The sequence below is a fragment of the Helianthus annuus genome, chromosome 2 (genome assembly GCF_002127325.2).
Source record: "Helianthus annuus cultivar XRQ/B chromosome 2, HanXRQr2.0-SUNRISE, whole genome shotgun sequence".
Taxonomy (NCBI): domain Eukaryota; kingdom Viridiplantae; phylum Streptophyta; class Magnoliopsida; order Asterales; family Asteraceae; genus Helianthus; species Helianthus annuus.
The window spans coordinates 36,198,135-36,270,223 of NC_035434.2; the positions used below are offsets into that span (position 1 = coordinate 36,198,135).

The 72,089-nt window shown below is 38.0% G+C and overlaps 4 protein-coding genes and 2 long non-coding RNA genes across 6 annotated transcripts; 3 read left to right on the forward strand and 3 right to left on the reverse strand.

The window, feature by feature from the left end:
* Positions 1-10,357: 10,357 nt before the first annotated feature.
* LOC118488923 lies at positions 10,358-12,390 on the reverse strand. Its single transcript, XR_004885366.1, has 3 exons — positions 11,738-12,390; positions 10,843-10,916; positions 10,358-10,407 (listed from the first exon to the last, which is right to left on the reverse strand). It is a non-coding gene; the product is annotated as an uncharacterized LOC118488923 (long non-coding RNA).
* A 3,742-nt stretch (positions 12,391-16,132) lies between these two features.
* LOC118488926 lies at positions 16,133-18,166 on the reverse strand. The gene is made up of 3 exons (XR_004885367.1): positions 17,514-18,166; positions 16,617-16,690; positions 16,133-16,182 (listed from the first exon to the last, which is right to left on the reverse strand). It is a non-coding gene; the product is annotated as an uncharacterized LOC118488926 (long non-coding RNA).
* A 4,942-nt stretch (positions 18,167-23,108) lies between these two features.
* LOC110914843 lies at positions 23,109-25,377 on the reverse strand. Its single transcript, XM_022159531.2, has 2 exons — positions 23,663-25,377; positions 23,109-23,278 (listed from the first exon to the last, which is right to left on the reverse strand). The coding sequence occupies exons 1-2, from the start codon at positions 25,350-25,352 to the stop codon at positions 23,166-23,168; spliced, it is 1,803 nt and encodes a 600-aa protein (XP_022015223.1). The 5' UTR covers positions 25,353-25,377; the 3' UTR covers positions 23,109-23,165.
* A 3,002-nt stretch (positions 25,378-28,379) lies between these two features.
* Positions 28,380-29,426, forward strand: LOC110914857. Its single transcript, XM_022159532.2, has 2 exons — positions 28,380-28,678; positions 28,763-29,426. Exons 1-2 carry the CDS (start codon positions 28,486-28,488, stop codon positions 29,236-29,238), a joined length of 669 nt encoding a protein of 222 aa, XP_022015224.1. The 5' UTR covers positions 28,380-28,485; the 3' UTR covers positions 29,239-29,426.
* LOC110889149 lies at positions 29,353-32,566 on the forward strand. Its single transcript, XM_035980714.1, has 4 exons — positions 29,353-29,500; positions 30,971-31,601; positions 31,688-32,380; positions 32,548-32,566. Exons 1-4 carry the CDS (start codon positions 29,353-29,355, stop codon positions 32,564-32,566), a joined length of 1,491 nt encoding a protein of 496 aa, XP_035836607.1.
* Positions 32,567-50,081: 17,515 nt separating this feature from the next.
* On the forward strand, positions 50,082-51,443 carry LOC118484752. The gene is made up of 4 exons (XM_035980715.1): positions 50,082-50,154; positions 50,822-50,959; positions 51,037-51,317; positions 51,402-51,443. The coding sequence occupies exons 1-4, from the start codon at positions 50,082-50,084 to the stop codon at positions 51,441-51,443; spliced, it is 534 nt and encodes a 177-aa protein (XP_035836608.1).
* The last annotated feature ends 20,646 nt before the right edge of the window (positions 51,444-72,089 follow it).

Here is a 72,089-nt window from a genome sequence, read left to right on the forward strand (position 1 = left end):
GCCTCACGACAACTTAAAGTTCACGAGAAGAACTACACGACACATGATTTAGAGCTGGGAGCTGTTGTTTTCGCACTTAAACTATGGCGGCATTACCTGTACGGAACCAAGTGCGCCATCTACACCGACCACAGAAGTTTAGAACACATATTCAAGCAGAAGGAACTGAATATGCGGCAACGACGATGGGTCGAACTGCTGAATGATTACGAGTGCTCTATCAGGTATCACCCGGGCAAGGCCAATGTTGTGGCAGACGCCCTCAGTCGAAAGGACACTACGCCTAAGCGTGTAAGAGCTTTACAACTCACGATCCATTCTAGTCTACCTTCGCAGATACGAGCTGCTCAGATAGAAGCACTGAAACCAGAAAACATTAGAGCCGAAGCCCTACGCGGGTCAAGGCAACGCTTAGAACAGAAGGAAGACGGTGCTTATTATGTAACAGGACGCATTTGGGTCCCACTCTATGGCGATTTACGAGAACTTGTGATGGATGAAGCGCACAAATCTCGCTACTCGGTACACCCTGGTTCGGACAAGATGTACCACGATATTAAAACCACGTATTGGTGGCCTAGCATGAAGGCCCACATAGCAACGTATGTCAGCAAGTGTTTGACTTGTGCGCGAGTCAAGACGGAATATCAGAAACCCTCAGGCCTACTTCAGCAACCAGAGATACCACAATGGAAATGGGAGCAAATTTCCATGGATTTCGTTACTGGCCTACCTAGATCACAGCGCGGAAACGATACTATCTGGGTGATCGTGGATCGACTCACGAAATCCGCACACTTTTTGGCAATCAAGGAAACGGATAAGTTCTCCACTCTAGCGGAGATATACCTCAAGGAAGTTGTTTCGAGGCACGGGGTGCCCACTTCTATCATCTCTGATCGAGATGCACGTTTTACTTCGGAACTGTGGCAGGCAATGCACAAGTCTTTTGGCTCACGTTTAGATATGAGCACAGCATATCACCCACAGACGGACGGGCAGTCCGAGCGTACTATTCAAACCTTAGAAGACATGCTTCGCGCTTGTGTAATCGACTTTGGCAACAGCTGGGAAAGACATCTGCCACTCGTGGAATTCTCGTATAATAACAGCTACCACACCAGCATTAAAGCTGCTCCGTTTGAGGCATTGTACGGACGTAAATGCCGGTCACCCCTCTGTTGGGCAGAGGTGGGGGATAGTCAGATCACTGGTCCAGAACATGTAGTAGACACTACTGAGCGGATTGCTCAAATACGACAACGCATGGCGGCCGCTCGTGACCGTCAGAAGGCATACGCCGATAAGGGCAGGAAACCACTTGAGCTCCAGGTTGGGGAGCGGGTATTACTCAAAGTTTCACCCTGGAAGGGTGTGGTTCGTTTTGGTAAACGCAGCAAACTCAACCCACGATACGTTGGACCTTTCGAAATCCTTGAGAAAATAGGCAAGGTGGCTTACAGACTGAAATTACCAGCAGAACTCGGTGCAGTTCACAACGTTTTCCATGTGTCGAATCTGAAGAAGTGTCTGTCAGATGAGACGCACGTAGTTCCTCTGAAGGAACTCACGATCGACGAACAGTTGAAATTCGTCGAAGAACCTGTCGAGATCACGGACCGGGATGTTAAGGTCCTCAAGAGCACTAGAATACCTCTCGTTCGAGTTCGTTGGAACTCACGTCGCGGTCCAGAGTTCACCTGGGAGCGCGAAGATCGGATGAAACAAAAGTATCCCCAACTGTTTGAGAACAGTACAAACGCTACTGAGGCTGAAGCTACGGAATTTCGGGACGAAATTCCAGATCAACGGGGGGTGGATGTGACACCCCAGGAAAACCGGGAAAACCTTGCAACTTGACTAGCTTCCTCAGTGAGTGCCATCAAATTTCGGGACGAAATTTCTTTCAACTTGGGGATGATGTGACAACTCGAAATTTAGAACCTTTCGTTGTAACTTACTTGTACGTTATGTGACTAGTTAAAATGATAACGTGAATCTTTTTATGTGATAAGTGCTTTGTTACGCGTGTATTGTATATATATATATGTGTGTACGTGTTATATGTGAACCGAGAACCCGACACGAAACAACGGACCCGACTCGAGACCAAGAGGTCTCGAGTGAATAGTGACCGAATAGGCCTTTGGGCCGAGAACCTTGTGGTCGGTTGGGCCATTGGGCCGTGAACCCCCACTCGAAACCCACTAAGGGTGCACACTCTTGGAACTTGACTATATATACCATACCTTAGTTAGTTTTTACCGTTTGTTGAACATTACACCCACACACTCTCCTACTTTTCTCTCTAAGCCTTAAGCACACAAACCCACCTCCAAGACTCTCGGATCTAATCGGTTAGCACAAGAACTCTCGGGCTTGGAACTTCGGATCGACACACACACACACTTCATTAACCGGTTAGTGCTTTTAATGTTTATGGATTTATGTTAATCATGTTAAATGATAAAATGCATGAGATGATGTTTATTGTTAGTATTTCTTGATGATTATTGTTAGTTTATGTTATGTTTATGTTTAAATGGATGCATGAATGAGATGAAGTTTTATGTATGTTAACAAGTTATAGTGTTGGAATGTGTTGCTAAAGAACTCATGACATCTTGTGTTAAATAGAGTTAAACTACTAGATCTTGATGATACATGAAATCGGATTTGCATTTCTCATGAAATCGGACATATATAAAAACCGAGTTGTGTGTTATGTTTAGTGTTTTGATGCTTGTTCATAGTTTTGTTTGAATAAAGGTTGAATACTTGATGAATATGTGTTTGAACATAGGAAGAACACTTTGAATGAATGTTGAGGATTGAAAACCCTTGTGATTTTGATCCATCTTTGACTAATGGCCTGATTAGGAAAAATGTTAGTGGATTTCTATTGGTTGTTTCCTGATTTGGGCCTGATTATATTGTACCATTAATCTGACTATCTGCATCAGCACCTGAACGTGGAAAATGACAGCTTACCGACTCGCAATCACCTGGTTGCGACTCGCAACCACAGCGTGATGACTCGAGACCACGCGGTTGCGACTCGCAACCATAACAGGACAAGCCGAGACCGCAGGTTACGAGTCCGGTTGCGACTCGAGACCTTAGCATGATGAACCGAGACTACGGTTGCGACACCGGTTGCGACTCGCAACCATCCATGATCAACACACAGCATGACTCGAGACCATGCTTGCGAGTCCGGTTGCGACTCGAGACCACACTTTTTGGGCCTTAGTTAATGGGCCAGACTGATGGGCTTCTGTGTTAACTGCTTTTACGTGTTTGGGCCTAAGTAGTTGGGCTGAACTTGTGAACCGTATGTGCTACGGTTGACTGTTAACTGTTACTGCTAAACGTGCTTGCCAAACGTGTTGAACATTTGTGCACTACTTGGTTCGAATCTGATTATACGTGATATCCGTGTTAGGACGTTATTGACTACTTGCGACTTGATTGACTTTCTGTGTTTGACTGCCGAGCAAACCAAGGTGAGTTCACACCCTTTACAAAGCATGGGATTCCCTGGGTTGGGAATGGGATTCAGGAACATGGGTTCCTCGTCTACCATTGGGTAGGACGTCAGTGGTTCAGGAATGTGATTCCTCGTCCGGATGGACGGATAAACGTACTAGACTAAAACTCTATCACGAAGTCCCTCCTTTTTGTATCGACTAATCGCCGGGCCAATGGCGAGCGGGTCATTAGTTAGATAGCGCTATTTAGGTCTGACAAGCCTCACACCGTGCCGCAGAGGACGGGCGTGAACTAATGGATCTGGGGCACGTCAATGATGATAGACATTGATGTTTTCAGGGCACATAAACATGACTACAGTCAGCAATCGATACGGTAACGAGTCTAGTATACACATGGGGTAGCCCCCACGGCCGAAATGCCTGATAACTATATGGGGTAGCCCCCACGGCCGAAATGCCTGATAACTATATGGGGTAGCCCCCACGGCCGGAGTGCCGGAGTAACTGGGAACGAACTGGTCACGTTTTTAAAACTATGGGGTAACCCCCACGGCTGGATGCCAGATAAAGTAAACTGTTTTCGAAACAACTAAAACGAACGCCCACCCGTGAACTCACTCAACTAGTTGTTGACTCGTTACTACATGCTTTGCAGGACCATAGGTACTTAGCTGGAGCTTGCATGGAGGAGGATCGTTGTGGGACATGGATTGCTACAAGGCCATGATAAACTTGAAACTTTTGGAACTTATGTTATAACTTTAAACTTATGCTTCCGCTTGCAACTTAAACTTATATGTTTTGAAACACCAATCGGGATGGTTAAACTTTTATAATTACTTATATGCTTGTTCAGTATGATTGGTGGCTGGGTCCTGGTCAGTCACGCCTCCAAGCGGTGGTACTCCGCAGGTGGGATTTTGGGGGTGTGACAATAAGCCCTTGTGTAAGGTTTGTCAGAAGCACCATTTCGGAAGGTGCAGGTATGAAAAGAAATCCCAGCCGAAGGCCTGTGGGATATGCAAGTCCTCTGAGCATATGACTCTTGAGTGCAAGAAACTCAAGGATGCAACTTGCTATAGTTGCAACGAGAAAGGGCACATCAAGACTAACTGCCCGAAGATAGTGAAGAAGGCTGAAGAAGGGAAAAAGACCAATGCGAGGGTCTTTCAGATGAATGTTCAAGAGGCTATCCAGAACGACAACGTCATAACCGGTACGTTCCTTATCAATGATATATTCGCAAGAGTGTTATTTGATTCTGGAGCAGATAAATCCTTTGTGGATGATAAGTTTTGTGAGTTGTTAAAATTGCCTGTTAAAACCTTGAATGTGAAATATGAAGTAAAGCTAGTTGATGGGACTATGGGAACGGTCTCAACTGTTTTAGATGGATGTGTTATATCCATTAGGAATCACTCATTTCCTTTATCCCTGTTACCCTTTAAACTCGCTGGTTTCGACGTAGTGTTGGGTATGGATTGGTTATCGCATAATCAAGCCCAAATCGTGTGCAACCAGAAACAAGTGGTAATCAAGACTCCGTCTGGAGAACCACTTACCATTCAGGGAGATACTCGACATGGATTGCCTGCACAAGTATCTATGCTAAAGGCATCCAGATGTTTGAAGAAAGGATGTGTCATTTATATGGCACATGTGACTATTGGGGAGGAGAAACCCAAGATTGAAGACATTCTAGTCATCTCTGACTATCCTGAAGTTTTCCCAGAAGAACTGCCTGGTTTGCCACCAGACAGGCAAGTGGAATTCAGTATCGACATCATTCCAGGAGCCGCGCCTATTGCGAGAGCACCTTATAGATTGGCACCCACGGAAATGAAAGAGTTGAGGACGCAGCTAGATGATCTGCTAGCCAAAGGTTTTGTTAGACCAAGTTTATCTCCTTGGGGAGAATCAATCCTGTTCGTCAAGAAGAAAGATGGTTCGATGCGTCTATGCATCGATTACCGTGAGCTGAATAAAGTTACAATCAAGAATAGGTATCCTCTGCCCAGGATCGACGACCTGTTCGATCAGTTGCAAGGAGCGAGCTACTTTTCCAAGATTGATCTTAGCTCAGGCTACCATCAATTGAAAGTCAAGGACGAAGACGTGCACAAGACTGCATTTAGGACTCGTTATGGTCATTTCGAGTTCCTGGTGATGCCTTTTGGGCTCAGTAATGCACCTGCCGCATTCATGGATCTCATGAATCGCGTTTGTAAGCCTTATTTGGATAAATTTGTCATTGTCTTCATCGATGACATCCTCATCTACTCCAAGAGTCAAGCTGACCACGAGAAGCATCTTCGATGTATTCTTAAATTGCTTCATTAAGAAAAGCTTTATGCCAAATTCTCTAAATGTGAATTTTGGCTACGTGAAGTCCAATTCCTTGGACATGTAGTCAGTGAGCGTGGTATCCAAGTGGATCCCGCCAAGGTTGAAGCCGTCATGAATTGGCAGGAGCCGAAGACGCCTACGGAGATTCGCAGTTTCCTAGGTCTAGCAGGATACTACAGACGCTTCATCGAAAACTTTTCAAGAATTGCTGCACCCCTAACTTCCTTAACTAGGAAGAGCATAAAGTTTAATTGGGGCCCTAAACAGCAAGAAGCTTTTGATATCCTCAAACAAAAGCTGAGCAATGCTCCAGTGTTGACATTGCCGGAAGGAATGGAAGAATTTGTCGTATATTGTGATGCATCGCACACCGGTATGGGTTGTGTGCTTATGCAGAGGGGCAAAGTGATTGCCTATGCTTCACGACAATTAAAAATGCATGAAAAGAATTACACCACCCATGACTTGGAGTTGGGTGCCGTTGTATTTGCACTAAAGCTTTGGAGGCATTACTTGTATGGCATTAAATTTGTGATCTATTCTGATCACAAAAGCCTTCAGCATCTGTTCAATCAGAAAGATTTGAATATGAGGCAGCGACGTTGGATGGAAACTCTGAACGACTATGACTGTGAAATAAGATACCATCCGGGCAAGGCCAACGTAGTCGCAGATGCCTTGAGCAGGAAAGAAAGAGTGAAACCAATAAGGATCAATGCCAAGAGCATTGAAATCAAGAACAGCCTGAATGAGATATTGTTAGCTGCACAGAAGGAAGCTGTGTCAGAAGCTAACTATCCTCACGAAAAGCTAGGAGTAACTGAAGAGCAGTTATCCTATGGCAAAGACGGAATTCTGAGATTGAATGGAAGGATATGGGTTCCTGTGTATGGAGGTCTTCGAGACGTTATCCTTCAGGAAGCCCACAGTTCCCGATATTCCGTTCATCCTGGAGCTGATAAAATGTACCAGGACTTGAAGGCAAACTTTTGGTGGATAGGCTTGAAAAAGTCTATAGCCACCTACGTAGCAAAATGTTTGACTTGTGCGCAAGTAAAAGCTGAACATCAAATGCCGTCAGGCTTGCTACAACAGCCTGAACTTCCTGAGTGGAAATGGGAAATGGTGACGATGGATTTCATCACCAAATTACCAAAGACAAAGAAGGGAAACGATACAATATGGGTAATAGTTGATAGATTGACCAAGTCAGCACATTTCCTACCCATAAAGGAGACTCATAGCTCCGATATACTAGCCCAGTTGTTTGTAGATAAGATTGTAGCCCTTCATGGCGTACCTGTATCTATCATCTCGGATAAAGATACCAGATACACGTCACACTTTTGGAAAAGTTTCCAACAATCTTTGGGCACACGTTTGAACTTCAGTACGGCTTACCACCCTCAGACAGATGGACAGAGTGAGCGTACAATCCAAACGTTAGAAGACATGCTTCGTGCATGTGCGATCGACTTAGGTGGTAGTTGGGATAACCACCCACCATTAGTCGAATTCTCCTATAACAACAGCTACCATACAAGCATTAAGGCTGCACCTATTGAAGCTCTATATGGTAGAAAGTGTAGAACGCCCGTTTGTTGGGCAGAAGTGGGAGATGTCCAGATGACAGGACCTGATATAATATTTGAAACAACAGACAAGATTGTCCAAATTCGCGATCGATTGAAAGCTGCCCGAGACAGGCAGAAAAGCTATGCAGATTTGAAGCGTAAGCCATTCAATTTCGAAGTAGGCGACAAGGTTTTGCTTAAGGTATCACCCTGGAAGGGGGTGATGCGATTCGGTAAGAAAGGCAAGCTAAGCCCGAGATATATTGGACCCTTCGAGGTAATCGAACGTGTCGGATCGGTTGCCTACAAATTAAACTTACCAGAGGAGCTCAGTGGTATCCACAATGTGTTTCACATCTGTAACTTGAAGAAGTGTTTCGCTGATGAATCACTGGTTATACCACATACAGATGTACACATCGATGAGAGCTTAAAATTTGTTGAAAGACCCGTGTCGATCGAGGATCGACAGGTTAAGAAACTTCGCAGGAAGTATATACCGATTGTGAAGGTGAAATGGGATGCCCGTAGAGGTCCCGAATACACGTGGGAGGTAGAGTCCACGATGAAAGAAAAGTACCCTCATTTATTTCAATAAATCTCGAGGTCGAGATTTCCTTTAAGGGGGTGAGGATGTAACACCTCGAAATTTTGCGTCCAATAATGTATTGACACGTGTCTTAGGTTTACACGTGGTGTTAAATACTAAATGAAGGACTAAAGTTGACAAACATTGAAAGTATGAAAATTCGAGGGTTAAAAATGTCAACAAGGGATAAATATACTGTACAGTAACCCTAAATAATGCTCGTACCTTCAAACGAATGAATCATGGATCGTACGGAACAAATTGTGGAAGAAAGTGAGAGACTACAAACTACAGGGGTTAAATGTGTCAACATGTTTAAATTATACCTCTGAGTGACCCTTTAACAAACCCGAGGCTTTGTAACAGTAAATTACGCTCACTAGAATATACAATATAAATTTCGCGAAGTTCCGTTTTAAAACGAGAAAGTTATGATCGAATTCGTATGCGAGGGGTTAAAAGCGTCAACATTGAAAGTTATGACTTTTCGAGAAATAATAAATTAACCAAGGGTTAATACGTGGGGTGGAAGTTCCGAGGCCCTTATTCGTAAATAAACGAGGCCCAAAATGCAAAGTTACACCTTCGAAACCGAAAGGCCAGGGCAATGATTACAAAAGATTTGAAAATCTTGAAAAACAAGTCTCAGGCGGGCCGCGTTAAAGTATCAAAGGATCTTACGCGGGCCGCATTGTTAGAAGAGATATGGGCTCTGACGTATGGATTCAGGCTACCCGCGTGAAGGTTGCGTGATCTCTTACGCGGGCCGCGTCAATGTCCCAGATGCAGAAAACGTGGATAGAAGCACTGTTGAGTGTTTTAACCGACCTTAGAGCCAATTATGAGAGCATGGGCGCACCCTAAACATCCCCTAGCACTCAGGGACAGCTGTTGATCATCCATGAACAATTATAGGTCTTGTTGTAATGATCTCATGCTCCAAATTTCACTATAAAAGGCCTTGTTGTGCACACTTTAGAAACACACCTAAACCTGCTTTCTTGATCACATCTGGAGCTCAAGAACACTCTTCTAGCATCTCTGGTCGTGTACCAAACTTCTGTAAGTGTGCCTAACCCTTTGTGGTTTAGTTTTTGCATAGTTATAGCTTAAAAGTCAATCCGTCGTAACTAACGATTGACTTAACGATAAATCACAAATGGTCCAGTGATTTGCCGAATCAAAGGTAGTTATATGTTGGTAATCATGTGGGCATTAAACCCCTAAAAGGTCACCCTCTGATTCCCACTCTAACTAGTCCGAATGTCGAGTCAAACTTGCTTAGAAAAAGTCAACAGAATGCTAAATTGCGATATTATGTATAATCAGTAATGTAGATGGCGTGTAACCTGTTTTAACACTCATACAACATGATAATAAGTATATTAACTAGTCTAAGCTTGTTTGATCCGACCATTTACTATTTTGACCCGGTTCGGAACCGAAAGTCGCAAAGCTTTGACTTTTGCTTTGACTTCAGTTCTGACCCGTTATGGTATGTTTTAGATATGCCTTAGGACTCTCTTAGGACCAGGTTACATGATGGTTTAACCCTCTGTGACCGGTTCGTTGTTTGTCCAAGTCTTTTGCACATTTCCGTTAAATGCTTAAAAGTTGACCATAACGCCCTTTCTACTTTAAAACGAGAATTTTGGACATGTGAAAGTACAATAACCTTAGTTACTGATTTCCAAGAATGTCCCTAAAATTTCATGTCAATCCGAGGTCTAGAATAGGAGTTATGCTAAATAGCGCAATTACGGAAACTTTAGTAATTGAATGGCGCAATTAGCATAAAGCCTATCTAAACCCAAATTTCGACACCAAATCTTTTACACACGGAGGTAAAATAATATTTTGGGATTTTTAATAATTTTTAACCTGCTCATAACCTGCGGTTATGGCATCGGTTCGGTAAATACCGAATATACCCTTTTCGGACATAACTTGAGTTCTACATGGTATTTTAACCTGATTCCAGTTGCTACTGATTTTAATTAATAAATAAATTATTTTGAACTTTATAAACTATTCAGAAAACTCAGATTCCCTGTAGAACTCGGAAACCTCTTTTATAACCTTTAAAATGACCAAAATACCCCTACGGGGCGTATATTGGGATTAAACTCGTTACGGGCATAATGGAAGTGTCACACCCCAACCGATGGCGGAAACATCGGGATGAGACTAACAAATTGTTCAAAAGCATCATAACGCTATTTGTGACAATAATTTAACAATCCAAATTTCATTTCCAAAATAAATTGTCGAAACATTACAAGAGAAGCAAATAACAACATTGTTCAACATAACATAAACAAAATTGATACAACACTTTAAACCTAAACGTCTAAGTGAGTATCTAGGCATCTTTGCTATCCGTTTTCATTTCATCATCATCAACCTGTAACATGTTTAAAAATACAATTCAATGCAAAAGCAAAGGCGAGTATACAAGTTTGGTACGTACATAGCATAAGTTAAAAAGTGTGATCAATTCCTCATGGCAAGCATATGATTCAAGATAAACCTTAAATATGGCATGTGTCTAACATATCAAACCAAGAAAACGCAATATGCTCAAGACATAACCTCAAGTTTACGGGCGGGTCGTTAATCCTATAGCGCTACATATGTCAAGGTTTGGCTCGTACGAAGTTAATGATAAGTTCAACACATAAGAATAACCCAAGTTTAAAGTATCAAGTCATCACGTATACAAGCATGTTATAGGAACGTTCATGTGTTTAACAAAGTGTTCATGTGTAAGTTAATAGGTAAACATGTTACACCCCAAAAGTGGTAAAAGTAAAAAAGGGGGAAATACGAGTATACTCACTGTGATTGCGTTGCGATTTCTTGTAAAATAACGCACGAGTAAAGAAATCAAGAGGACGAACGAGGGCGATTAACCTAGATATGAAAATATCACATAACGATCTCGTTATTATTTATAGGTTGGATAAGATTATAATATTTGTTGTTTACAATTTAACTAAATGTTATAATTTAACTTATTATTAACGATTAATGGTAAAAGAAATTATAATAAAATAATTATTCATGTTATTGATATATGTTTAAGGTTTTATAAAAAATGTAAACGGTTGATTCAGCATGTTGTTTATGAAAAGGAATTTTATTAAAATAACACACAATGTTGTTAATAAATGTAAAAAAATGAAATAAGAAAAGGTATAAACTGTATAAGTTTCTAAAATAATTTTTTTTTTAAAGGACAAATACCCAACACACAGGGAATTTCCACTAGTTACAACACAACTAACATTGTTACCAAATTTAATAATAATAATAATAATAATAATAATAATAATAATAATAATAACTACTGTTTCTCTTGTTTTAAATGGCTAGTTGGACAAAAAGGAACCCACCCCCACATATTTCTATTTTGAGTTTCTATTATATGAACCAAACATAAATGCCCATCATCTTCTTTATTAAGAATACATACATACACACACTGTTATATCATGCTTCTTTCTTCTTCATAACAAAGCCATTCGAATAGAACCGATGTATATGTTTATGTTTCATTTTTTAGTTTGAAAAGGTTATAAAAGTTCATCTTCTTTGATTTAACCAAACCGAGACACTGTTATAAGATTTCTCATACTTTTAGTTCGTTAGGATGATTAATAACGTTGAAACAAAAAAAACAAGACTTCAATAGGGGAACTCATAAGAAAATAAACGGATAAGGAATGATATACCGAAACAAGATGAAACGATATCGTCGATGAATTCCGTTGTCCGCTCCGGCGTACCTCGATCTCGGGCAAGCTCGGTTCGCGTCATCTTCTTTATTAAACAACCGGACAAGCACAAGCATATCCGAACATGAGACAACCCAAAATCTGAATGAAAGGAAAAACGTATACCGAAATGAAACCAATCCCCGTCGCGACGTCGGTAGGGCCTCGACGGCTTTGAGTCTTTCCGACGTTGTCTTCGAGTTCCAGTGACGTCTCCGAACTCCGGCGATTGCAGGTTCCCTCCGGTGGACTTCGGGATTTCTCCGGCCAGGTTGGCGAAAGAGTATTGTGAGGATGTCGAGATGTTTTGGGTTTGTGTGGGTGTCAAATGTGAGGGTGTCGTGTAGGAACAGAAGGGTGTGTACGTTTATGTTTGTCAAGACACATGTATATATTGTTATAAAACCCTTGAGATTATTATGTGGAAATCTTTCAAGTTTTCACAGGAGGTTTATGGTAAAGATTAAAAGGCATAAAAGGGGTTTGGCTGCATTTATGTCCAGATTCTTGAAAAAAAACAAGAAACGTGTAAATAATACCGAGTCCCGAGATGAAGGCATACTTGTCTATGTAGAGTTATGGCGGCAACTTCAAGATTAAAGGAACAGAGCCTTATATTTCAATTTGAAAAATATTCATGTGGGGTTATATCAAGAGTTGAAGCCACTGTGATATTTTATTTTATTTCTTTTCTTTTTTTTATTATTTTTTATTGTAAAAGGTTAATTAGTTGTAAATAAATAACTATATTGATAATAAATCGCGAAAACTTTCGAGGTTTCAAAAGTTAGGATACAGGTTTCAAAACGGGTCGGATCTTGGGAATCCATTTTGACGGATGTCACAGTCTCCCCTACTTTGGGAGATTTCGTCCTCGAAATCAAAGAGTAAGACTTCTAAAGATTCAAAAGAGAGAATATATGAGACTTGATCATAATGTTTGCTTAAGAAAATTGTTTTCATGAATGCGTCACATAGCATATAAAAGGTTTAATTAGCAAAATTATGAATTTCACGTAGTGTAACATAGATAACGAAAGAATCGTAAATTTAGTTCATTCACGAGAGGTTACTATTGTTTTAGATTGCGAAGATAGTGTGAATCTTGAGTTGTTTAAAGTTAGTATCAGGTCCAAGAGGTCTGCAAAACACTGAATTTCTTATGGCACGTCTTACGAAAGTTTGATAACATGGTGAAAACACTTATATATAGGAAGTACCAACGGCGTATCCATCTTGTTTCAACCATGTTATGTCGGTTTCGTATTCGGTGTCATGTTACGTTCTATGTCTTACCATACACAGTAGTACACTCTATGGTTCTCATACGCCTATCACTATAATCCCGTGTGCACCCGCGATTATACTGATTGTCGCATGATCCGCAAAGCTTGTACTAGTTGCGTATGAATTAAGGTATACATAAATTCTGAAAATGAGATTGCGTGCGTGTAAAAATGCAGTCTATAAGTATGTTTGCGTTTCAAATAGTATACGGCCAACAGAAGCGAATCCCTAGGGTTTCGCTCGCGTACGGTGCGAATGTATGAATTTTGAGTATGAATAAAAGCATGAGCATAGTAGAAGTTTAAATATGAATACGCATATGAGCATAACACAAAACGTATGACAAGAGTGTGAGCACAAGTATAAGCATAACGTGTATGAAAAATGATCATAAATGTGAGTACAAACATGAGTATAAGTATAAACACAATGCGTATGAGTATGAATACAAGTATAAGTGTGAGCATACGATGTATGAGCATAGATATGAACGTGAATATAGGTGTAAAACATGAAGGTTTAAGTATGAATAAAATATATGTGTAAAAAAAAGTTGTATAAGTGTATTTGAAAACATAAAATGTATGAACACGAATATGAATGTAGTATAAACATGAATATAAGTACAACGTAAATGTATAATTGTGAGTGCATGTATAAACATAAAACGTATGAATTTTTGAATCATGAGTATAACATAAATGTGTAAGTGTGAACATAGTGAAGGCATAAAATGTATAAGTATGGATGTAGAAAATAACGATTTTGTTTATAGTATAAATCGAAATACACGAGTTTATGCGCGTAAAAGATTAAAAGTTTTTAGTATAAAAGAAAAAGGGAACGAGTGACACGCGTGAGATTGTTGTGAGATGTTGACTAAATCGTGTGAGATGATATGCATATATAGTTGTTTGCACAAAACGTGAAGTTAAAATAGATTGAGTTGTCACGAAATATAGACTCTAGTTTGTGAATGTAAAGAGAGTATAAAACGTCTATTGGTTATGTGAAAAGGTCCTTTGTAAAGGAATGGAAATGCTACTATGGTTTTTGAAGAATTGATATAGTTGAAAATTATTGGTTCCTATGAAGTTTCCTTACTCACGTGTTTTGAATTTAATTGACGTATCGAGTGAGGTTTTGAAAAGTTCTAGATATTAATCAGTTTGCATCGTTTTAAAGTAACTTTGTATTAAAAGTTTTGAAGTTTACAGATCCTTGTGAAAAGTTGATCCTTAGAAAAAAAGATTTGGTATACGGACTTAGTGTTTGCTGAAAAAGCGTCTTTTAACAAAATGTTTTATTGCTTTTGAAGGAAGTTTTAGTAAACAAATAATAATATTTGTAATATTTTATAGGTATGTGCGAAAAAGTTGGTTTGATTCCCAATCAAAAATAGAAGATTTATAGGTTAATGATACGAGGTGAGCTTGTTTTAAAAATTACGTTGAATACGAAATTTCGTGGGCAATGGATTTGTTAGACAGACTAAGTTGACGAGTAGCATTTCGTGAAATTTTGGACTTTGAGGAACAAGCGTCTACGGAGAAGTTAAAAATTTCATGTGTGTGAGCTATATGAAAATAGATTGTAGGATAAGAAGTTCGTTTATATAAACAATGAATTTTGAAATAATTAGGGATTTGACTAATGATAAACGATTTAGATATAAACGTGATCGTGTTTACATAATATAGTCTACTAAAAGGGAGTATTGGTAATGATCACCTAGGTGAGGGAATCACTCCTAATCCGTTGGTGAGGTCGTTGTAAGATGAGAAAAGAAGCAGAGTTAATCGTCAAGATAAGGAAATCACTCTTATCTTGATGATATGTCTCCACTTGTTACAAAAGTGTAAATAAAATTGCGTGGAATTATGCATGCTAATAATGTATAATCGTATGAAAAGTAATAGTATGATGTGTGCGCAATGCGCAAAAGTGAAATCTTAAAAATGGTTCAAAATTGATAAGAGAAAATTTTACCATAAAAGATCGGAAATAGTAAAGCGTAAGTTTGATAAAAGAAACTTGGATGGTTCCAAAATGGAACGTTGACTAACCAAAGTGGTCGAAAGGTCTTTCGAAATTGAAAACATGCTTTGGCCTAATAAGTGAAATACTCTCGCCGACATGTCGGTTGACGGTATTTACCCTTCCGGTTACTACATGTTCCAATTCAATAAAAAATTTCGAGACTTGGCGGGATTTATAAAAGTTAAGGAGTGGGACTAGTCGACAAGGTGCGGGTTTCACCCCTAACTTGACGACTTCGTACCCTAAGTGTGGTTGGTACTCGTCGGGTCAAATTAAATTTCGACACATTGACGAGGGTCCACTAGAATTTAAATTTGAAATTTCCATTAAGATGTGGATTTCACTCCTAACTTAATGGTGAATTTCGTGCAAAAATATAATCAAGCGGAATGAGAGTCGTTTACCAAATTGTGGGTTTCACGCCTATTTTGGTAAACTCGTCTCGTTTGTATAATATGAGTGTTGTCGGTTTTTGAATAATCAGGCAAAAGCCTTAGAAAAGCGCATGTTAAGGGAATAAACGAACAAATATAAGCACATAAGAAGGCATGTCGAGGATAACACATAAAGAATAGAACAATAAAACAAGTATTAACACATAATAAAACAACTATTAACACATAAGAATCGGCATGTTAAATATTAACACATAAGTGACATATAGGTTTTAAAAAAAATCAAAGCGAATAAATATGGAGCAAATAAAGTAGCATGCAAGTAGTTTCAAGCAAAGCATAAGAATAAAGCTCTAAAACTATAGACTAGGTTAAAGCATTCCTACTTTTCCTAATTCCCTATAGTTATGGCTCTGATACCAATCTGTCACACCCCAACCGATGGCGGAAACATCGGGATGAGACTAACAAATTGTTCAAAAGCATCATAACGCTATTTGTGACAATAATTTAACAATCCAAATTTCATTTCCAAAATAAATTGTCGAAACATTACAAGAGAAGCAAATAACAACATTGTTCAACATAACATAAACAAAATTGATACAACACTTTAAACCTAAACGTCTAAGTGAGTATCTAGGCATCTTTGCTATCCGTTTTCATTTCATCATCATCAACCTGTAACATGTTTAAAAATACAATTCAATGCAAAAGCAAAGGCGAGTATACAAGTTTGGTACGTACATAGCATAAGTTAAAAAGTGTGATCAATTCCTCATGGCAAGCATATGATTCAAGATAAACCTTAAATATGGCATGTGTCTAACATATCAAACCAAGAAAACGCAATATGCTCAAGACATAACCTCAAGTTTACGGGCGGGTCGTTAATCCTATAGCGCTACATATGTCAAGGTTTGGCTCGTACGAAGTTACTGATAAGTTCAACACATAAGAATAACCCAAGTTTAAAGTATCAAGTCATCACGTATACAAGCATGTTATAGGAACGTTCATGTGTTTAACAAAGTGTTCATGTGTAAGTTAATAGGTAAACATGTTACACCCCAAAAGTGGTAAAAGTAAAAAGGGGGAAATACGAGTATACTCACTGTGATTGCGTTGCGATTTCTTGTAAAATAACGCACGAGTAAAGAAATCAAGAGGACGAACGAGGGCGATTAACCTAGATATGAAAATATCACATAACGATCTCGTTATTATTTATAGGTTGGATAAGATTATAATATTTGTTGTTTACAATTTAACTAAATGTTATAATTTAACTTATTATTAACGATTAATGGTAAAAGAAATTATAATAAAATAATTATTCATGTTATTGATATATGTTTAAGGTTTTATAAAAAATGTAAACGGTTGATTCAGCATGTTGTTTATGAAAAGGAATTTTATTAAAATAACACACAATGTTGTTAATAAATGTAAAAAAATGAAATAAGAAAAGGTATAAACTGTATAAGTTTCTAAAATAATTTTTTTTTAAAGGACAAATACCCAACACACAGGGAATTTCCACTAGTTACAACACAACTAACATTGTTACCAAATTTAATAATAATAATAATAATAATAATAATAATAATAATAATAATAATAACTACTGTTTCTCTTGTTTTAAATGGCTAGTTGGACAAAAAGGAACCCACCCCCACATATTTCTATTTTGAGTTTCTATTATATGAACCAAACATAAATGCCCATCATCTTCTTTATTAAGAATACATACATACACACACTGTTATATCATGCTTCTTTCTTCTTCATAACAAAGCCATTCGAATAGAACCGATGTATATGTTTATGTTTCATTTTTTAGTTTGAAAAGGTTATAAAAGTTCATCTTCTTTGATTTAACCAAACCGAGACACTGTTATAAGATTTCTCATACTTTTAGTTCGTTAGGATGATTAATAACGTTGAAACAAAAAAAACAAGACTTCAATAGGGGAACTCATAAGAAAATAAACGGATAAGGAATGATATACCGAAACAAGATGAAACGATATCGTCGATGAATTCCGTTGTCCGCTCCGGCGTACCTCGATCTCGGGCAAGCTCGGTTCGCGTCATCTTCTTTATTAAACAACCGGACAAGCACAAGCATATCCGAACATGAGACAACCCAAAATCTGAATGAAAGGAAAAACGTATACCGAAATGAAACCAATCCCCGTCGCGACGTCGGTAGGGCCTCGACGGCTTTGAGTCTTTCCGACGTTGTCTTCGAGTTCCAGTGACGTCTCCGAACTCCGGCGATTGCAGGTTCCCTCCGGTGGACTTCGGGATTTCTCCGGCCAGGTTGGCGAAAGAGTATTGTGAGGATGTCGAGATGTTTTGGGTTTGTGTGGGTGTCAAATGTGAGGGTGTCGTGTAGGAACAGAAGGGTGTGTACGTTTATGTTTGTCAAGACACATGTATATATTGTTATAAAACCCTTGAGATTATTATGTGGAAATCTTTCAAGTTTTCACAGGAGGTTTATGGTAAAGATTAAAAGGCATAAAAGGGGTTTGGCTGCATTTATGTCCAGATTCTTGAAAAAAAACAAGAAACGTGTAAATAATACCGAGTCCCGAGATGAAGGCATACTTGTCTATGTAGAGTTATGGCGGCAACTTCAAGATTAAAGGAACAGAGCCTTATATTTCAATTTGAAAAATATTCATGTGGGGTTATATCAAGAGTTGAAGCCACTGTGATATTTTATTTTATTTCTTTTCTTTTTTTTATTATTTTTTATTGTAAAAGGTTAATTAGTTGTAAATAAATAACTATATTGATAATAAATCGCGAAAACTTTCGAGGTTTCAAAAGTTAGGATACAGGTTTCAAAACGGGTCGGATCTTGGGAATCCATTTTGACGGATGTCACAGGAAGGTATCCTACTGATAACTTAGTAAACTTAGTAATAACTTAGTAAACCTGTGTAGTACTCTTACGGTTACCCGTTACGCCTTTACGCGCACGGTCCGGTTTATGTAACTAGTTTACATAAACAAGCCGAAACGGGTCAAACCTTATCGTTTTTACTTCAAAATCCAGAGTGTGGTTATTATACCCATATAAAAACAAGACTTCAAACTTGTTGGGCCCAAACCACATTCCATTCCCGGTTTTCGCCTTTCACGTGATTAAACCATAACTATCCTTTGAAACTGACCGGTCTAAGCTAAGGCTAAATTAAGGACGCATTAGGATTCTAATAGGTTGTTATAAACCTTCGTTCCAGAATAGCAGACCAGTAAAAGATACTTGCATTTGTTTGTTGAGGTTAATACTTGCTCAAGTAAATACTTTTAACTTATTTTCCGTTATACGGGCTTGGGTTACGGTATTTTAAAATACCGCTTGGTCGGGCAATTGACCCCAACTCAATGGTAGTTGGGTATTATCAATGTGACCCGTTTAAAAATTGGTTTTGTTGGCTTTACGCCTTTGGGAGCTTAATGACCATGTCCCGGAAATCCTTGGCATCATTTTACGAAATGGCCACGACCTCGACATGCGGGTGTAGGCGTACACCCGACAAGGTGTCTATATTTATAAAGGTATAACCATTGGTTTTCGCGCCACAGCTTTATGCTATGTGGCGTGTCAATTAATCTTAAACCCGGCACGACCCTGGCGACCAAACGCATAGTGAACATTTAATTCTTTTACAAGATTTAATTGATAAATTATCCCAAGTTATAAAGAGTTTATGCCTTGTGCATTCAAATCAATTTTATTAAACATTTTACAAAAGTGTCGGTTGAATGTATTTACCAGTGTAAACTGACGTATTTTCCCCAAAAGATTAAATGCAGGATCTACACGTAATAGGCTGGCCACTCCTTAGCACCGTTAGAGTCTCGCAAGCTTGGGATGCCACAATCTGTTGAACAATATTCTATTTTTATTTTGATCCCTGTGGATTCATTTCAACTACTTGTGATACTTGGATATTACATTTGATGGTTGAAATATAATCTATCTTTATGCTTCCGCTGTGCATTTAAATACTGTGTGGTTTGACTATATTGTTGCCAACTACGTCACGGTAATCCCCCACCGGGCCCACCGGTGAAACACGTGGAAATCGGGGTGTGACATATACGCAGCGTATGTCAGACTGATTTGACAATGATACGATGTTGTCCAAGCACGTGAATAAAGCTATACGCGGAGTATAGAGCTATAAGCTGCGTATGATTGTAAATTCAAAAGTGGTATTTAGCCATGCATCTCTGCCTTCGACTTCAATCCCCATTTCCTCTGTGCATTCAATCACTTGTTATAGGTTGTATTTTTTGTTCAATTCATTTGTTCTGTAGATCTTCAATTTCTCTGTATCAAACACAATATTGTTAAAATGTCATCATTTTGGGACGAGAATTATTTCTATAATCGCCATTCTAACGATGCATGGGGAGTAAATGATGCCAATGAGGAGGAGGAGGTTGTGTCTGGAGTCCTTGTTGATCAAAAAACACAATTGCCAGACTTGAACGAGACTCCGACTCCACCTGTTGATGAACCAAATTACACGGCGCATCAAGTGTATCCGGATTACAGATACTGGTATGAATCTCCGTACGTTCAACAAAGTGGATACGGTGCTGAGAATGCACCTGTTGATGAACCATATTACCCGACGCAGCAATCGTATCCGGGTTACGGATACGGGGGTGATGGTGGATACGGAGGATATGGTGGATACGGGGGTGATGGTGGATACGGTGGATACGTGGGTGAAGATGGATACATGGATACGGTGGATACGGGGGTGAAGGTGGATACGGTGGATACGGAGGCTACGGTGGATACGAAGAATACGGTGGATATGGTTATGAGCCCCGTAACACACCACTGTATGATGATTATGAACCATCTACCCCCGACAATCCGTTTCAAATAAAGGAGGTATCACATTAATATTTGTATTATTTTTATAATAATAATTATTATTGTTAAAATTATATTGTTATTGTTATTGTTATTGTTATTATTAATATTATTGTTAAAAATTATTGTTATTGTTATTGTTACAATTATTATAACTATTATTATTGTTCAAATTATTATAATTATTATTATTGTTAAAATTATTATAGTTATTATTATTGTTAAAATTATTAACATATTGTCAACATTATAATTATTATTATTATTATTATTATTATTATTATTATTATTATTATTATTATTATTATTATTGGTATTATTATTATTTTTATTGTTATTATTTTTGTTGTTATTTTATCTAATCTAACTTATAATAAAGGACTCCATATAATGCCACATGACATTCTCTCCTTCAATCTCATAAATTTTATTTATATTTGTTTAATAAATTTCTTTTCATATTAATATTAATTGTAATTAATAACCAATATATAGATATCACTTATTTTTATCCTTATCTTTATCTAAAATTAATAAATAACTTCAATTTTGCAATTTAGACCCTTTGTTTTTTTTTTTTTACTTTTAACTCAAAGTTTTTCATCTTTTGCGATTTACTCACAACTCTTTTTTATTTTCAATTTTGGTCCACCATACTTTTCATCTTTCCCAAGTTTTTCGTTTCGTTCTAAATTTTGTGAGTTAACGCACCGCAACGTGCGTGTGGGATTCAACATTTTTAGTATATTTTTTTCCCGTTTGACTAGCACGTCGCGTCACATCTATTTTTCGGCGTTTGACAAGTTCGTCCAACACGCGGGTCCTGGATGGACTTAGATATTTTTTTTCTATATTTTACGTTTCGTTTTAATTTCTTAGCAACGAGCGTACGTGATTCAAAGATTTTACGTCCGCTTTTCGCTCGGCGTTATTTTTTTGCCGTTTTTATTTATTTTGTTTTTACGAGCTTTTCCGTGTTTGTGGTCGCTGACAATGGTATAGTATTGCTACTACTTGACACAGTTTTTTGACAAACGCTGCAACGCAGAGGCTTAATACTAGTTATTCTTAATGAAATAGCAATACAACAACTGTGTATCGTAAGCGTACTGGGGGCACCACTCGGATACCTCATGCGGGAATAGCAGATATTTCAAGTACACCGTCGAGCATGCGAGGGACATGTAGCCGAAGCGGTGGTTATGAAGTGGTAAAGGCGGTGAGTTGTCTGGAGATGACCAATAAATGTTGCAAAAGTGATCAGGGTACGTAGTTAGGGTGTGGTATCACAAGTGTTAAAGTAGGGTTACACTTACAATAGTTTTGGTACAAAAATAAGGTGAATGTGTGTGATTAGTTGAAGCAACGAGAGTAGTACCCTAGTACTCTTAATGTAAATTAATGAGAACACATAAATAGATAGTTACGAACTACTATATAGTGGTAAACAAACGGATCTGGAGCAGTATATGATTTTTATAAAAGTAGATAACTAAGGGTGTAGAAAGTATTGATTTATAACAAAAGTACTTAAATTTCAATTCACCCACCAACCACTTGAACTGTGTACAAATTAGGTTTTCGGGTCAATCATGTACTCAAGGTGTTGAGGAAATTAGGCTTGCAATGGATGATCTGAGAGACGTGTTTTCACTTTCAGATCGAATTATTTCGATGGTTCTTCTGAAAATTTAATCGGATACAACTTAGATTTGAGAATGAGAACTGGTATGTTATTTGGTGAATGAATTCGTATGAACTAGAGTGTGATGACCATCCATGAGCAACAATTTTGAATTTGGGGATGAGGCGGTAATTGCCCTCAGGCAGTTTATCTAAAAATCAAAACGAATTTTCTGAAAATTAATTTCTCTAATGCGTGAAGCAAACCCCTTGGACCCTGTTCACAGGGGCGTTGCCTAGACCCCGCCAAGGGGGTGTTGCCCCCTTGGAAACCCCATTGATTAGGGGCTCCATCCGAACAACTGTAACAACTCAAATAAACGTACACTCCTGCATCTCCAAACTTGCTTGATGCATGTTACAATTCACTTTGATCACTAAGTCAATCCCGATTACACTAAAATATCAAACATAAGTTCAGTTCCATCATCTTGAGACGATTAGTTACGTGTGTCATGTTTAGGTTAAACCTCATGCAAACACTAAGTTACTGTTTGTTTACCACTCAAAGGTCCACATCTGATTCGGTTAGATTGCAGTGCATTCAGAGCGTTTGGTTCCGAAAAGATTGTGAATGAAGCTGAATGGTTCAGACATGGATGTCTGATTCGGTCAGATCTTAACCATTCAGATCTAAATAAACCAAACAGGCCCTAACACATATTGCAACCCTAGTGAATCAATGGATGCGCAATGGAAGTGTGACTGTATTTTAGGACTTCTAGATCTAGTTCAATATCAAGGCTTAGTGTAAAACCCCATCTTAATTACCCATAAAGACAATAATAAAATATGATTTGGCCATCAAAGAAAAATGATTATTTCAATCAGTGTTGGTATTATGGAATTGTGGTCCTCTCTTGTACACATGCATGAGCATATGAACAGTGATGGGAAGCATAGAAAAAAAAAACCCCTCAGGTTGATCATAAAAAACTCAAACTAGATTGATTTGAAAATCAATATTTGATGCTAGTTAAATTGCTCCGTACAGAATTACTAATAAAGTAGAGACTGAAAAGGGTACCACTAATGTTTTTATAACCTGCTGATCATACCTAAATATTTGTTATATTGATAGAGCCATGAATGAATCCTTTTGCTTTCCGTCTCTATTCACCTTTCTCTTGGTAGCCTTGTTGTATTTTCTGATCATAGGTTCCTCCAAAATTGTATATAATCCTGCAAAGTTTGAAAAAAAGTTTCTCGCATGATAATTTCACTATTAACACAAACAATTTACGTTTGTTATTGCAATAATTTAGCGTTCTATTATAATACTCATTGGCGCAGCTTTGAAGGGGCCGGGGGGGGGGACCCCGAACTTTTCGCTCAGTAGTGTTATATATGTAGTTTTCGTATAGAAATTTTTGGGTATATACAATTTCGACCCCCCGATTCTATAGAAATTTTTGGGTATATACGTTTTCGACCACCCGGTCGAAAACGTCAAGCTTCGCCACTGATACTCATGTTTTATCAATTATATTTGATCATCAACGTCCAATTAGTTAATATCTCTTTTTCCGTAGTTTTTTCCTGATCAAAGTGAAAATAATAACATACCTGACATCTCATCCTTAGTGAATTCTTCATTGCTGCTAGATGAGCTTGCTTGGCTTGAAAATTTTGACTTGGCAGATGCAAAAAACCATGTTAAATCCATCAACTTTCTGATCATTTGAACTGCATAGTAAGGAATTTTTTCTTGTTTTCTCTTATCTACGGTAACAAAAGCATTGATGAACATTAAACAATCCATCAAACTCTCTTTAGCCAACCCTTTCATATAGTAAGCTTGTGATCTCCGCCACAAGCTTTTAGCATGAGAATTTGTAGGTTTTGAAATTGAAAGAGCTCTTGTGGTATCGCTAACAGCAGAATCTGGATCGTTAAGAAGTAAATAACACTGAGCTCTATTACTATAGAGTACAATCCTTTCTTTCCTTAGTTTTAAGGGACATAGTTTTAAACCTTCCGTGTATTTCTTTACCGCAGTTTCAATATCGCCTAACCAAAAACTATTATTCGCTTGTTGTTTAATAAGATTCACCATGACTCTTTTCTCTTCAAATATCTCATCAGACATTGATCTTTCTCTTCTATTCTTATCAACTTTTGTAACCCATATTTCTTTTAATCTTCTATCAATTGCAGGGTTTTTTATTCTTGATTTCCCATTCTTGAAGTCAATAAGCAGTGCTTTTGTGATTTTTTGGCCTAACTTTGATCTTTCTCCTAGTTTTCTAAGCTCAATAAGATCCAATAAATAAAATGATGCGATTTCAAGAACTTTGTACCTTGTGTTCATGTCATGGAGAAGTAATAAAAGACAATCAATCCCCATATACTGCCAATCATCTGAAGACCTTGAGAGGTTACAAATACACTCAATAACCTCTTTTGATTCAGAAACTTTTCTTCTTCCAACTTGTGTGTAACACAAAATTCTTATCAAACCTATTCCAGAAGGTGATGTGTGATTCACAAGCCCACCCCACATTGAACTCAAATCTTTCAAGAAATCTAGATTACAAATTAGATCTATGGATCTACCTCTAATGGCAAAGCAATTTAGTAAGTGTAGAGACCAGCACTGGATTTGGCTAGCCCATTCTTCAGCCTTTCTGTTCTCCATTTCTAACCCTCCAACCCCTCTAGTAATCAACTTCTTGTGATAGTTCACCCTCAGGTCTGTGTCCTCAATCGCCACAAACTCGTTATAGACTAACTCGCTGCACCTTGAAGCTAGACTCATGGTTAGCTTGACGACTTCTTCTTCATGAACCGCCAAGGTTTCAAAAGTACTATCATAGCTTGCTAGGTGTCCAAGAGCTCTAACTGCAACCCTTTGCTCCACCCAACTCATCTTTCCTCTCAGAAGATCCAACAATGGAGGAATAACACCAGATTCTACAGCTTTTTCTGCAAAATCGAGACTATTCATGGTGTAGGATCCTACAATATGGGCTGCATAATATGGGATATAAATGTTTTGGCAATCAAGAACCCATGATTTGTCGTTGATGCTCTTATGGAGCAAGCTCACCATGCATTTGAATATACCAAGAGAAGGAAACTCGGGATCTTCGGGTTGATTCATGGAAATTTTCCATAAAGTGCTTAGAATTAGTACACGCTCTTGCTCGTCAATTGACAGCATTTCTTTGAAACATTTCTTGATTCCTGATCTCCTGATGACTATGTTTTGCTCTTTCATGGTGCAGAAGAAGCATGTAGGGTTTGTGCAACTCATGGTGGATGGTATGAAAGATTCGACTATGGTGCTGGATTTGCAAATTGGAGTTGATTATAGTACTTACTTTATACAATATAAAAAGAGGATTAGTGGAGTCGGCAAACTTATAAAGTGACAGTGAGCCAAACAAAAGAAGACTTTACTGTTGTATAAACATTCTGAATTTTATATAGCTTTCTTTAGGGTGTACATATTCAGACACCTTATTCCCTAAATCCACACCCTCCTATACGCTTCGTATAGCCCTATACGAAGCGTATAGGGTTGCTTTTCCCGACCAACTTCTGCACCTCGTACAACGTCACATCAGTCAACTTATACGGGGAGTCTAGGCCTGTACGAGGGGCCAATACGAAGGCCCTTAGACGCCTCGTATAGGTCTATACGAGGCGTCTTGGACTGACCGATTTGACTATGAAGAGACTATGTCTGACATGACTTAAAGGCATACGGGGAGTAAAGACCTATACGAGGCGTCTTTAGCTCCCATAAAATGCAACCTACAGTGCGTTCTTGGTCCACATCCGAGGTTTCAACAAACAAACACTCACATTCTGTTTGTTCTTTTATTTGTGTTTGCGTTATTATCATCCCGGAGTGTTGAAATGTCATCATATTGGGACGGCAACTATATCTTCGGGCAATATTCTAGCGAAAATTGGGGGCACGAAAGCGTTCCGGTAACAGTTATTAGCGTAAATGTTTTAATTACTTGTTGTTTTCGTTTATTATTTACTAATGATGATACGGTTGTCTATTTTGGAGGAGTCTGGCGTTCCCGATTCTAATGAGCAAGAGGAGGTTGTGTCTAGTATACAAGGAAAACAAAACAGCCCGTTTCTAGATTTGAACAAGCATCCTCCTGTTGATGAAACAGCCCGTGTAGATGACTCATACCATGCTAGTGGATACGGAGGAGACGGTGGATACGGAGGAGACGGTGGATACGGAGGAGACGGTGGATACGGAGGACATGGTGGATACGGAGGAGACGGTGGATACGGAGGAGACGGTGGATACGGAGGAGACGGTGGATACGGAGGAGACCGTGGATACGGAGGAGACCGTGGATACGGAGGAGACGGTGGATACGGAGGAGACCGTGGATACGGAGGAGACGGTGGATACGGAGGAGACGGTGGATACGGAGGAGACGGTGGATATGGTGGATACGGTGGATACGGGGGATACGGTGGATACGGAGGAGACGGTGATCATCAGCAATTCATTTCCCCGGGCACTCCTTATGTTCATCAAAACAATTCGGACGTTGGAGGATATGGTGGTTATGGTGGATATGGTAGATATGGTGGTGAAGCACCTCCCATTCTGGACAGTCTGTACTTAAAAAAGACGGTATAAATTACTATTTTATTATTAATATTTTATTATTATTATTATTATTATTATTATTATGCCCATGGCTTTATAGCCTAGTGGCATCTTGGTGGTGGGATAAGGCTTTGAGACCAATAGGTCCTGGGTTCGATTCCCACAAGGGGGGTTTTCCCATGTTTATTGGGTTTCCTCCTGAATTGGTGTGGCATTATGCCTAGTGGAGATGGATATGATCGGGTGGTTCCTCTGGTGGCACGATGATACTCCAGTGGTCCGTCAGTGATCCAAATTTGCCGTTCAAAAAAAAAAAAAAAAAAAAAAATTATTATTATTATTATTATTATATTATTATTATTATATTATTATTATTATTATTATTATTATTATTATTATTATTATTATTAATATTGTCGATGTTACAGGTTTTCAACTCCTTAGATGAACTAAAGAAACGGATACAAGAAATAGCAAATGCGGATGGTTTCGTTATTGTCACCCGTCGATCAAAGAAAATCGGGGGAAGAACCGGGAGGGTATGGCTTGAATGTGATCGTGGTGGTGAGCACCAGAGTACAGCAACACTTAGAAAAGCTGGAAGCAAAAAAACCGGTTGCCCGTTTTACCTGCTGGCTGTCCGAAACCACCCGTATGAAACCTGGGAGATAAAAGACGGAACAATTGAACATAACCACGAACTTTGTGAGGACCTGTCGGCCCACGCGTTTGTGCGAAGGTTTACTCCAAGCGAAATGAAATTGATCGAGCAGCTGACAGCTCAAAACATGGAGCCGCGCAAAATATTTCAAACGATAAGGAAGCAGGACCCCGACAGGTTTCATGTTCAGAAAGACGTTCAAAACGTTGTAGCGAAGATTAGAGCCGAACAAAGACAAGGATTGACTCCCATGCAGTCACTAGAAAATGTGCTGATGAAAAACGACTTTATTTACGAGATCCGGGAAGAACCCGGAACAGAGATCGTAACAGAGATCTTCTTTCTTCATCGGGACTCGAGAGTCTTGTGGCGTGCATTCCCCCACGTCATGATGATCGATGCAACGTACAAGACAAACATATACAATATGCCCTTTATCCAGATTGTTGGTATGACGCCTACCAACAAATCGTTTATTATCGCGCATGCCGTTGTTAGTAAAGAACGGGGTGATAACTTTGTGTGGGTGCTTGAGAGGGTTAAGGCAATGTTGGATGAATGTATGGAGCCACGTGTGATTTTAACGGATAGAGACCTAGCCCTTATGGGCGCGTGTGCTAAAGTATTTCCAGACGCCTCCAGGCTTCTTTGCAGGTGGCACATACAACAGAATGTTATGAAGCACTGCAAGGGTGCCTTCACAGACGACGACTGGAAGAAATTTATGTCATTCTGGGGTTCATTGATTGAGTCTCCATCCATACCCATCTACGACTACCACTTGCGCAACATGCGAAAGCGACTTGTGGAGTGCAAACGTTCTAGTAAGTTTTTCTAATAACATACGACTCACCTATGCAAATTTTATTAAATTATTTTTACTTTTTAGGAGTCTTCAAATACGTGTACGATAACTGGCTAAAAGACTATAAGGAGATGTTTGTCTTTGCGTGGACTGATAAGAGGCGCAACTTTGGTAATCGTACTACAAACAGAGTTGAGAGCCAACATGCCAACTTAAAGAAATACGTCGAAGATAGGAGCTCGCTGGACCGTATAGTTGGTTGTGTCCGGGATATAGTTGAGACACAGTTCGGTGAAATAAGGAAGACTTTTCGAGAAAGCATCGAAAAAACAATGAAACACCACAAACACCCGATGTTTCAACACCTACTTGGAAAAGTATCCCACAAAGCCCTTGACTTGTTGCATGGAGAGGCAATTAGGAGGCTAGATGTCTTGGAGCGCTTTAATTCATCATGTGGTTGCCAAATGTGGCACAGCTGTGGGTTGCCCTGTGCTTGTAGGATAGAAAAGTACATGCGTGAAGGTAATAATTGTTGAACGTACAACACTTGTGTGATATATTTCCTTTTTTCATTTTACTTAAACAATATTGTTTTTAACCGTGCAGAGCGTCCGATTCAACTCGAAGACATAGACGTCTTCTGGCGGAAACTTAACTTCCAAAGTTGTAAATTGATAGACGACTCACTTGACGTGGTCGAAGAGCTAGATGTTGTTAGACAACAATTACAGTCGCACCCCCCAGCTCAGCAAAAAAGCCTGCTTTCAAAGATTAAAGCGGTGTTGACTCCAACGAAATCTACCAAGAAACCACCGGTTGTCCAACAAAATACTCGTGGCCGACCAACAACAAAGCAGGTACAAGAAAGGTTGGACGAGGCCTCTCGTATAGATGAAGAATTGAGGAGAAGCTCCTTCGGTGATGCAAACACGTGCTTTGAAGGTTCACGACAAAGTAAGTACGATAAACCTCGCCACAGCTCGTACGTTCCGTCTCAGGCCTCACAACAGTCGGTTATAAGGTCCCAAAAACCCAAAGCGACCCTAAGCCGTTCAAAGAGTTCTAAGAAGAAAGAGACATGAGATGATCACGGTTTTCCTTTAATCATTGGGGACGAGTACGTGGGAATCATCGAACGGTTTAAGTCTGACATTCCGCCAGTGTTCCATCCGTACGTCTCGTGCATACGAGATGTGATGCCGGACGGTCATTGTGGGTTTCGGTCTGTGGCTGTGGGCTTAGGGATGGATCAGAGTTCATGGGGGCTTATTAGGAGGGACCTTGTCCAAGAAATGGATCAGAACGAATCGATCTGGTTCCCAATATTTGAAGCATGGGCTGATGGTTATTTTCACACGCATCGTTAGGGCCTAATTTGGGATTCAGTGGCCGGTTGTGGGGAGAATCACTGGATGGACTTCCCCTTTGCAGGACTTCTTATTGCACAAACGTACGGTATCGGGGTGCACCTGTTAACGACAACCATGGGTGCGAGTTCCACTTACTTCCCAATACTAAGTCCTCCGGCTAATCAACAACCATTAAAATGTATTATTAAATTACCATTTTGCCCCTGTTTACCCCTTAGTATAGCCTTTTATCAGGGGCGAAATGGTAATTAACCATTTCAGAAATATCTTTTTGGAATGGTTAATTACCATTTTGCCCCTGATAAAAGGCTATACTGAGGGTTAAACAGGGGCAAAATGGTCATTTACCAAAAAGCATAGACGCCTCGTATAGATCTATACGAGGCGTCTAGGCTTCGTATAACACAGGGGGGGGGGGGCTAGACGACACAGATCACACACACAAACAAAAACACACACATATACGCTGCATTCTGATCTATACGCCTCGTACGTATTTCAACCGTATTTTTGAAGAATCGAAGCATCACCGGTACGTATTTCATCCCGTAGTTAAGTATTTTTGTCTCGTTTATGCCTTTAGACCGTAGGTTTGCCCTAAAAGTTGAATTTTGTTGGGTTTTGGGGGTTTGAGGTTGATGATGATGATGAACTTGTAGAACAGGACGCCGAGTATAGCCCTATACGAGGGCTATACGAGGGTCTGTTTTTTTTTTTTTTTTTTTTTTATTGTTATTATTGATTATTGCTATTATTATTGATTATTGTTATTGTTATTAATATTATTATTGTTATTAATTATTATATTATTATTATTATTATTATTATTATTATTAAATATTATTATTATTCTTAATTATTGTTATTGTTATTAATATTATTATTGTTATTAAATATTATTATTATTATTATATTATTATTAGTATTATTATTATTATTATTATTATTATTATTATTATTATTATTATATTATTATTATTATTATTATATTATTATTAATTATTATTATATTATTATTATTATTATTATATTATTATATCATTATTATTATTATTAAATATTATTATTATTATTAATTATTGTTATTGTTATTAATATTATTATTGTTATTAAATATTATTATTATTATTATTATTATTATTATTATTATTATTATTATTATATTATTATTATTATATTATTATTATTATTATTATTATTATTATTATTATATTATTATTATTATTATTAATTATTATTATATTATTATTATATTATTATATTATTATTATTATTATTGTTATTATTATTATTATTATATTATTATTATTATTATTATTATATTATTATTATTAATTATTATTATATTATTATTATTATTATATTATTATTATTATTATTATTATTATTAATTATTTATTTATTTATTATTGTTTTATTTATTATTGTTTGTATACGTATACAGTATTTATTATGGAGGACGATCTGATGCCGGGCGATGACATTCAGATAGAGCCGATTCAGCAGGGTCCACGACGTAGACAGCGGCCGCCTGTGGATACGCTGCAGGGGCATCCGTATCTAGATTTTCCCGACGGCACTGACGCCGCCCGTCATTGCCAGAAGCTTAGGAGGATGCACGTTGGATCGCATGCATCGATCGATTGGGATGCGATGGAGGAGATTGCTGAGACGCCGAGAGTGCGTCGGTTTATACCTATCGATTCGCTGTGGCATCGTCTTTTTGACTTGGCGCACACGCCGACCTACAGGGAGCTGCTGGTCGAGTTCCTTTCGTCATTCACATTTCACCCTCCTGGGGAGCCAGTGCAGCTTCCGTACCCAGGTGCTCCCCATCCGCCTGAGATTTCTTTCAGGCTTGCTGGCGTTATGCGTTCGATGACGCTAGCAGAGTTTGCGGTGCGTTGTGGTTTATACATGCAGGAGGAGATCGAGACTGAGATTTACACAGCGGGGCTAGTGGTGGTTGAAAAACCCACTCTTGTAGGGTTTTGGCAGGTGATTGCGGGGGCGGATCATTGGGAGCATGAAAAGTCGAAGGGGAGGGTGTCGTTTGTTAGGGACCCACTATACAGGTATGTACGTTTATTATTGCAATTATTGTGATTATATGCACTGTTTATTAATCTCTGTTTTTGTATTTCGCTAACACTATCTGCAGGTATCTGCACCATTTGCTCGCCACTTCTATATCAGCGCGCGGCTACAGCCGTGAGTGGTGTACGACCACAGATCTTTTTTTCCTATATTGTTTGTTGTATAGGAGGCCGTGCGCGCTAGCACACGGTCTAGCCCAGTACTTCGCCTCCGGCCATCACCGGCAGGAGCGCGGATTTTTGTATGGCGGGGCATACGTGACCGTCATTGCCCGTTCATTGGGCCTCGTACCACAGCAGGACCCACATCTACGGACGCCGGCCATCATGCCGACGCGGATGGGTATGCAGTCGCTATGGGGGATGAGGGTTATCAGGAGGTTCCCCGTTGGCCCGCGGTTTAAAAACCGCGACGGGGGCGTATGGGGAGAGGAGGCCCTACCAGAGCATTTCGAGCCCGTTCATCCTCCTGCAGATCCTGCTGATGTAGTGCCCGTGGAGGACCCTCCGGAGGATCTAGACGGTGCAGCGGTGCCACAGCCACCGCCACCTGCCGGGGCACCTCAGTTTCCACGTCACGTTATTCGAGGTGGTGCCCCAGGAGCTGCGCTACATCCGGATGTACGAGCCAGGCTTGACAGGCTCGACGATTTGGTAGGTTGGCTGGTACGGGCGGAGCAGGATAGACGAGAGAGAGAGGGATTACCCCCGATACCGCTTCCACCGGTTCGAGCACCACATCAGCAGCACCAGCCGCAGCAGCAGCACTAGCCGCAGCAGCAGCATCAGGATTCAGATTCGGATTTGGATGCATAGACCTGTTGTTGTTTTTATTGTTATTATGGATGTACAAACTTATCTTATATATTTTTGTTATGGATGTAAACAGTTATCTTATATATGTCATATTTATGTTTGTTTTCAGTTATTCGGTTACTCAATGATTGTTCTCTTAAATTTAGATAATACGGAAACAATATAATCCCCTGAATATAATACGGAAACAATATTTGAAAGAAATAAAATTTTAATCGAAAGAATAATATTTAAAAAGTAAAATGTTAAAAACAATATAATATATTTAAATAGCCGATTTTTAAAAAACAAAAAAAAAAAAACAACACTTTTTTAAAAATAAAAAAAGAACGATTTTTAAAGGCAAATAGTTAATTTTTAAAAAACAACAACTTTTTATAGTGTAAAAAAGAAAAAAAAAACTTTTTTTAAAACCAAAAAAAATTTCATCAAAAAAACACATCTTCAAAAACTATCCAAAAAACCATACCAAAACCCATCAAAACACCCCTCATTTCAGCCAAAAAAAAACACCAAACATAGACGCCTCGTATAGCCCCATACCCTGCGTATAGGGTTCCTTAAACAACGTGCCTGACACCCTCTGTACACCCATCGAATTCAGTGCATGGACGCCTCGTATAGGTCTATACGAGGCGTCTAGGTTTCAAAAAGTGTGGAATTAGGCGCAGGAGGTGTCCGGATAGTTTCCCCCTTTCTTTATTTAGACACACAAAAGAAACTGTATTTGATTGTTAGGAGGTTATATACACAAAAATCAAATAACCTTAAGAGCACCCACAATGTGGTGCATTTTGCTCGTCCGTTCCGGCGTGACACCCCAGCGGACTTCGTTCGTTGGGTCACATTGTGGCACACATTTGGTTCGTTTCAAGTCGATCTGCACGTCTGGACCTCTAACGGACTTCTTTTGGTGGGCTACCTTTCTCAACAGATATAATAAGGTTTAAATTTTTTTAATAGTTAAACTTATATATATACACACACACACAAACTGTTTTACGTAATCTCACATGCATCAACCCTTCTCACAATTCTCTCCAACCCATCTATCTCACAATTCTCATAATGAGTTCTAGTGCCGATTATGCCTCATCATACTTCGGATTTTCATTTCATGCAACTAGCCGACAAACCATATGATGAAATTATTTAAAATGACATCGACAAGATGTATTTGGCTCTTACACATCATCAAAGCCAAGAAGGATCAAGTTCTTTACCTTTGGGGAAACGTAAAGTAATAAACAAAAATCAAGAAGAAGCGACGACAAATTTGCTCCTAACTCAATGTTCCTATAAAATTACTTAATTCGGATATCACTTTTGTATAAGTCGCAATCTTTTCTTCTGAATTATCAAGGATTCGTGAATACTTTAAGGAAAAACATACACTACAAATAATGTTTGAAGGTGCGGTGAAATCAACTTAAAGGTGTTGTGTTTACACCGCACCAACTGACTGGGCACCAACAAATTCGAACATTTAGTGGTGCGGTGCGGAGAACCGCATGATTTAATAAAGGGAAAATTACGAAAATGTTGGTTGACCAAGAGGGTTTTCAATTTTGTCACTCTCCTGCGTCCTTGGAAGGACCACTGAGCATGGGATGAGTCGGCGTATCATGTTGAAGAGTCCATGTATCACCGACGCTTTGGAAGAGTCCACCGACGCTTCGGAAGAGTCACTGACGCTTCGAAAGAGTCCACCGACGCTTCGAAAGAGTCCACCGACGCTTCGGAAGAGTACACCGACGCTTCGGAAGAGTCACAGACGCTTCGGAAGAGTCCACCGACTCTTCCCATAAACATGTGGGACACGTGTCAGCTTCTAGGGACTAGGGACATGGACGCATCAACATAACATGCGGACTCTTACGAAGCTCAGTGGTCCTTCCAAGGACGCAGGTGTTGGTTCAAGCCCAAGATCAACTCATAAACACACACTAAAAGAACTCACGTAAAGAATCCTGTGTTTTCTAAACTTGTTGCGCTTTCTTGGTTGAAATTGAGAGTACATTAATACCTTACCCTACTGTGCTATTTATATAAAAACAAAACAAACCCACATGCTAAATACACTACTCCAGGTACTCCTTATAATTAGCCATATCTTCACACATTCACATCCACAAGAGTCGGTCAAAATTAACTACCAAACCCACGATTAAATGAGCCTTTGCTGACCCATTCTTTTGTTGACCCGCAAGTTGTTTGACGACCCGTACTTGACTCGGAACCGTTTGACCCATACTGTAACACCTCACAAAAATCATGCCCAATATAATAAAGACACGTGTCATAAACTTTAAATGTCTTATAAACTCGGATCAAGTTAAAAGATATCTAGAGGGATTAAAAGTGTCAACATGTTAATTATTACCTCTGAGTGACCTTTTAACGTTTCCAACCCTTGATAAAAATATTAACACACTCTCAAGAATATCTGATAAAGATTTCAAAGGCATCCAGTTAAATCTTGTGACAAATAATTCAAATATCAAGGAAATGGCCATGTGAGTATACACGACAATTCTTCATTTCATGGCCTCTTTCAAAGATTCCAAAACTATATTTTGGATGGCATTACTTCCAAGTACTTTTCAGAACTAAAGAAATGGACCCTCTTGCTAAAAGTGACATTAGATTCGAGTTATAAAGATTGCATGGTCAAAATCTAAAAGTTCTCAAAAATTTGTCCTCTGATTGAAGACTTATGGACCGCAAAGCATCCACCTTACGGACCATAAGGTGGCTTACCTGGGCGATAAAAATTTAAAAAGCGGATACAGACCATAAGGCCTTGGCTTATGGTCTGTAAGACCTGTAACTGGGCAGTAAAATGGACAGCTGCAGGTTACAGCCATTCCACCGCCTTTGCAAGCTTGTATTTCGATACTAGGGACTGTGCAACTGGTTTTACTGCCCTAGGGACACTTGTAAACATCTGGATTACCTCTAGGAACAGATGGATTGATCTTGTGAAGTGGAAATCACTTTAAAAAGGCCTCATGTCTTCACTTGAAACGTGCACAATTCAAAGAAATTCATATACAAACTCTCAACTAAGTTCTCTGAAGCATCCTGGTCTTCTAGGAAGCTCTCTTAGTCTAAATCTTCGTGCTAAGGACTCTTGTAAGTGTACTTAGCCTCTGAAAAAAGATTTCATTAGTGTAATGACCGAAAATCAAAGTTAGCGTAATTCTGCTTTGACTTAGTGATTAATCACTAACGGTCCTGCCATTATTCGAATTGAAAGTGGCTATGCATTGGTAATTATGTAGGTGTTAAACCCTTAAAAGGGCACCTCTTAATTGTCACATTTACTTGGTTAATTGATAGAAAAGTCAAACGGGTCAGTTTTTATAAAATAATTCTTAACTGATAATGTAGAAATTATGGAACATGTTTTAACACTTAAATAACTTGGTAAATAATATAAGAACATGTTTAGGCATGTTCAACCCGACAATTCTGAGTTTAGGCTCGGTTCGCAACCGAAAGTCGCAAAAGTATACTTTTGCTTTGACTTTCAGTTTTGTCCCGATTTAGCTTAGTTTAGTTATGCCTCAGGGTTCCTTTGGGACCACATTATATGTTAGTATAACCCTCTGAGGTTATACTACATGGTTCCTTAGAAATCTAAATCATTTGCATGTTCCCGTTAAATGCTTAAAATTGACCGTTATGCCCTTTTATCATTAAAACGAGATTTTTGAATATGTGAGAGAACAAAAACCTTTATTACTGATATATAAGTATGTCCAAAAAAAAATTGACATCCGTTTCTGGTCTGAAATAAGAGTTATGCACGATATCGTAAAACGAAAGCTTTTTATTAATTAAATTGCATTTTTGGCATAAATCATATTTAAACCCAAATTTTGGCACCAAACTTTCTACCCACTGTTATAATATAATATTTTGGGATTTTTGGAAATTTTTGTCAAACTTTATACTGATAATAACATAGGGTTCTAGCATAAATTCGGTAATTGACGATAAAGCACTTTTTGTTAATAAAATGAGTTTTACATATCATTTTGATACCAAAACTTTTTCTACTGATATCATATGATAAATAAAATATTTTCAACAGTTGAGACTGATCAAAATCTCAGATTTCCTTATACAACCCGAATATCGTCAAATACCGACTTTTATAGGAAATAGGCGCATAGTATGGTTTAAAACCATATTTAGCACCTAACACTTGTTACCTACTGATTTTAAAAATAAATTTTTATACTTTAACAGTAAGTATAAGTCTTGAACTCAAATTTTCAAATTTAACCTTAAAAGCATATGTGAAATGACCAAAATGTCCATTCGGTGCATAGTTTGGCCATAAATGATAAATTTCACATATGTATGATATCTTACTGATGTAAATTGTTAAAATAAATATTTTTACTGATTGTTTTAGACCAGAACCTCAGTTTACTATTTAACTTCTTTTATAAACTTTAAAATGACCAAAATACCCTTACGGGACTTAATTTGGTTTTAAATTCATTTTGGGCATAATGGAAGGTATCTTACTGATATCATTACATATTTAAAGCATATTAACTTGTGGAACTTGTACATGACTCATTTGGTTACCCGTTATGCATATTCGCGTTCGGTACGGTTTATGTAACTAGTTTGCATAAATTAACCGAAACGGGTCAAACCTTATCATTTTTACTTCAAAATCCAGAATGTGTTTAGTTTACCCACTTTATACAAGTCCTCGTACTTGTTGGATCTAAATCACTTTCTAATCCGGTCTTCTCTTAATCTTGCGTTTTGAACCGTAAACCTTTCTTTAAAACTAACCGGTCTAAGTTATAACTTAAATAAGACCCGTTAGGAATCTAATAGGCTATTAAAACCTTCGTTCCAGATTAGGAGCCCGGTAAAAGCTACTCGTACTTGCTGATTTGATTTACGGCTGAGAATAAAATTTTATTTTAGCTCAGGTAAATATTTTTAACTTATTTCCCCTTATACGGGCTTGGGATACGGTAAATTATTACCGCTAGGTCGGGTATTGAATCTTTAATCGATTAGTGGTTAAATCTTTGAGATAACCATTTTAATCTGTTTTGTTTGATGCAATGCCTTTGGGGGGTTAATGACCGTGTCCTGGATATCCTTGGCTCATTCATTTGAAATGGCCACGACTTAAGCACGGGGTGTAGGCATACACCTGACAGTTGCGTATGTAAAAAGATATACCCGCTAGTTGAGGATAACTCGCCGTGGGTTTATATTATGTGGTGTGTTTATTAATCTTGTCCCGGCTTCTATCCCGGGTCCTGAACAGACGACAAACATATTAATCTTTATACAAGATTATTTTAAATAATTGTCTCAAGTTATAAAAGAATAGTTGTGCCTTGTGCATTTAAATCAATTTTCTTAAACATTTTCAAAAGAGTCGGTTAATTGTATTTACCAGTGTAAACTGACGTATTTTCCAAAAATGGTTAACTGCAGGTACTACGCGTAATGGGCTGGAAACTCCGAGTATTAAATAAAGAGTCTTGCAAGCTTTTAATACTTAAAGTCTGTTGAACAATATTTCTTTCTGTTTTAGATCCGCCTATGGATCCACTTACAATCATTGTGTAATATTGTATTATACTTTCAATTCGGTTTGTATAATTACTTTTAGACTTCCGCTGTGCATTAAACTGTGATTATTTGACTATGATGATATCAACTATGTCACGATACTCCTCACTGGGCCCACCGGTAATACGTGGAAATATCGGGGGTGTGACACATACTCATTAAGATTATCCAACATTCACCCCCATAATCTTGATGTCAGTCTAGATTCACTTTCTACTTTATCGATTCTTGCTTGCATTCGTTTATGCATTCCACGCTAAATCCGGAATCGGTTTTTGTAACATTCCCAAAATTTTAAATACATTATATTTGAATCTACTCCATTTTTAATGAAACTTGGTTCAAAATGTAGATAAGATTATTCTCGTTCTAATGACATATTCATTATTTTATAAAACGTCATATTTTAGAAGTTATACGCGCCAAATAAGTGAAGCAGTTAAATTAATTATAATATATATATATTTCCCTATATATATATATATATATATATATATATAGGGAAAGGTTAACATATAAAAAGGCTTATCGTACATTAACGTAGGCGACGCGCGTAACCGTTGGATCAATACCCTAATCACGCATAAGATACAAAAATAACGCATGGGATCCATTTTTTGGTGATAATTACGCATGGGGTGATAATCACGCTTGGAAAAGTATAATAACGCACGTTATAAAAGTTAAAAAAAATCACGCACGTTATCATGTTTGTCGCGTACGTTAATGTAGGTTAAGCCTTTTTGTACATTATAATTTCTCTCTCTCTCTCTCTCTATATATATATATATATATATATATATTAATAAAATAATGTTCAACTTAAAATGATTATGAAAACTTACGTATGCATGTAAGTTACTACAATTGACAAAGTGAAGTAAGTAATGGACACGTGGTCAAATCCTTAACTCTTAAGAATTCAAATCTTAGTGTATATATATACTAACATTCTAACATTTCGACCTGCACTTTCTTTCTCCTCCTAGCCATATCCTTGTCTTCTTATTTCATCCATTTTCTTTAGTTATTCACCCCTAAATCCTATAAAGCCCTGCCACGTTTTAAGTATTATAACCCCTGATCACTGATACCCTGTTCGATTGATCTAGGGCCCCGTAATGTATGTTAAGGCTCTGTCTAAATTCTTTGGGGTTCTGTCTCGTGAAGTAGGGATAAAATTGAATTGGGTTACTATACTTAATGTGAGTACATTATATATTTTACTAAATAATCCAAGAGTTACACCAAGATATATCAACCCTCCTTAAAATATTTTAGACACCCCCAATTGTCCTAAAATACACCCCGTATATGAAAACCGGCTCCAAAATCCCTTTACCTCATTAAATAAAAAATGAAAACAATAAAATAGGTCTGTCGCGGGGCGCGACAGACTCCTTGTGATTATAACCAGGAAGTCACAAAGGAAAGATCTATAATAGCAATGTGAGTAATCTCCTTTTTGCAAACTGTTTTTACAAAACCTTACACGATTAATTATATATTAAACAGTTATTGAGTATTTGTAAGGATACAATTATCGTCGGTATGTTGGGGTTTTGTATACAAAATTTGTTACTACCTTGCGAGGAGTAACATGACCACAAGTCGGGTTGACAGTACCGTGTGTGGTAATTAGTATGACTTGGAAACAAATGTAATTGCGTGAACGCCCTCAATACTGTACAATGGTTTTTACTAAGCTTGATTAAACTGGGATTCACTAACCAGTATTTCTTGCTGATAAAATGTTTTAAACACGTGTTTCAGGTAACTTAGTGTGAAGTCAATAAAAGCCAGTTGGAGAGCACAGAAGGCTTAGAAAAGTGGTAATAAAAGTTACCTAATTAAAAAGGAGAATCATTTTTAATAATTAGGGTTATTCCTTATAAATGTATCAAAATGAAAAATTGGGTTTTGTCCCACTTATAAATGTATTATCAGAGAAACTTGGATTTTATCCCATTTCTTTATTTTAAATATTTTTGGTGTTTAACTCTGATAAAATATTTCCTAACTACGGTCCTGATGAAATTTTCCGCTGCCAAATTGATAAACACCAATATCACTAAAACTGGCCGCGACCGCCCGTTCCCGGATTGATAGGGGACGGGGTTTGCGACAGAAGGTGGTATCAGAGCTATGCCACTGGTTTAAGCCCTTTAGGTGTTCTTCCAACACCTAAACCATTAACCATGTGTGTTAGGAAATTAATATCTTATGTGTTATCATGTGAACATAAACTCTTAATATGTTTATTATGATTTTTATGTTATTTCACGAATCTTAAATTCCTAATATGTGTTACCCATATCTTACACTTATGCTATAATATATATATATATATCATATTCATATATATATATATATATATATATATATATATATATATGTGTGTGTGTGTGTGTGTGTGTGTGTGTGTGTGTGTGGGAACATAATGCAATACAAATTTTATAGTAATAATAGAATGTTAATATTAATATTTTAGTATTATTAAATGCAATTCGGATATGATACCTTGTAAACATCATGATATAAATAATATGTATTATACCTAGATAATTTCCTATCATTTAAATTCCCAGGGTACGTAAATATGATAGGCTATAAAAAGGGAATATATTTATAATATAATATTTAAATCTGTATCTTTATATTTATGTAAATACAACTTGAAATAAATTATAATAATATTATGATATTGATATTAATATCTTAGCAAAAATATAAAATAACACCTTTAGGTACGGTATCACAGAAATATCATAATATAAAATATTATCCAATGAAAGAAAGATATTTTACTCTATTTAAGGACGTGTATTTAGCATAGTTTTGATAACACATATATTTATATTAATTTTAATATAATGTTTTAGCATTGTTTAGATATCATAATTAAAATATTTTGTCAATCACTTTATAATTCTTTATCGTATTATTAAGATTATTCATCAAAATTTGATAAATTTAGTAATATTCAGAAATTATGTGTATAGTCAATATTAATGATAATTAGCGTGCTAGAATTTTTTTTAATAAATAAACGCTCTCTAAAAAAAGTCTTTAATATGTACTGTTATTATTTATCGTCATTATTATTATAATACAATATTATTAAGTTCTGTTTTAAATTAAAACTAATAATAATAATAATAATATTTTGAAAAAAAATAAAATAATTGGTTCTTGAATAAAGCTATGTTAAAAGAATTTTGGAAAACAAAAAATTCTTAATTCATTTATACAAATAATAAATAAGAATTATTGTACTTCGTAATTCATAGTTGACAATTTTAAAACTTAAGCACATATATATATCTACAGTTGAAGATATAAAATATTTTATAAGACAATATTTATGAAGCAGGAATATGTATAACAACATGGTACTGTATAATTAAATGATTTTAATACATAATACCTATATATCAACAGGAAATAACTTAAACCTATTTTTTTAAATTATATGTAAGTCAGATGTATATATGTTTTATATCAATATTACAAATGACATCTCATCCATAAAGTAAAATATGTACAAAAGATATTTAGCACGATATAACTATATGGTTTGAAATATATGTATATATATACATCTCGAGATGAAACAAATTTTATCATTTGATAAAGTTTAATTCTTAAGCTATATTTAAGTCATATTTATATATATTTTTATATGAGAATGATATTTCAATCAAATTTAAAAATGCTAGACTTTGTATTACCCATTATAATTCTTTAATAAATAGATATAATAAATTAAGATAAAGTTCTAAAAAAATGTTATAACCAAAATTGAGTCAACCTGCCAAGATATGTCTATTATTTTTATTCCTTTTGATGAATTCCCTTTTTCAAGAATATTATCTTCAATAAATTTGATAGAAATTTATTCGGTTAATATCAATGAATAAACAAAGTCATGTATATAAACAGTTATGAAATTGGATTCTTATAAATTGATGTTATTTATATATTATAAGAAATTTTAAAATTTTATATTTATACACAAGACACAATTTTCTTGATAATATATACAATATAAGAATCAAATGCCTTCTTTAGAAGGACAAGCTTTTATCAGAAGAAGCAAACCTACGTGTTTACTTAAAGATCTATCTTAATACCCAACATTAATTCAAAGGAGACCTTAAGCATATATGTATTAGCACCACCTCTTGAAAAACAATAAATGGGTCAATGACAGAAAATCTCATAATTTCATATAAAGCTTTTATCTTTACCTATCCAGCCAAAAGCCCTGGAAATATAATTAAATTAAGACAATATATAAAGGCTAACATATATAAGATATGCATTTCCCTTATAATTTGATAACATATATAGTAAAAGAAAATGTTAAAATATAACATGTATATGTTACCTTAATTATCATCGCATAATACTAATAGCTATGATTATAATGATGATATGCCTGTATAATTGCCTAGTTCTGCGATAATTATATCCGCACATGTTTGTAATTCAGATTTCAAAGGAAATAGCATGTGATCAAGAAATTTAGGCTAATAATGAAAACTCTTTGGATAGAAATACTATAGAAAATATAATAAATCAAGGAATATCAAATGCCATACCTTCGATCATTGAAGCTATTAAAATTTCTGTGCCTATAAACGAAGATCGTACTATACACTTTAGGCATACTCACCACTTTAAACCTAACCCTAGTTCCAAGGGAAGTCATGATATTCGTATCAAAACTTCACCTTCCAAACGAAAGAAAACCACAACCTATGGATACTCCTATAAGGAATTCCGCTCCGACAAATCATGTAAAGACCAAGAAATGGAGCCAGCAATCGCGCAACCCATCTGCAACAACAAAAAACATTCAAGAAAATGCCATTCTAAGAAGACACTTCGCTATAATTTCTGCAAAAAGGCTGGACATGCAGAGGAAGAATGTAGAAGGAAAAATAATGTATGTTACCAATGCGGAGACCCAGGCCACATCCGTCCATACTGCCCGAAACTATCTAAGGCACCCGACAACAAGGATCGAAACCCTGATGAAGCTAAGGAGAACGCATAAAAATTTATAACACCCGAGCCAACAACAACTTTTAAAATAAAGCATCCTTACGTTTTGTCTGCACTTATTAGTTGACTTTTGATTCCGATTAAAACTTCATCAATAAAAGGTGTTTGTTTTTCTTTATTAGAACCAACTCTCATTTGTCTCGTCTCTTGATAAATTCTTATGTCATACATGCATTTCCTGTTATACATGTGAATTCACTTAAAAAAAAATCACCTACTCATGAGTTTTAATAAATATTTTCGTTATACTCATTTTGATAAATTTTCCCCTCTGATTTTAAAATGTTGTCTTTTGATAATCGAGTCAACCGATTTATTGGAAAACTCCTCTTCTTTTCAGAGTTACCAGATTTTCATTAAAACCATTTCTTGTCAATACATATATCCCTTGTTGGAATATGTCCAAACCAAGCTCAATTGTTTCAATTCAAAATCCCATATGATGAATTAAGATCATCATATTCGAGGTAATCTCATTATCTGAATTTCGATGTATTATTTGTTAAAACACGACACCTTGCGGTGGCGATTTCTTTGAAAGTTGGACTCATTTCATTTTCACACCCGAGGTACGATTTTATCATTTTCCTAAACCAGTCTTAATACAATTTCGTATTAAGATAAAAGTACCTAAATTTTATTCCAATGTGCCTCCAACATTTCTTTCATCTTTGAGTTAATCCTGCAATATTCATTTCTTCTTTCATTGAACATCCTATCTTTTGAATATCCAGATTCATTTCATTTGAAACTTCAGTTAATTTCGAAAACGGTGAATTTATTCGGTCACCGTAATCCTTGAATTCTTTCAGTCACTACAACACCTTGCGGTGTCTGTATAAATTTGTAGCCTGTGCTAATAGTAAACCTTAATCATACATCATTCGTTTGACTCATCATTCAAGTAGTCTTGATACAATTATGTATTAAGACCATAATACACTAAATTCTATTGTATTATCCAGTGTATCCTTGACATTTAAATAAACGTCACTGATTCTGGTTTGATTATTGACAAATCGTTTTTTCATACTTCTATTTCCAAATGAGATTATTGACTCAGAGTCTTCCTCTATTGACAATCAAAGTAAGTCCTCTTTCGGCACTGAATACTATTGTTTCAAAAAAGTCATTGCATTTCAAATTATATGCCTATCAAATCTCTCTTTTAAATTGTGAAACTTAGTCACCTTGATGATGGTATCATTTCATCTCATTTAGTTAACATCAATTCCTGAAACTAAGTTATGAGACCATTAAATTCAAATTATCCTATGATATCTTTATATTCATCTTTGATTCTATCCCAGACACCTTGATAACCAACTAAAAGACATGACGTAACCCCAAGAAGATATCGTAGCCCAAATCTCGAAGACGAGATTTAAAACAACGTGGGGAGGATGTAATATTCCCAAAATTTTAAATTTAAAATAAAGTTATTACATGAATAGGTCAAGGGAAAGTTGAACGATAGAAATATGAGGTATTTTGGTAAACGTATGAATCGTCTAATAATTATAATAATAAAAATACATTATATTTGAACCTACTCCGTTTTTAATGAAACTTGGTTCAAAATGTAGATAAGATTATTCTCGTTCTAATGACATATTCATTATTTTATAAAACATCATATTTTAGAAGTTATACGCGCCAAATAAGTGAAGCAGTTAAATTAATTATAATGTATATATATATATATATATATATTAATAAAATAATGTTCAACTTAAAATGATTATGAAAACTTACGTATGCATGTAAGTTACTACAAGTTGACAACTTATGGACACGTGGTCAAATCCTTAACTTTTAAGAATTCAAATCTTAGTGTATATAAATAGACTAACATTCTAAGATTTCGAGCTGCACTTTCTTTCACCTCCTAGCCATATCCTTATCTTTTTATTTCATCCATTTTCTTTAGTTATTCACCCCTAAATCCTACAAAGCCCTGCCCCGTTTAAAGTATTGTAACCCCTGATCACTGATACCCTGTCCGATTGATCTAGGGCCTCGTAACGTATGTTAAGGCTCTGCCTAAATTCGTTGGGGTTCTCTCTCGTGACGTAGGGATAAAATTGAATTGGTTTACTATACTTAATGTGAATACATTATATATTTTACTAAATAATCCAGGAGTTACACCAAGATATATTAACCCTCCTTAAAATATTTTAGACACCCCCAATTGTCCTAAAATACACCCCGTATATGAAAACCGGCTCCAAAATCCCTTAACCTCATTAAATAACAAATAAAAACAATAAAATAGGTCTGTCGCGGGGCGCGACAGATTCCTTGTGATTCTACGCGGGCCGCGAGCGAGAAGATAAGTGGCGCAGCCCGGAGCCACCACGTCGCATAACATGCGTCAACCTCACCCGATGACTCAGCACACCGATTGCCGCCTTAGGGGCCCTCGCGGGGCTCGAAAGCCATTTGTTTGGCTTTCGCGGGGCGCGACAAAGTGCTGTATCAGCACTATAAATAGCTTCGCTCGGATTCATTTGGAATTCGTTCAAATCTCGATGTCCTCTCTAAATTTCTGAATATGTGACGTAGTATCGGGCATTATACCCCCTAATTAGCGAAGCTCTGCCTCGTTGTAATTATTTTAACCCCCGGTTACGTAATAGATACGCTGCCCGATTGATCTAGTGCTCCGTAATGGCTGTCGGGGTTCTGCCCGACGTAGTAGTTGGTGTTCTATCTCGGGGAGGGTATAACTAATGTAAATTGGGTTCTTATATTAACATGTGTGCATTGTTTAATTAATAGATTATAACCAGGAAGTCACAAAGGAAAGACCTATAATAGCAATGTGAGTAATCTCCTTTTTGCAAACTGTTTTTACAAAACCTTACACGATTAATTATATATTAAATAGTTATTGAGTATTTGTAAGGATAAAATTATCGTCGGTATGTTGGGATTTTGTATACAAAATTTGTTACTACCTTGCGAGTAGTAACATGACCACAAGTCGGGTTGACAGTACCATGGGTGGTAATTAGTATGACTTGGAAACAAATGTAATTGCGTGAACGCCCTCAATACTGTACAATGTTTTTACTAAGCTTGATTAAACTGGGATTCACTCACCAGTATTTCTTGCTGATAAAATGTGTTAAACACGTGTTTCAGGTAACTTAGTGTAAAGCCAAGAAAAGCCAGCTAGAGAGCACTGAAAGCTTAGAAAAGTGGCAATAAAAGTTACCTAATTAAAAAGGAGAATCATTTTTAATAATTGGGGTTATTCCCTATAAATGTATCAAAATGAAAATTCGGGTTTTGTCCCACTTATAAATGTATTATCAGAGAAACTTGGATTTTATCCCATTTCTTTATTTTAAATATTTTTGGTGTTTAACTTTGATAAAATATTTCCTAACCACAGTCCTGATGAAATTTTCCGCTGCCAAATTGATAAACACCGATATCACTAAAACTGGCCGCGACCACCAGTTCCCGGGTTGATAGGGGACGGGGGTTGCGACAGAAGGTGGTATCAGAGCTATGCCACTGGTTTAAGCCCTTTAGGTGTTCTTCCAATACCTAAACCCTTAACCATTTGTGTTAGGAAATAAATATCTTATGTGTTATCAGGTGAACATAAAATCTTAATATGTTTATTATGATTTTTATGTTATTTCACGAATCTTAAATTCCCAATATGTGTTACCCATATCCGTATCTTACACTTATGCTATAATATATATATATATATATATATATATATATATATATATATATATATATATATATATATATATATATATATATATAAATGGTATATATTAATAATATCATGTCTTAGTAAATTTCGTGATATCTTATATATCTATCATATCCATATACACACACACACAGACACACACACACACATATATATATATATAGGGGAAGGTTCAAATGAAAACCACTAGTTATTGTGAAAACTCGAAAACTAATTAAAAAAAAGCCAAAAAACATACAAAAATTTTTTTTTTTAATTTTTTTTTTTGCAATCAAAATTTCGCAGGTTTGTTAATATAAAAAAAAATTTTCAAAAAAAAAAAAAATTTTTTTTTGTGTAGTGCACATGTGTAATACTGCACATATGTATGTGTACTACACATGTGTATTATTACACATGTGCACTACACAAATTTTTTTTTTTTTGAAAAAAAGTTTTTTTTTATATATAAAAACTAGCGATTTTTATAAAAAAAATTGAAAAAAAAAATTTTTTTTGTGTGTTTTTTAGTTAGTTTTCGAGTTTTCACAATAAAAGTGGTTTTCATTTGAACCATCCCCTATATATATATATATATATATGTGTGTGTGTGTGTGTGTGTGTGTGTGGGAACATAATGCAATACAAAATTTATAGTAATAATAGAATGTTAATATTAATATTTTAGTATTAATAAATGCAATTCGGATATGATACCTTGTAAACATCATAATATAAATAATATGTATTATACCTAGATAATTTCCTATCATTTAAATTCTCAGGGTACGTAAATATAATAGGCTATAAAAAGGGAATATATTTATAATATAGTATTTAAATCTGTATCTTCATATTTATGTAAATACAACTTGAAATAAATTATTATAATATTATGATATTGATATTAATATCTTAGCCAAAGATGTAAAATAACACCTTTAGGTACGGTATCACTGAAATATCATAATATAAAATATTATCAATGAAAGCAAGATATTTTAGTCTATTTAAGGATGTGTATTTAGCAAAGTTTTGATAACACATATATTTATATTAATTTTAATATAATGTTTTAGCATTGTTTAGATATGATAATTAAAATATTTTGTCAATCACTTTATAATTCTTTATCGTATTATTAAGATTATTCATCAAAATTTGATAAATTAAGTAATATTCAGAAATTATGTGTATAGTCAATATTAATGATAATTAGCATGCTAGAATTTTTTTTTTAAAAAAAATAAACACTCTCTAAAAAAAGTCTTTAATATGTACTGTTATTATTTATCGTAGTTATTATTATAATACAATATTATTAAGTTCTGTTTTAAACTAAAACTAATAATAATAATAGTAATAATATTTTGAAAAAAATAAAATAATTGGTTCTTGAATAAAGCTATGTTAAAAGAATTTTGGAAAACAAAAAATTCTTAATTCAGTTATACAAATAATAAACAAGAATTATTGTAGTTCGTAATTCATGGATGACAATTTTAAAACTTAACCACATATATATATATATATATATCTACAATTGAAGATATAAAATATTTTATAAGACAGTATTTATGAAGCAGGAATATGTATAACAACTTGGTACTGTACAATTAAATGATTTTAATACATAATACCTATATATTAACAGGAAATAACTTAAACCTACTTTTTTTTAAATTATATGTAAGTCAGATGTATATATGTTTTATATCAATATTACAAAAGACATCTCATCCATAAAGTAAAATATGTACAAAAGATATTTAGCATGATATAACTATATGGTTTAAAATATATGTATATATATACATCTCGAGAAGAAACAAATTTTATCATTTGATAAAGTTTAATTCTTTAGCTTTATTTAAGTCATATGTATATATATTTTGATATGAGAATGATATTTCAATCAAATTTAAAAATGCTAGAGTTTGTATTACCCATTATAATTCTTTAATAAATAGATATAATAAATTAAGATAAAGTTCTAAAAAAATGTTATAACCAAAATTGAGTCAACCTGCCAAGATATCTCTATTATTTTTATTCCTTTTGATGAATTCCCTTTTTTCTAGAATATTATCTTCAATAAATTTGATAGAAATTTATTCGGTTAATATCAATGAATAAACAAAGTCATGTATATAACCAGTTATGAAATTGGATTCTTATAAATTGATGTTATATATATATATTATAAGAAATTTTAAAATTTTATATTTATACACAAGACACAATTTTCTTGATAATATATACAATATAAGAATCAAATGCCTTCTGTACAAGGACAAACTTTTATCAGAAGAAGCAAACCCACGTGTTTACTTAAAGATCTATCTTAATACCTGTTTTGGTCAAAAATTACCGAAGCAATTAAGTGATCAAATTAGTTAAGTGAGGTAGTGTGCTAAGAGAATGTGTTAAAAAATATGTCAATTGAGTTATTAGCAAAAACAGTTTCAGGATACGGCTCAGGATATAGAGTCGTATCTGGGATCAAACAATGAGCAAAAAAGTAAAGTAAATGACACGAGATGTACGAGGAAAGCCCTTGATCAATCTAGATCGCCGGCATAAAACCTCGGGAGCTGACAATCGCAGCTGCCTTGTTCTTCTATTGCTTCAAATATCAGGATACAGTGCAGGATGTGGTGCGGATTGACTAAGTGTTACAACGAAATTTGAATACAAGTGTGTTGTTTGCAATGAGCAAGAAAGTGAAAGTATGCGAGAGTGTTAGTGGAGATTGTGTGCCTTAAACTGATCCGCCCCCATCTATTTATAGTAAAGATAAAACAACAAACTATCCTAGACTTCCGGGATCCACCGAATATTCCTTCATCGAACGTTGTAGACCTGGTCTTTCGGACTCAACGTCTCTCCTTCAACAAACTCGTCCGAGTCCTTAGGAGAAGAAGTCCTCTTGACCGTTAGCAAGTCTCAGCCTTTAACCTGCACGTGGTTAATTAATAAACCTCAGGATATCGCCCAAGATGTTAGCAATATCCTCTTCCAGCATCCTGGTCACAAATAAACAAACAAAGGCAGGATATTGGTCAGGATATGTATGCTTAGAAAATGAGCCATAACAATTGTCCCCAAATATATCGGTTGGTATACCAATACAACGGATATATTTCAAAAATCTTATCCCATAACTCAAGGCATTTAAAACGAAGCGACAGTCAAGATCACATCGTAACTTCCAACGCGTTTTTTACTCAATGGAGATCCACGATGCCCCTATATCTTCTCTTTTCTTGTTTGAAAAGCAGATATCTTCAACAGAACCCTCAGGTAATTTCTCCATTTCTGATTTTCTTCCTGTCAATTTACTCCACCTTACTTGCAATGGAAGCTGAGACCTTCACCCAGCAAAATCTCCTTAAAAATCCCGAAAAGGAGATCTGTGCTTTTCACAACGCAGACATTGCAGCTTTAAGAGCTTCCGACGCTTTCCCTGATAACACGGTCTTCAGACCATTCGATCGGTCAATCCGATCGGATGTTTCTTCCACTGAATGGGTTTGTTTTCCAGCATATCCCTTTTCACTAGGTCTTCGATACCCTTTTCCTGAATTCATGATGCAATTCTTTCGAACCACCGGCATCTCTTTTGCCCAAACCATGCCCATGGTTTGGAGAGTACTAATTGTACTTAACCAAATCAAACATCTCCATTGTTCCGACCTTTGCATCGAGGATTTGCCTATTGCTATCGCCTCCGATCCCACGGCTCTAGCCGATTCTTGCTCTTCTCGACATCCAGCAAACCCTTGATTCTCAAGGCCACCAAAAACGAAGACGGATGGCAGCGTAAATTTTTCTTTGTCAAACGAGACTCCATTGCTGAGGGTGCCAGCCTTCCGGTGGAGTGGTTAACCACCGGTAGGATCATAAATATCCTCATAGACCATTTGATTGTTATCTTGTATTAATACTCTTCTTTTTGATCTTTATGTAGTGAACTTCAAGGAAGTTGCTCCCCCTACCGCTGAGTCAGAAGAGAGAATCAATACTGTTTACCAGTTACCTGCAATAGACAGGACTTTCACCACACACGTCCCGAGTTCCAGCCAATACTCATCATCCGAGATGTCTGGTAAGAATTTCTTTCAAAATAATTAGTCGCAATAGTATAATGATAAGATAAAGAGTAAAACTTTTCCCTTTGTGCAGCACCAGCTAAGATCCCTGAAGTCTTTGATCTTGACGAATTGGACAGCTATTCTGACCAGATCCAGGTCAAGAAAGAACCTAGCCCCAAGACCACAGCTACATCCAAACCCAGCATCTCCAAAGCCATCATCATTCCTAAACCTTCACCGGCTACCAAACCCCGGAGTTCAAGTTCCCGCAAAAGGAAAGAACCTGATTCCCCTGTCATTTCTGACACATTTCCTTACGAGAAGCACGGGTTCATTGAAGCTAGCGGGTTTATGACTTCTTTTCTTAACCAGGTCAGTATTCTCATATCATATCCTGCAATTTACATTATTATCAAAGATTTATCAATATTAATACCTATCGTCTTACCTTTGTAGGGTCTTGAGCGCTTGGTTAACTTATATCAAGAATCCTGCTAGCTCAACAAGACACTTGAATCTAAACTAAAGGAAGCAGAAATCACAATCTCCGACCAAGGTATGATTGCGGCCGCCAAATCTCGTCATTACGGGGAGAAATACAAAGCTATGACCCAAGAACACCAAGTTGCTCTCAACCAAGCTACTCTTCAAGCCCAGGCCGATCTGGAAGCCGCCCATGTGCAGCATGAACGGGATATGGTCAGCTACCGGGAAAGCCTCAAAAGTTCCGTCGTCATTTCTCTCCTCCAAGCCAGGTTGAAGATGGCTCATGAAGCCAAAACATTAGGTTTCGACTGCCCTTCTTGGGATGTTGGTGCTTGGGAGACCAAGCTAAAGAACCTTGGCGGCACCTCTTCCAAATCAACTGTCGATGAACCTTCCAAAACAGTCGAAAAAGAAACCGATGCTGAGAAGGATACTGAAGCGGATCCCAAGACGGATGTTGCTGAAACCACTATGGACCAAGAAGGCACTACCCCCTAGAGCTTATTTCCTTTGAATTATTCGAACAATTTTATGTTTTTATGAACAATTTATATTTCTGTATCTAAACAATTTGATAGCCGAAGGTGGATGGGTCCTGGGTTTCAGGATGAAACCTTCGGTTATCAACCAGTATTGATTGCTTCAAGAATAATTTCATCTTTTTATATTTCTAAGTATAAATCTTAGCTTTGCAAAAAATTTCATACTGTTATCTTATAAAATATCCTGATCAGTATGCTCAGCGATATACTGTAAAAACTTTTTATTAGATAGAACTTCCAAACATCCCTTCAACTTTGTAGAAAGTTTTTGATAAACAATCTGTTTTTCCAAAACCAGTTTTCGATAATATTTAAATGATCAAAGTTCCAAACTAACACTAGTTCCAAACATCCTAATCAAATATTCTGAAAAGAACTTTAAGAATATATCAGGATACTTATCATAATGTTACTAAAAACTCAGACGATGTTTACAAAGGAAAGATCATACCAGAAATAGGGTATAAACCTATTACCGAACTTCAATCCCTTTGCAATTCTTCCAATGAAGATGTCCCCTGTGCAAGGTACTTAGTGCATTAGTTCCAAGCCTTATCCCTTTAGCTTTACACCACCACTATGGTAGGAATGTCCCCTGTGTACAATGCCTTCAAATACTTTAGAAATCTTCTGAATGCCAGTTTCCATTGTATAGGCAATTTCTTTACGTCCCAAGGGCAAAACCCAAGGATGTACTGGAGATAAATCCCTTGTATCCTGGGGAAAATCCCAAATTTTCATGCGCTACAGGCGGGAGTGTATAAACTCCAAGACTTAGAAAGGTGAAAACCTTTAAACCTTAGAGAGTATGAAAATACCCTTTCGTGAGAGAGGGTGATCAATCCTCATATACCTTTAGGATTCAGGATATAGCCAACAGTAACGAAATTATCAGCCACTTTTACATGGACTGGTCCCGCCACCTTGAACTATCCCTGAATAACTTGCGCTCCAGGCGGGGTGTTTAAACCCAATTCGGGAGAAAGGTGAATACCTTTAAACTTGTGAAGGGATCTGTATCCCTTAAACGTGAGAGAGGGGGCCAATCCTCTTATCTTTCGAGTTATCCTGAGTACGTATCCTGGAGCTGTATCTTGAAACATATATTGCAAAACAATTGTAAACTAAGGTGGGTGTTAGCCTGGCTAACACCCCTCCGATGCTTAAGTCAATATTGGGTTACAAAGAACAAATTAAACCAAACATATTTAAAAAAGGTAGAATTCATACCATCCCGAGTTAGAAATTAAATTCTAAACTCACTTGAAATAGAGCTTAAGGTGTATAGCATTCCAAGACCTCGGTAGCATATCCCCTTCCATATTCTTGAGTCTGTATGCTCCTTTCCCTGCTTCTGATTCAACTTCGTATGGTCCTTCCCATTTTGGAGCTAACTTGCCATCGGCAGGATTAGTAGTATTCTGAAAAGCCTTTCTTAGCACCCAATCTCCAACCTTAAATCTTCTGGTCCTAATGTTCTTGTTATATGCCCTGGATATTCTCTGTTGATATGCTGCCATCCTTAGCCTTGCTGCATCTCTATTTTCATCTATAGTGTCTAAATCCTGACTCAAGGCTTCAGGATTCTGCTCAGGATCACTTAGGGTAGATCTTGCAGTGGGTATTGTCATTTCCGTCGGAATCATTGCTTCTGCTCCAAATACCAAGGAAAATGGGGTTTGGCCTGTTGCATTCTTTACCGTTGTCCTATCAGCCCATAAAACAAAGGGTAATTCTTCTGCCCATCTTCCTTTTTTGGCTCCAAGCCTTTTCTTTAAGTTATTGACAATTATCTTGTTTGAGGATTCTGCTTGTCCATTCGCTTGAGGATGTACTGGAGTAGATGTTACCATTTTGATTCCCCAACTCTTGCAAAAGTCAGTAGTTCTCTTGCTTATAAACTGAGAACCATTGTCACAGATTATTTCGGCTGGTACTCCGAATCTGGTCAGGATATTCCTCTTTATGAAGGATACTACTTCTTGGTCTCTAACTTGAACAAATGCTTCCGCTTCGACCCACTTAGAGAAATAGTCCGTCATTGCTAGCATAAAAACTTTTCCTCCCAGGGCTTTTGGTAGCTTTCCCACTCTATCCATACCCCACTTCATAAATGGCCAAGGGGAAACAATAGGATACAACGGTTCAGCAGGTTGATGCAGTATGTTACTATGTCTCTGACATGCGTCACATCTTCGAGCATATTATGCGGCATTTCCTCATTGTTGGCCAATAATATCCTGTCCTTAATACTTTTGAGAATAACGACCTGCCCCCAGTATGGTTACCACAATCCCCTTCATGTATATCCTGAAGTACTTCTTTGGCTTCAGGACCCTCCAAGCATCTCAAATACGGTCCTGCAAGAGATTTCTTGTATAAAACATTGTTTATAATAGTGAATCGTGATACCTTCATCCTAAATGCCTTAGGATTTTCATCTCCGGGGATATGTCCTTCCTTGAGATATCTCATGATTGGGGCCGTCCAGGAGTTAGGATCCTCTTCAGGATACACCGCTCCAGGATCCTGAATACCTGCTACTTCTTTATCCTGAGGATTCGTTGCAGGATACAGGATACGTAATATCGGTATTGGGGTCCCTTCTGGTATCCTGATTGATGATCCCAAGTTTGCCAATGCGTCTGCTTCGGCGTTATCCTCTCTTGGTACCTGTTTAAGTGTAAAAATATCAAAATATCCTGCTAATTTTTTAAGAATACCAAGGTATTCAATTAGTTTCTCACCCTTAACTGCATAGGATCCATTAAAATGGTTAGTAATTAACAAAGAGTCAACATATACTTGCAAATTTTTGATACTCATACTCTTAGCTAATTCTAATCCTGCAATTAAAGCTTCATATTCTGCCTCATTGTTAGTAGCAGGGAATTCACATCTAACAGCCTGGGGTATTATGTCCCCCTGTGGCGATTTTAGTAGTATACCTAAACCTACACCCCCTACATTAGATGCACCATCAGTATATAATGTCCAGGATTCTAAGTTTTCTCCTAGTTGTTGCACTTCTAGGTCTACTTCATTTTGAATATCACTACTGAAATCAGCCACAAAGTCTGCTAGAGCCTGAGACTTTATTGCATTTCTAGGTTCATATATTAAATCATAGGCACTTAATTTTACCGACCACTTAGCCATTCTGCCCGACATCTCCGGTTTCCTAAGCACATTCTTAACAGGATAATTAGTTTTAACATGAATCCTATGTGTTTCAAAATAATGTCTAAGCTTTGTTGATGCCATTACTAGAGCCAGTATTAGCTTTTCTAGATGAGAATATCTAGTTTCAGCATTTAACAAACTTTTGCTAAGATAATAAACGGGATACTGCTGACCTTCGTGATCCTTTACGAGTACTGCACTTACTGCATTCCCTGATACTGCAAGATACAGGGATAATGGTTCACCATCCTCAGGCTTCATCAATAGAGGCGTGGTTGAGAGATACTGCTTCAAATCTTGCAGGGCTGCTTCATGCTTCTCGCCCCATTCAAATTTCTTATTCTTTTTCAGGATATCATAGAATTCTTTACACTTTTCCGAGGATCTTGAAATAAACCTATTCAAGGCTGCCACTCATTCTGTTAACCGCTGAACATCCTTCATATTCGAGGGTGACTTTATATCCAAGATAACTTTGATCTGCTCCGGACTTGCCTCTATCCCTCTTTTTGTCACCATGTATCCTAAAAACTTTCCTGCCCCCACTCCAAAATGGCACTTTGCAGGATTAAGTTTCATATTATATTGGTCCAGGATATCGAACGCTCCTCTAATATCCCGGAGATGATCCTCAGCTTTCTTGGATTTGACTACCATATCATCAATGTACACCTCCATAGTGTCCCCCAGTTTGTCTTTAAACATCATGTTCACCAATCTCTGGTACGTTGCACCTGCATTATTCAAGCCGAAAGGCATAGCAGTATAACAGTAAATACCTGTTGGTGTTATGAAAGCAGTATCCTCCTGGTCTGAAGGTTCCATTTGAATCTGTTGGAATCCTGAGGATGCATCCATGAAGGTCAACATTTCATGACCGGCAGTGGCATCCACCATCGAGTCTATATGAGGCAGAGGGAACGGGTCTTTTGGACAAGCTTTGTTCAGGTCTGTGTAGTCTACACAGACTCTCCGCTTCCCATTCTTCTTTTGAACCACTACCACATTTGCTAGCCATCTAGGGAATTTGACTTCTCTAATCATCCTGGACTTCAATAATCTATCAACTTCCTCTTGGATAATTGCATTCCGCTCAGGGGTGAATTTCCTTCTCTTTTGTTGTATAGGCTTGAATGACCTGTCAATTCCAAGCTTGTGAGTAATAATGTCTTTGGATATACCTGTCATGTCCTCATGCTTCCATGCGAATGTTGACATCCTGCATTTCAGAAAGTTAGTTAATTGCTCTTCAATATCCTGAGGGATATTGGTCCCTACGAGCACCGAGATATCAGGATTATCCTGATCCAGGATAACTTTCTTCACATCCTGCTCCGGATTCTCCACGATATCCTGGGCCCGCATCTTTAATTGCTATGCTGCACTTCGTTTGGTCGAGGATTTCATTGAGGATGAGTAACATTCTTTCGCCTCTTGCTGATCACTGTCGATCTTGACAACTCCCCAAGGGGTAGGTATCTTGATGCATTGGTGATATGTTGATGGTACGGCCTTCATATCGTGAATCCACGGTCTCCCTAGGATGATGTTATAGCAGGATAGAGAATCCATCACATAGAAACGTTGCATCTTGTTGACTCCTTCAACATATACAGGTAGCTTTATCTCTCCCACTGTGTTCCTAGCTTCTCCACTGAAACCAATGAGCACAGTAGACTTCGAAGTGATATCCATCGGAGACACATTCATTCTCTTCAGAGTCTCCAGTTGGATTATGTTGACGGAACTGCCATTATCAACCAGTATCCTCCGTACAAAATGGTTAGCCACATATAACGTTATTACCAGAGCATCATGGTGAGGATCCTGGACAGTATCCCTGTCATCAGCGTCAAACGCGATCATTTTGTCATTTGTGAGGGTAGTCATCCTGACAGGTTTGTCTCCCCTCTCAGCCTTAGCTTCTTTTGCATGTCTCTTTGCCGCCGAATACGAAGTCCCACATGTTGGGGCTGGATTTTACTATAAATGATCCTTATACGTGATCCTGACCAGTGATCCTTGTTTCTTTGGCAGATAGTGATCCTCAGCCAGACTTCAGGATCAGGATCATGGGACGATATGGTGATCCTTACACTAACGGTCACTTCCACTTGTTACAAAATTGTTTTGCAGGAACACCTAGCAGGATATGCCCTACACATCATGATCCAGGGACGCGTTTTCACAAATATGGCAAGAGCTAAATTGGAGACAGACGTTGTACCGGATATGGAAACTTAGCTTGATTAATGGGCAGCAATTTAGGCTAGATTATCTTTATTTCTAAAGGGGTAATGAGCTGATTAGTGGTCTATCTACCTAAAATAAGTCACCTACACATGTATAAATACCCATCTTCTTCATTCGGAAGAACACACACAACATACGACACAACTCTCAACACTTAGACACTCAGTGATCCTTGTACTCAGCTCATTATCATCCGAAGTTGTAACTACATTTTTATTATATTGAAATTGGTGATCGGTAGTTGCCATCACCCGAGGTTTTTTATGCCGGAGATCATACATTGATCAAGGGCTTTTTCCTCGTATAAATCACTGTGTCTTTGTATCTTTATCACAGAAGTGATCCTTTACTTTCATAGCTAACCAAGCATCATACCCCGTTTACATAAAGTTTGGTGACATTATCCTTGTGTGATTTTTGACCAAAACAGTTTGGCGCCCACCGTGGGGCAATTGGTGCTTCATTCATAAAGAAAATCTTTTGTTCGAAATCATTTCAAAGAGTTACATGGCTTCATCATTGAAGACCACCTCCACGGCGATGTCTGCAGTCACCTCAGCACAAACCACTCTACCTCCTCCACCGGCAGGATCCCAGAGAAATGCTGAGAAGAGACCAACCCCTTCTTTCTCTAAACCTCCATCTTCCTCTGCTATGAATTCTTCTACTCCCAGTACTAGTGATGTGTTTGCTTTAATTTTGCAGATGAAGGATCGTATGCAGCGGCAGGATGAAACTAATGACAGGATCCTCAGGGAGATTGGAGATCTCAAAAGACAAAAGAAAGCGGCAGAGGATCATTCCCCACTGATGCCAAAATCCTTGAGTTTTGAGACTCCAATGGTCACCTCTCAGCCATCAGGGATCCCCGACGTACAGATCACAGGGGAGACGAGAGGATTACATCTCAAGTCAGCAGCAATGACTCGGACATCGGGCTCGTGTTTTCAGCCAGCAGGATCCTATCCTCAGTATGTGGGATCCTTCATGAATCCGGAAGCCTATCCGGGGGCACAGCAGTTTCAAGGATCCTACTTTATTCCAGGATCGTTCCAGGGCCCAGGATCCTCCTTTGTTCCAGGATCATCCCAGGTTCAAGGATCCTCCTTCGTTCCAGGATCATCCCAGATACCAGGATCCTTACAGATGCCAGGATCCCTAAAAAGTTTGCAAGCAGGGAGTCTAGATGTCCATCAAGGGGACTTCATTCCAATGCAGACCATTGCTTCCACTGGTCCCTCCGTTGTTTCAGAATCCCAGCAATACGGATTCCCTAACTTGAACCCAATGGGAGGTAACACTTTAAATAATTATCCTACCACTAACCATGGATTCATGCAGGATACAGGTACCAATCACGCTATGGCCAGGGAATTACAGAAACTAAAGGACATGATCTCAAGTGTTCCAGGGGTAGTCAAGCCTATCCCAGAGATTGCAGATGGAAGCCACAAGGTATCACGCTTTGCACCACCAATTTGTGATGCAGAGGTGCCCAAAAGGTTCCATATCCCTACCATGAAGCTGTATGATGGCACAACGGATCCAGAGGAGCATATAGCACAATACAGGGAAAGGATGGAAATCAATCCTGTTGGGGCTGGATTTTACTATAAATGATCCTTATACGTGATCCTGACAAGTGATCCTTGTTTCTTTGGCAGATAGTGATCCTCAGCCAGACTTCCGGATCAGGATCATGGGACGATATGGTGATCCTTATACTAACGGTCATTTTCGATTACTACAATATTATTTTGCAGGAATATCTAGCAGGATATGCCCTACATATCATGATCCAGGGACGCGCTTTTACAAATATGGCAAGAGCTGAATTGAAGATGAACGTTGTGCCGGATATGGAAACATGGCTTGATCTAAGGGCAACAATTTAGGCTAGATTATCTTTATTTCTAAAGGGGTAATGAGCTGATTAGTGGTCTATCTACCTAAAATAAGTTACCTACACATGTATAAATACCCATCTTCCTCATTCGGAAGAACACACACAACATACGACACAACTCTCAACACTTAGACACTCAGTGATCCTTGTACTCAGCTCATTATCATCCGAAGTTGTAACTACATTTTTGTTATATTGAAGTTGGTGATCGGTAGTTGCCATCACCCGAGGTTTTTTATGCCGGAGATCATACATTGATCAAGGGCTTTTTCCTCGTATAAATCATTGTGTCTTTGTATATTCATCACAGAAGTGATCCTTTACTTTCATAGCTAACCAAGCATCATACCCCGTTTACATAAAGTTTGGTTACATTATCCTTGTGTGATTTTTGACCAAAACAGTTTGGCGCCCACCGTGGGGCAATTGGTGCTTCATTCATAAAGAAAATCTTTTGTTCGAAATCATTTCAAAGAGTTACATGGCTTCATCATCGAAGAACACCTCCACGGCGATGTCTGCAGTCACCTCAACACAAACCACTCTACCTCCTCCACCGGCAGGATCCCAGAGAAATGCTGAGAAGAGACCAACCCCTTCTTTCTCTAAACCTCCATTTTCTTCTGCTATGAATTCTTCTACTCCCAGTACTAGTGATGTGTTTGCTTTAATTTTGCAGATGAAGGATCGTATGCAGCGGCAGGATGAAACTAATGACAGGATCCTCAGGGAGATTGGAGATCTCAAAAGACAAAAGAAAGCGGCAGAGGATCATTCCCCACTGATGCCAAAATCCTTGAGTTTTGAGACTCCAATGGTCACCTCTCAGCCATCAGGGATCCCAGACGTACAGATCACAGGGGAGACGAGAGGATTACATCTCAAGTCAGCAGCAATGACTCAGACATCGGGCTCGTATTTTCAGCCAGCAGGATCCTATCCTCAGTATGTGGGATCCTTCATGAATCCGGAAGCCTATCCGGGGGCACAGCAGTTTCAAGGATCCTACTTTATTCCAGGATCGTTCCAGGGCCAAGGATCCTCCTTTGTTCCAGGATCATCCCAGGTTCGAGGATCCTCCTTTGTTCCAGGATCATCCCAGGTTCAAGGATCCTCCTTCGTTCCACGATCATCCCAGGTTCAAGGATCCTCCTTCGTTCCAGGATCATCCCAGATACCAGGATCCTTACAGATGCCAGGATCCCTAAAAAGCTTGCAAACAGGGAGTCTAGATGTCCATCAAGGGGACTTCATTCCAATGCAGACCATTGCTTCCACTGGTCCCTCCGTTGCTCCAGAATCCCAGCAATATGGATTCCCTAACTTGAACCCAATGGGAGGTAACACTTTAAATAATTATCCTACTACTAACCTTGGATTCATGCAGGATACAGGTACCAATCATGTTATGGCCAGGGAACTACAGAAACTAAAGGACATGATCTCAAGTGTTCCAGGGGTAGTCAAGCCTATCCCAGAGATTGCAGATGGGAGCCACAAGGTATCTCGCTTTGCACCACCAATCTGTGATGCAGAGGTACCCAAAAGGTTCCATATCCCTACCATGAAGTTGTATGACGGCACAACGGATCCAGAGGAGCATATAGCACAATACAGGGAAAGGATGGAAATCAATCCTATCCCAGAAAAATTGAAGGAAGCATGCCTATGCAAAGGATTTGGATCTACTCTTACTGGATCAGCCCTTAAATGGCTGCTAAGTCTTCCCCCTTACTCTATTACTTCATTCGCTAATTTAGTTAATTTATTCAATAACCAATTCTCTTGTAGTAGAAAATTTGAAAAATTAACTAGTGATTTGTACAGGATAACTCAAAATAATAATGAATCATTAAGGGATTATATAACTAAATTTAGTAAAGAATCCTTGGATATTCCCAACTTGGATATGGCTACGGCTGTTGAAGCCTTCAAAATGGGACTACTTAAGGATTCATTATTCTATGATGATCTTGTTATGACACCTTGCAGGAATTTAGATGAAGTAAGAACTCGAGCACTCAGGTTTATCCGGCTAGAGGATGACAAGAGGATCCAGGAGAGACAAGTAGGATCCTCAAAACAAGATAATCAAGGATCCTCCTTCAAAAGCAACAAGTTCAAATCCTACCATAGAAACGAGAACAAGAATGTGCATGCTGTCGACCAAGAGGAGGATGATGAAGAATATCCTCCAATCTCAGAATATTGTTTTTCCGTTGATAATCATGAACTAATCCTTGCAATGCAGAATCTAGGTGAAAAGGCTAGGTGGCCCAGGAAGAATGATAAACCATCCGGGCCTAAAGACAAGTCCAAATGGTGTGCATACCATGAGGATTTCGGGCATCTAACTGAAGATTGCATAGCCTTAAGAAAAGAAATTGGATACCTGCTAAGCAAGGGGCATCTAAAGGAATTGTTGGGAAGAAAAAAGCAAAGGACCCAGGATCCTGAAAGGATCCCTGAAAAGGCTCCAGCACCTCCGGCAAATGCACAAGTGATTAACTTCATATCCGGAGGATCAGACATTTGTGGAACATCCTTCTCAGCGGCCAAAAGACATGCAAAAGAATCAAAAATGGATAATGGAGAAAGGCCTATTAGAACCTCAAGCGTCTCAGAAGGAAAGATGATAACATTTGATGAGGATGATCGCATTAACATCCAGGATCCTCATCATGATAGTTTAGTTATCACTCTCTTTATTTCTAACCATTTTGTCCGCAGGATCCTTATCGATGGAGGGAGCTCAGTGAACATAATCCAGCTTGATGTCTTGAAGAAAATGGGAATCCCAGAATCAGACATCACACCAAGATCCTCCGTGCTTGTAGGATTCAGTGGAGAAACGAAGAAAACTCTGGGGGACATCAAACTCCCAATCTATGTGGAAGGATTACATAATTATCAGAAATTTTGTGTTATTGACTGTTTATCTTGTTGCAACGTTATCCTTGGCAGGCCTTGGATACATGACATGAAAGCAGTTCCATCTACCTACCATCAATGTGTAAAGCTCCCTAGCCCATGGGGGATAATCAAGATCGACAGCGATCAGCAAGAGGCTAAGGATTGCTATACCTCATCCATGAAGCCAACCTCGAAGCCAAGGGAGCAATAGCAATTACAGTATCCTCCGAGGAACGTCTTGGAGGCAAGGGAACAAGATGTAGATGAAATCCTCTTGGATCCTAGTGATCCTGAATCAAAAATCTATATCGGATCAGGGATCCTTGGCAAAATGAAAGAAGACATGATATCCTTCCTCAAAAGAAGAAAATCCACCTTTGCTTGGAAACATGAAGATATGACAGGTATATCTAAGGATATTATTACTCACAAACTTGGCATTGACAGGTCTATCAAGCCAATCCATCAAAAAAGGAGGAAGTTTGCACCAGAAAGGAATGCCATTATCCAAGAAGAAGTAGAGAGACTACTTCGAGCAGGTATGATCAGAGAGGTAAAGTATCCTAAATGGTTAGCCAATGTGGTTGTTGTCCAAAAGAAAAACGGAAAGTGGAGGGTATGTGTCGATTTCACTGATTTGAATAAGGCATGTCCCAAGGATCCTTTCCCATTACCCCACATTGACTCCATGGTGGATGCAACAGCGGGGCATGAACTGTTAACTTTTATGGATGCATCATCTGGATTCCAACAAATCCAGATGGAACCATCTGACCAAGAGGATACAGCCTTTATGACCCCAACCGGTTTATATTGTTATATTGCCATGCCTTTTGGACTAAGAAATGCAGGTGCAACATATCAAAGGCTGGTAAATATGATGTTCAAAGACTAACAGGCAGGATAGCAGCTTTGAACAGGTTCATATCGAAATCCTCAGAAAAGTGCAAAGAATTCTACGATATCCTAAGGAAGAATAAGAAGTTCGAATGGACTGAGAAGCATGAAAATGCTTTACAAGCCCTAAAAGAGTATATGTCCTCAGCACCAGCATTAGCAAAACCGGAAAAAGGAGATGTGTTATCCTTATATCTGGCGGTATCCTCAACCGCTGTAAGTGCTGTCCTTGTTAAGGATCACGAAGGTACACAATATCCTATCTACTATGTAAGTAAAAGTCTACTTGATGCCGAATCCAGGTACTCACACCTCGAAAAACTCATCCTTGCATCAATCATGGCATCCACGAAGTTAAGGCATTATTTTGAAACTCATACTATTATTGTTAAAACTAATTTTCCAATTAAGAATGTCCTCAGGAAACCGGATATGTCAGGGAGAATGGCTAAGTGGGCAGTGAAGCTTAGTGCCCATGATATAAGATACGAACCAAGAACAGCCATTAAATCTCAAGCACTAGCTGACTTTGTGGCTGATTTCAGTAGTGATCTACAAAAGGAAGCAGAATTGGAGGTCCAGCAGCTGGATGAGACCAAGGATCCTTGGATACTACACACCGACGGATCCTCAAATATCAAAGGCACAGGGCTAGGGATCCTACTAAAATCGCCACAGGGGGACATAATACCCCACTCTATAGCTTGTGAGTTCCAGGCAACTAACAATGAGGCTGAGTATGAAGCCTTAATTGCTGGCTTACAAATTGCTAAGGATATGGGGGTAAAGTATCTCGAAGTATATGTAGATTCATTATTGATCACCAATCACTTTAATGGATCCTATGCTGTTAAAGGTGAAAAACTAACCAAATATTTAGAGATAGTCAAAGAATTGGCACTCTCTTTTGTTTCTTTTAGCTTAACACAGGTACCAAGGGAGGATAACACGGAAGCTGACGCATTGGCCAACCTAGGATCATCTTTGAAGATTCCAGAAGATATAAGTATCCCTATCATCCATATCCTGGCTCCTGCTATTGAAAAACAGGTGGCCATGGAAATAGAAGAGGATACTGCAATGATCCCTAGTGAAGAAGCCCAACCTAATTCAGGATCATGGATCTCACCGATCATGGGATATTTGCAACACGGGGAGATCCCGATGGGAGAAAATCCTAGAGCTTTCAGGATTAAGGTATCTCAATTCACAATTCTGAATAATGTATTATATAAGCGATCTCTTGCAGGACCATATTTGAGATGTATCGAGGATCCTGAAATTGAAGAGGTGTTGAAGGATTTCCATGAAGGAGATTGTGGAAACCACACTGGGGGCAGGGCATTATTCTCAAGGATCCTTAGAACAGGATACTACTGGCCAACCATGAAAAGGGATGCTGTAGAGTATGCTAAGAAATGTGATCCTTGCCAAAGACATAGCAATATCCTTCACCAACCAGCTGAATTACTACACCCCATACCATCCTCTTGGCCATTCATGAGATGGGGAATGGATATAGTTGGCAAGCTCCCTAAAGCACCTGGTGGAAAAGTATTTATGCTTGCCATGACTGACTATTTTTCCAAGTGGATAGAAGCTGAAGCCTTCGCTCAAGTCAGAGAAAAGGAAGTCATATCCTTCATTAAAAGAAACATTATAACCAGATTTGGCATCCCCTCTGAAATTATATGTGATAATGGTTCTCAATTCATTGGAAGGAGAACCACTAACTTTTGTGACAGTTGGGGAATCAAGATGATAACATCAACACCAGTTCATCCACAAGCCAATGGTCAAGCAGAATCATCCAACAAGATCATCATCAACAATCTGAAGAAGAAGCTAGGATCCAAGAAAGGAAAATGGGCAGAGGAGTTACCTTATGTGCTATGGGCTGATAGGACAACTCCCAAGAATGCCACTGGCCAAACACCTTTCTCTTTAGTATTTGGGGCAGAAGCAGTGATCCCAACAGAGATGGTGATCCCAACCGCTAGAACAAGTGCTCGTGATCCTGAAGAAAATGCTACAATCCTAGCTCAGGATTTGGATACTATTGAGGAAAACAGGGATCTAGCTAGGATAAGGATGGCAAGCTACCAACAAAGGATGGCTGGTGCCTACAACAAGAATGTCAGGATAAGGAAGTTCCAAGTCGGAGATATGGTGTTGAGAAAAGCATTTCAAAACACCATCAATCCTGCTGACGGGAAGCTAGCACCAAAATGGGAAGGTCCCTACTTGATTGAAGCTGAAGCAGGAAAGGGGGCATACAGGTTGCTAACCATGGAAGGAAACTTGTTACCAAGAGCCTGGAATGCTGTTCACTTAAAGAAATATTTCATGTGAACATGATCCTTCCTGCATGTGATCCTTACATTGAAGTATCCTTGAAGGATCCTGGAGATATCGATGATCCTTACTCTGGTAATATGCTTATCCTAGAAACTATTGCATTTTCTTACTTTGCCTAAGGATAAGGATCATGTATCCTTCATCCTCTACTCACAAACCATTTGAGTTATGATAGTTCAGGTATCTTCAGCAAATCGTCAAAGATCTCCAAAAGCACCACAGATCCTTGGGTACAACCCCAGTTATCCTTGGGATTATCCCCAGTTTCCGCCAGCAGCGCACGATGATCCTGATATAGTTCATGTCTTTGGGATCAGTACCCATTTTCGGGGCTGGCGACCTCATCGTACTGGCTATACTTGGGATCCTACGTATAATGGTGGACGCACCATACATCCGTTCCTAAGGTTTCTAACGTTTTCACGTTAGCTAAGGTTTTGACATTTTCATGTCACTAAGTTTGGATAGTTGCCAGAAAGGGCCATACTCCAGTTTACATACGATCCTTTGGGCTTGTCCCCAGTTATCCTTTGGGCGTGTCCCCAGTGATCCTCCGGGATCATCCTCAGTTGTCCTATGGGCTTGTCCCCAGTTATCCTTTGGGCTCGTCCCCAGTGATCCTCTGGGATCATTCTCAGTTATCCTTTGGGCTTGTCCCCAGTTACTAACTTATCTTTTATATTGGCTTAGTCCCAAGTTATACTCCATTTATCAGGTTTTCGAAGTTAAACAATTAAGGATCCTTGATCCTTATTGTTCATTAAGATTTTTACTTATGGTTATCCTGATTAAAGGTTAGGATCCTAACTTGGATCCTCAGGTATGATCCTTAACTACTTTTAATTTCATTATTCATTTGAATAACCTTTAGACCTTGACAACTGAACCTATGATCCTTAAAATAAACTATCTTGAAAACTTTCGATTATAGGATATTTGATCCAGGATCATATCCTAAATTTCTTAAACATAATTTGCTCAACTTTTCAAACAAACATGTGTCAAAACAATTGAAAATCATAAAGGATAATAACACAAGATAAGCGACAAAAGTTTAAGATTTTATTTATTAAACAAAAGGATCTTTAACCCTTTCAAAAAAGTTGTCAAAATTACCTACCCAAAGCATCTACCAGCAATACGTGGCCCGTCCGCTGGGGTAGGTAAAGGGTGTCCATGATAATAGGTTCAAAAGTATTGCAGGGAAATTAAAAGGCGGCAGGATCACAACGGCTTCATCCCCCAAACAGAGGATCCCTCCACCATGTGTAATCCTACCTATTGTTCAAAGGATCCAGGATCCTTAACCCTAAAAAAAACTATTGTCCAGAGATTACAAACCATAATTGTTTCAAACATCAACAACCACAAAAAAACCACTGCCAAACCTAAAAAATTGGGCTCCGGCCTAGTCTCAAAATATCCATCATCGCCCAATCATGCAGCCTACACCTTCGCTGCTTCATCACCACCAGCACCTCCACCTTGATCCTTCTCAACATCACCTCCCTCCAGCATTGGGATATCCTCAGCATCATCGTCATCTTCCAACTCTGCTAGCCTTGCCTTCCAGCCTTCAACATCCCATGTGCTCCTGTCAAAGGAAGGATCCTGAGCTTCCTCGGCCATCTGAAGTTGAATCTTATACATAGCAATTGCCGCGGAGACCTTAGCATCTTGGGTGATCTCCTGCTTCTCGTTATCCATATCAATCAACCTCTGAGCAGCCTCAGCCTTCATGACCCGGAGCTCCTTCTCAAGATCTCCTATCTTGAGATCCTTAAGCACGCCCATTTGTTGAAGATCAGCAATCTGGCTCTCCTGGTCCTCAACATTGCCAAGATAAGTTTCGATCTCACCAAGTTTCTGCAAACAAGAGAATAAAGACAAGCTCAGACTCAGGTGATCCTCAAGAAAAGCAGGATACATAAAATATGATAGGCGGATAACCTACAGGGGCAGTGATCCTTACCTCATTCACGTAATCAAGAAACTGCTGGCGAAGGAGAGGGAATCCTTGGAGTTCATCAGAAGCTTTCCTCTTTTTTCCTTTGCCCCGAATGGACGCTTTAGGAGCTGAGACTGAAGGGCTGGCAGCAGGAGCCTTCTTCTTCTTAGAAGACGTGACATTGGCAAGGTCACTTATCCCAAACATGGAGGCAGATTTAACAGACCTGGCAGACTTTCCGGCACCTACACAATTCAAAAACAAGATAAGTTCCCTTGTTAAATTAAATACTTTCACATAAAACTTATTTTCTATAAGGATACTTACTTGACATTGTGGCAGATGCAGAGGATATCTCTTGAGAATCTTGGATAATAACCTGGAAACTTCGAACTTCAGGATCAAGCTTCTTGAAAGCTAACACTCTCTCTCTGGCAGCAGGGGTCAAGTCTAAATGAGCAACGGAGATAGCTGCATAAAAAGACAAAAAAGAAAAGATATCAGTGACCCTCATCATACGAGACAGGACTGATAGTGATCCTTCAAGGATCCTCTACCCTACCATGAGTGACCCATTCCTCGGGCAGATCCTTCCCATCCGGGATAGAATCCCTCTTAACAAAGAAAAACCGACGTTTCCAGTTTTTATCATTCTTGGTAACTTTGAAGATAGGGTGATCCTCCCCAGATTTCCGTTTCAACAAGTACCGGTGAGAACCAAAAGTGGTGAGATCATAGAGCTCAGCTAACTCTGACATCCCCAAATCAATCCCTTCTTGCTCGATGATCCTCTCGAAGGTATATAGAACCCTCCAGATCATCGGCATAGCTTGGATATATGAGATGCCGGTAAGAGAAAAGAAGGATTGGGTAAATGTCGAAAAAGGATATGAATACCCGATGAGGAAAGGAGTAGCAGGAAAGGCCACCCAAGTGTCCGAAACAAAATCACTCAGAGCAGTAGGATCAAAGGGTTTGAAAACAACATTCGCTGGGAAACAATGGCGAATCTTGTCTATTTGGATATCGGTAAAACAGCATCTCTCCATAGGAGAATCTTTGATAATCCCCTGGCTTTTCAAGGGACTATCCTTCTTAGAGCCTTTGTGCGGTGAATTCCGAAGAAGCATATTCGAGATGAAAACAGGGTAAAAGCAAGAAAGAACAGAGCAAAGAAGAAAAAGAAGAAGATGATACCTGATCAAGCCTTCGGTGACGATTATAAAGGAAGATACTTCGAATTTAAATGCAAAATGATCCTAACCCTATCTCCTATTTATAATGATGATTCGCAGGGATTGTCACATCAGTGACGTAAATATCCTAACGGCTAGTCCATGTACAACGGCTAGTAAACCGGAATCATCCGTTAGAGATAAGCTCAAAACAAAATATAACTCATCTATTTACATTTAACTCCTTATATTTTGGGGGCAATTGTTGGGGCTGGATTTTACTATAAATGATCCTTATACGTGATCCTGACAAGTGATCCTTGTTTCTTTGGCAGATAGTGATCCTCAGCCAGACTTCCGGATCAGGATCATGGGACGATATGGTGATCCTTATACTAACGGTCATTTTCGATTACTACAATATTATTTTGCAGGAATATCTAGCAGGATATGCCCTACATATCATGATCCAGGGACGCGCTTTTACAAATATGGCAAGAGCTGAATTGAAGATGAACGTTGTGCCGGATATGGAAACATGGCTTGATCTAAGGGCAACAATTTAGGCTAGATTATCTTTATTTCTAAAGGGGTAATGAGCTGATTAGTGGTCTATCTACCTAAAATAAGTTACCTACACATGTATAAATACCCATCTTCCTCATTCGGAAGAACACACACAACATACGACACAACTCTCAACACTTAGACACTCAGTGATCCTTGTACTCAGCTCATTATCATCCGAAGTTGTAACTACATTTTTGTTATATTGAAGTTGGTGATCGGTAGTTGCCATCACCCGAGGTTTTTTATGCCGGAGATCATACATTGATCAAGGGCTTTTTCCTCGTATAAATCATTGTGTCTTTGTATATTCATCACAGAAGTGATCCTTTACTTTCATAGCTAACCAAGCATCATACCCCGTTTACATAAAGTTTGGTTACATTATCCTTGTGTGATTTTTGACCAAAACAAATCCTATCCCAGAAAAGTTAAAGGAAGCATGCCTATGTAAAGGATTTGGATCCACTCTAACTGGATCAGCTCTTAAGTGGCTGCTAAGTCTTCCCCCTTACTCTATTACTTCATTTGCTAATTTAGTTAATTTATTCAATAACCAATTCTCTTGTAGTAGAAAATTTGAAAAATTAACTAGTGATTTGTACAGGATAACTCAAAATAATAATGAATCATTAAGGGATTATATAACTAAATTTAGTAAAGAATCCTTGGATATTCCCAACTTGGATATGGCTACGGCTGTTGAAGCCTTCAAAATGGGACTACTTAAGGATTCATTATTCTATGATGATCTTGTTATGACACCTTGCAGGAATTTAGATGAAGTAAGAACTCGAGCACTCAGGTTTATCCGGCTAGAGGATGACAAGAGGATCCAGGAGAGACAAGTAGGATCCTCAAAACAAGATAATCAAGGATCCTCCTTCAAAAGCAACAAGTTCAAATCCTACCATAGAAACGAGAACAAGAATGTGCATGCTGTCGACCAAGAGGAGGATGATGAAGAATATCCTCCAATCTCAGAATATTGTTTTTCCGTTGATAATCATGAACTAATCCTTGCAATGCAGAATCTAGGTGAAAAGGCTAGGTGGCCCAGGAAGAATGATAAACCATCCGGGACTAAAGACAAGTCCAAATGGTGTGCATACCATGAGGATTTCGGCCATCTGACTGAAGATTGCATAGCCTTAAGAAAGGAAATTGGATACCTGCTAAGCAAGGGGCATCTAAAAGAATTGCTGGGGAGAAAAAAGCAAAGGACCCAGGATCCTGAAAGGATCCCCGAAAAAGCCCCAGCACCTCCGGCAAATGCACAAGTGATCAACTTCATATCCGGAGGATCAGACATTTGTGGTACATCCTTTTCAGCGGCCAAAAGACATGCAAAGGAATCAAAAATGGACAATGGAGAAAGGCCTATTAGAACATCAAGTGTTTCAGAAGGGAAAACGATAACCTTTGATGAGGATGATCGCATTAACATCCAGGATCCTCATCATGATAGTTTAGTTATTACTCTCTTTATTTCTAACCATTTTGTCCGCAGGATCCTTATCGATGGAGGAAGCTCAGTAAACATTATCCAGCTTGATGTACTGAAGAAAATGGGTATCCCAGAATCAGACATCACACCAAGATCCTCCGTGCTTGTAGGATTTAGTGGAGAAACGAAGAAAACTCTGGGGGACATCAAACTCCCAATCTACGTAGAAGGATTACATAATTACCAAAAATTTTGTGTTATTGACTGTTTGTCTTGTTGCAACGTTATCCTTGGCAGGCCTTGGATACATGACATGAAAGCGGTTCCATCTACCTACCATCAATGTGTGAAGCTCCCTAGCCCATGGGGGATAATCAAGATCGACAGTGATCAGCAGGAGGCTAAGGATTGTTATACCTCATCCATGAAGCCAACCTCGAAGCCAAGGGAGCAATAGCAATTACAGTATCCTCCGAGGAATATCTTGGAGGCAAGGGAACAAGATGTGGACGAAATCTTCTTGGATCCTAGTGATCCTGAATCAAAAATCTATATCGGATCAGGGATCCTTGGCCAAATGAAAGAAGACTTAATATCCTTACTCAAAAGAAGAAAATCCACCTTTGCTTGGAAACATGAAGATATGACAGGTATATCTAAGGATATTATTACTCACAAACTTGGCATTGACAGGTCTATCAAACCAATCCATCAAAAAAGGAGGAAGTTTGCACCAGAAAGGAATGCCATTATCCAAGAAGAAGTAGAGAGACTACTTCGAGCAGGTATGATCAGAGAGGTAAAATATCCTAAATGGTTAGCCAATGTGGTTGTTGTCCAAAAGAAAAACGGAAAGTGGAGGGTATGTGTCGATTTCACTGATTTGAATAAGGCATGTCCCAAGGATCCTTTCCCATTACCCCACATTGACTCCATGGTGGATGCAACAGCGGGGCATGAACTGTTAACCTTTATGGATGCATCATCTGGATTCCAACAAATCCAGATGGAACCATCTGACCAAGAGGATACAGCCTTTATGACCCCAACCGGTTTATATTGTTATATTGCCATGCCTTTTGGACTAAGAAATGCAGGTGCAACATATCAAAGGCTGGTAAATATGATGTTCAAGGATCAAATTGGAAAAACTATGGAGGTGTACATAGATGATATGGTGGTCAAGTCAAAGAAAGCAGAGGATCACCTAAGGGACTTGGAAGAAGCATTCGATATCCTTGATAATTATAACATGAAACTTAATCCTTCAAAATGCCATTTTGGTGTTAAGGCAGGAAAGTTCTTAGGATACATGGTAACCCAGAGGGGCATTGAAGCAAGCCCGGAACAAATCAAAGCATTAATAAATATCAAATCTCCTGCCAATGCCAAGGATGTTCAAAGACTAACAGGCAGGATAGCAGCTTTGAACAGGTTCATATCGAAATCCTCAGAAAAGTGCAAAGAAT

Bases quoted from the DNA above. Each gene is read 5' to 3' on its own strand.
- LOC110914857 (XM_022159532.2), top strand. From the start codon at position 28,486: ATGAAACACCACAAACACCCGATGTTTCAACACCTACTTGGAAAAGTA. The intron at 28,679-28,762 runs GTAATAATTGTT...TTAACCGTGCAG, and splicing joins AGAAAAGTACATGCGTGAAG to AGCGTCCGATTCAACTCGAA.
- LOC110914843 (XM_022159531.2), bottom strand. From the start codon at position 25,352: ATGAGTTGCACAAACCCTACATGCTTCTTCTGCACCATGAAAGAGCAA. The intron at 23,279-23,662 runs GTATGTTATTAT...CAAACTTTGCAG, and splicing joins CACTAAGGATGAGATGTCAG to GATTATATACAATTTTGGAG.
- LOC118484752 (XM_035980715.1), top strand. From the start codon at position 50,082: ATGGAGATCCACGATGCCCCTATATCTTCTCTTTTCTTGTTTGAAAAG. The intron at 50,960-51,036 runs GTAAGAATTTCT...CCCTTTGTGCAG, and splicing joins CTCATCATCCGAGATGTCTG to CACCAGCTAAGATCCCTGAA. The intron at 51,318-51,401 runs GTCAGTATTCTC...TTACCTTTGTAG, and splicing joins TGACTTCTTTTCTTAACCAG to GGTCTTGAGCGCTTGGTTAA.
- LOC110889149 (XM_035980714.1), top strand. From the start codon at position 29,353: ATGCCGGACGGTCATTGTGGGTTTCGGTCTGTGGCTGTGGGCTTAGGG. The intron at 29,501-30,970 runs GTTATTTTCACA...ATACGTATACAG, and splicing joins ATTTGAAGCATGGGCTGATG to TATTTATTATGGAGGACGAT. The intron at 31,602-31,687 runs GTATGTACGTTT...CACTATCTGCAG, and splicing joins GTTAGGGACCCACTATACAG to GTATCTGCACCATTTGCTCG.